At 41.1% G+C, this 72089-nt stretch overlaps 2 protein-coding genes across 3 annotated transcripts; one reads left to right on the top strand and one right to left on the bottom strand.

Annotated features, from left to right (window-relative positions):
* Positions 1-5469: 5469 nt before the first annotated feature.
* On the bottom strand, positions 5470-26658 carry SLC18A1 (solute carrier family 18 member A1). 2 transcript variants are annotated; one of them, XM_029203384.1, is made up of 15 exons: positions 26535-26658; positions 24818-25175; positions 24141-24199; positions 20656-20739; positions 19619-19711; positions 17958-18047; positions 17670-17713; positions 15462-15522; positions 15284-15379; positions 9807-9885; positions 8798-8849; positions 7181-7244; positions 6780-6899; positions 6436-6569; positions 5470-5583 (listed from the first exon to the last, which is right to left on the bottom strand). In XM_029203384.1, the coding sequence occupies exons 1-15, from the start codon at positions 26656-26658 to the stop codon at positions 5470-5472; spliced, it is 1572 nt and encodes a 523-aa protein (XP_029059217.1). The 2 variants fall into 2 exon arrangements, with proteins under 2 accessions (XP_029059217.1, XP_029059218.1); XM_029203385.1 differs by lacking the exon at positions 15284-15379.
* Positions 26659-45241: 18583 nt separating this feature from the next.
* Positions 45242-69363, top strand: ATP6V1B2 (ATPase H+ transporting V1 subunit B2). The gene is made up of 14 exons (XM_029203416.1): positions 45242-45404; positions 51641-51696; positions 56198-56296; positions 57392-57485; positions 57617-57694; positions 58165-58304; positions 58640-58741; positions 59121-59218; positions 59871-59994; positions 61597-61747; positions 63203-63285; positions 64876-64980; positions 65832-65961; positions 67903-69363. The coding sequence occupies exons 1-14, from the start codon at positions 45269-45271 to the stop codon at positions 68040-68042; spliced, it is 1536 nt and encodes a 511-aa protein (XP_029059249.1). The 5' UTR covers positions 45242-45268; the 3' UTR covers positions 68043-69363.
* Positions 69364-72089: the final 2726 nt, after the last annotated feature.

Here is a 72089-nt window from a genome sequence, read left to right as displayed (position 1 = left end):
GTGTCAGTGGCTGGAGGCCAAGATGGACCAAGGGGCAGCCCGAGTAGAGTTGGATGTGTAAGATGTGCTGCTACCATAATTTCTGGCAAGCGCTCTGGATGCAGGGGTCAACACGGAGCGGTGATACCCCCACGTCATTCACCCACAGCCTTGCATGCCAGGCATATTATGCATGCCAAAAACAAGTTCAGCCGTGGTTCTGCCTCAGCTAATTGCTAACAGGAAGAGTCAGGCCAAGAGTCAGAAATAAAGGACTTAATTTCAGACTACTCCAGCAAATATGAAAAATAAATGCAGGCACACAGACCAAACTCTGTTCCAAACCTGTCTCAACGCTGGCTCTTTTCAATGTCTTTTTACAAGCAAATTTAAACTATGAGTAATTTCCCCCCCCCATCTTTCTTTAAATAAGCTGGAAAGATTTTAACTCATATAAGCTCCTACAGCTACCCTATGAAAGGATTCAGAAGGAAAGATTTGGGAAAAGTAGTTGATACTACATGAGATAGCAAGAATTTTTTGGAAACTGCTAGGATAAAGGACTGGCAAATACATTAATGGAATAGAATTAGGAGCTCAGAAATAAATCCTTACATTTATAGTCAGCTGGCTTTCGAAAACAGTCCTGGGAAAATTCAATGGGAAAATGATAGTTTTTTCAATAAATTGTGCTCAGACAACTGAACATCCACACGTAAAACAATGAAGTGGGACCCCTACCTCACACCACATACAGAAGTTAACTCAAAATAGATCAAAGATCTAAATATAAGAGATAAACCTAAAAACTATTAGAAGAAAACATAGGTATAAATCTTCATGACCATGGCGTAGACAATGGTTTCTTAGCTATGATGACAAAGCACAAGTAACAAATTAAAAATAGGTACATGGATTTCAAAATTACAAGCATTTGTGCTCCAAAGGATACATCAAGAGAGTGAAAAGACAACCCACAGAATGGGAGAAAATATGTGCCAATCATATATCTGATAAGGAATTTGTATGTAGACTGTGCTTCATTCTAGTGTACGACCTTAGGAAGCTCACTTTCCTTTGTTGGACCTGTTTCCTCTTCTGTGAGATAAGAGAGTTGGACTAACTGATAACAGAAAGTAGCACTTGGATAGGACTTTATGATTTATAAAGCGTATTCTTAGTTCATTTATTATTATCTCATTTAATCTTCATCACAACCCTGTTACTAAAGTATTGCTATTTTTTCCACTTTACAAATAAGGACGTTTTCATTGCCACATAGCTTATATGTAGAGGAGTTCTGCCACCTGCTTTGCTCTGTAATACTGCTGCCCTGTCCCCAGATCCCTGATACCCCGTGATTCCATGGTAGAACTAGGGTGAGCACCAGGCCACCTGCACATTGTCACGGTACTATATTGCTCTACACCTGTACACACAGAGCTTTTTGCTTTCCTATGAAGATTTGCTCAGCAACCAGTTGTGGCATCCACCCTGTCTGGCTGCCCCTCAGCACACCCAGGACCCTGCAATTCTCCCTTTATGAATAGCTGTCAGTTACTGGCCTGGGCTAAGAGTCTGAGTAACCAAAAACAAGCAAGATTCGGCCAAACAACCTCAGTTTCCTCCCCTGTGACTTCAGGAGACTGTATGCTGACTTGGTTTGGAGGACAAATGCAAACAGACCTTGATCAGGCCTCCTGGCTCTGCTTACACTGTACACTTCACCTTCCAGAAGAAGAAGAACAAAGAGGAAAAAGGGGGTAGGGGAAGGGGAGGAGGAAAAGGAGAAGGAGGCAGAAGAAGGTGCGTATTTTATTTCCAATAACTTCCTGAATACAGGAAATCAAGCCTCAAGTCACATTTGTATTTCTGAGGTGCGCTGAAGCACTGGCTGGATGGCTCATCTTTGCCTTAGGCTCTTCACACAGGCCCTGCCCCTGGCACTCACTGAAGGTGGCCCCAAAACAAGCCAGCGGCAGGATGGATCCACAGAAAGCCAGATCTGATCTACAGGAGGTGACGCTAAAGCCCAGAGGTGTGAAATGACCTGCCTCAGGACACACAGCTGGTCAGTGGCAGAGCTAGACTAGGATTGGTTCTGTTTACTCTTGATTTGGTCCTCCTTCTATCACCTTATGACCTCAGCATTCCTCCCTCACAGCAAGGGGGGAGAGTGCTGTGTGCCAAAGCCACCTTGTTCCAATCCTCCCTTGCCCCAGAGAAAGTTTTTCTGCCTTAGACAGGATTGTAGGGTGACACAGCGACCTTGGTACATCACCCATGAAGCTCAGTCTACAGGTAGAGGACAAACAGGTGTTAGAGATGACAAAGATAGACTCAGCATCATCACATCCAGGGCCCCCCAGGCATGCTGTGCGGAAGAACTACATTGCCCTTTCTTCATGTCAACCTCAGAGGACAGACTTACACAAGCATTACAGAGCTGCCTCCAGGTATAGGGTCAAATATTCTTAGAAAACTTATTTTATTTCAGTTTGGGCTATATCTTGAAGTGATGATACTCCATAAGTAAAACAACACAGTGGGAGATAATATTCCCTAATACCGACTCTTGCCTTAGATCTGTAGTGCTTTTGGAGTAGCCCTTTGTGGAAGTGTTCTGAGATTCGGTGCTGACACCAAGACGGGGCCTTTCTTAAAGATTTTAGCTACTTTCTTCACATCCCCTTGGGTTTGGGTCCCTCCCTATAAGAATTGTGCTATCTCTCTCCACACCACTCTCCCTGCCAGCCATTTATCATCTCATGTGCTCCCTCTGCATTTTCTCGAACTCCACAGTTACTGCCTGTGGTAACTGCCTGTGCCTTGTTTCCACCCCAGGTTTTGTACTTTGGAAATAGAATGTCTTCTGGTTTGTTTCCAACACTCTGAGAATTCCCAGTATTTTTCTGGCCTATTGAGCACAATAGCTCATGAGTTCCACTGTCTCCTTTGTTGCATCTCATGGGTAGTTAGGGGCCTCACACCCTATAAATGTTTATAGTCTCTGCAGCTCCTCCCTTTCATAAGGGGAAAATACACATCTTCAGCCATTCCACATAGAGGTCATCTGATACTTTCTGCCACTTTTACAAAAAAAAAAGCCCAAACCAGTAAATAAAACCAAAAACAAAAATCCCAAAAAACAAACAAAAACAGAAACAAAAAAACACTCGTGGCTCATTTTTGCTGGGCTGGTATTTTCATTTTTAGAAGAGCTTAGGGTCACCTGTGAAGTTTACAATGAATTCTTTATCTTTTGTAAAACCATTGATAAAGACTAATTCATTTTCTAGTTTTATGATATTCTCTTTTTTAATAATCTTCTATATATAGGCTACGTTTATGACCTATTTATGACCTATCATAAAAAAATGGGTCCTGACTTACTTTGTAGGGTTTGGCGTTGACTCTTATCAACAGTATTTTGAAAGGCTGAATAAATTATATACATTGTTTCTCCTTAAACATATGTTTTAAACTGCTCAATGTTTACTAACAAGTTAAAGATGAATTACTCCTTTAAAAGTTCTTCCTACTTTTTTTTAGGGCTTCCCTGGTGGCGCAGTGGTTGAGAGTCCGCCTGCCGATGCAGGGGACATGGGTTCATGCCCCCGTCTGGGAAGATCCCACATGCCACGGAGTGGCTGGGCCCGCGAGCCACGGCCGCTGAGCCTGTGCGTCCGGAGCCTGTTCTCTGCAACGGGAGAGGCCACAACAGTGAGAGGCCCGCGTACCGCAAAAAAAAAAATTCTTCCTACTTTTTCTTAATGTGTGAACAATTTCTGTAACAAGCCCATCCTTTAATTAAATTGTCCTCCATGTGGATGTGAGAATCAAAAGAGCACTGTTGTTGGTGCCCCTGACACCTCCACACCCTACTGTATCCCACTCCCACCTTGTACAAGAGTCACAGTGGACATGCTTTCAATGTAAAATCTGTAGTCACAGCTTACATATTTTGACAAATTATTTCCCAATTTTATCTTTGAGCTCCTTCGAAATCTGAGACAATACCATCCTGACTAAATGATATAAATACATCGGGTTTTGCAAAGCAGGTAAGTCTAGTTAATGCCAACCCCCTAAAAACACACCCATAAATCAGATACCCATTGTCCAAGTGGTAAGAATTCATTGAGGCTAAGCTTGAATGTGTTGTGATGATACAGGGCTTGCACTGAACCCACCAACCTCTTGCAGAGGACAGTACTAATCAGACCCAGGCACCGTTCCAGAGTAAAGTCTGAACACCCCGATCTAATATCCAGGAACCCCAAGTCTGTGCCTGTGGGTCTTTCCATTCCTGCCTCTGCCTCCATCTCCACCATTATCCCCCACCCAGACCATGAGCAACCCTGCCTCTTTACACCTGAACACAAGTGTATATACAAACTTGCGGTATTGATCGTTTTTATTCAATGTATATCCAGTTTGCCCAGATAGATGGAAAACTACCTAAGGGTAGGTGCCGTGTCTCCCATATCTTGGAAACCCCATCTCTCAGTAATTATTTCAAAAAGGTAGAAAAATGTTAAAATATTTATAGTACCTACTGTCTGTGCCCACACACTCTCTTTTTCTGTAAAAGAGCATCTAGTTTGCCATGTCTGAATCAGCGAACAACTTATTCATTAGCAAATGTGGACAATGCCTCATTAGAATCTTTGTGTTAGGAAACCCGAGTTGGAAGGGATTCCAGGACAGTTGCTTTACCCTTGTTCCCATGAAATCTTAGAGCTCATAGACTGTGTTTTCTGTCCTCCTACATTTATTTCTAAGAATCTAAGAAATTTAAGGAAAGGTAGACAAAACCCACAGGGGAAATCATGAGAAAGTCAGTAACTCAAGCATAAGACAAGCAGGCTCTTTTTCCATTTAGTAATGAGGAAAATAGGAGACCTCCTTTCACCGAGGGCAGACTCACTTCAGCAGCTGTAGGTTTGGCCACAGAGAAAACACTCAGCTTATAAAAACCAGGCAAACATTTCCCAAACTGGCGATGTGGCAGCAATACAAGGTTGAGGACGCTTTCTCAGCCCATCTGGGAAAAGTCAGGGAGGGCCATGTCGAGCAACAGAGGACAAAACTCTTATAGTCTGTTGGGAAGGTGCCAAAGAACATCAGATAACAGATGAAATGAGTTTTGTCAGCCACCCCACTGGTTCCAGGGAACACCGCTCACTGCCGCCTCCGTGAAATGAGTCACCCCTCGCAGAACCCACACCGCTTACAGAAACCGAGGAGGAAGCATCACTCTGTCCTCCCACAAAACGTGGGCTAGCTGAGGCATCAAAGCTTAAAGGGAGAGCTAGAGGTGACACAGGTGAGGAGAGAACCAGGAAACAGCATGCATGGGAGGGGAGGAAAGGAGACACCCGGGGAGAGAGAAGTGAAGAACAGCCCGTGGAGATCCGCGTCCAGGGAACGAGTCAGTCACTGAAGTCTGAGCCTCACGTGACAAGGTCCAGGGACCCGTTTCTGCTGCTACTCCTCACAGCCAGGCTCCTCATTGCTGTCCTCCCCCAGAGGAAATTCCCTCATGTGCTTCTCGGCTGCGTGCATCCGGGTCTCCATGGGGCAGTCCTGGCTCAGAACTGCCTGCAGCAAGAGGCAGGAAGAGAAATCACTGCGCATCCTTCACCAGCTTCCCCATCCCCTTCCCCAACTAGCTCATCCAAGTCTAGTGCTGCACAGAAAAGACTCAAGAAACCAGCAAAGGACCCTTGCTCTGCTTCATGCATGTGCATAGGCCACCCAAGGGACCAAGGTGTAGTCACCCTAGTCAAGAGAATCATCTGATGTGCTTTTAATTGAATCCTTTCAGCAGTAGTACAGGCTATAGCAGGGAGCCAGCTGAAATGGGCACCACCTCCCATCAGACTTTCACGTCTTCTTTTGCTCCTTTAAGCATCCTCCACATCCATCCCTAACCCACCCAGACCCTCAGGGTGCTCATGCTGCAGTAAGAGGAAAGTATCTTATTAACTATAAAATCACATGCTGTGGTTCTCTCCCCTGGGGTGTTTGTACTTTAAGAAATGACCTGGTAAGGACAATGACAGATGTGAGTGAATGAAGAGTGAATGTGCCCAGTGGAATTCTGTCCATTTTGTGGGCATAATTTGGTAATTCACACTTTGCTGGTAACTACAGCAAATATAGGATGCCTTTGATGATCCCTGACCCCAACACTTTACAAGCATCCCATTTTCCTTCTGTACTTAGGACCCTTCCTAACTGACCAGTGTAAGAGAGAAAGTGGTTGTGTAGAGAAGGGAAAATAAGGAAGGGCACAAAGGAAAGAGGGAGACGAAAGGGGCATCAGAAAACATGGCAAAGCAGAGAGCCTATCAAAGAGGGAGGAAATAAGAGCACGGGATATAAAGGGATGAGAGACATGGAAAGAAACAGAAGATTATTATTTTTTCAGCAGTAGTCAGAGCCCCTTACAAGCTTCTCCTCCTTGGCTGGGGGGCTCCTCAGATAGTAGCAGAGAGGAGCGTAGATGATGTTGATGACCCCGATGATGACCATGAGCCAGGGGAAGCCAATGGCTTGCACAATGGCACCCCCAGTGGATGGGCCTGCGAGGAATAAAGCAAATCTACAAGTATTTATTGAGTCTTGGTCACAGGGAGGACACCATGCTAGGGGCAGCAGGTGACCCAGGGGATGTCTCAGGGTCAAATATCTCCAGAACCCTAGGAGAATCAGCCTCTTCTACCTGGTAACAGTAGATAAAGGGAGAGTGGGGTACCAGGTCCTGGTGCTCCCCTATCCCTCCACCAACATACCTATAGCAAAGCCCATGCAAAAAGCCACGTCAGCGATGGCATAGATACTCCCGTACACCGGGGCATGGCGCAGGTCCACCAGGTGTCCCATGATGGGCATCATAGAGGAATCCACCATGCCTGTGGTCAGAGCAAGCAGGACACCGCAGTCAGCTCTACCCACAGTCCCCCTCCCTGTTTGTGGCATCCCCCCTCCTCCTCCCCCCTTTAGTCCACTGCCTTTGCCTGCTGTCTGTCCTCTTCTCAGAACTGACACCCATTCCTACCAGGAGTTATGAGCCCATCTCTCCATAACCCTGCCAGCCGCTCTCCTGCTTCTTCTGCCTTTCCATATACCCCCTCTGATCTGACCCAAAGCCAACGTTCAGGAGCTTCTTGTTTCCTTTAAGGGCACTTCTTACCTATGGAAAAGCCAAGCCCTGCATTGGGGCCAATGAGACCAAAAATATTATGAGCCAGAGGAATCTGCAGCAGGAAAGGAAGAAGAGTCCATCAGGAGTCCAGCTGGGTCAGGTGGGAGCAGCACAAAAACAAAGAGTTTTCCTACAAAATGCGTCATCGACCAGGCGCTACGTGCCACAGACATTATCTCCGTGCATTCTTATACCTTCTGATGAAGAAGAATCTTTACTCCCGTTTAAAGATAGGAAAACTAGATTGGTGCCATTTGGGTTAAATGTCCTATCGAGAATTACAGAACGTAAGTGGTAAGATCAAGTGTGAACCTCAGATTTGACTCTATGAAACCATAACAATGGCCCTTTTCTGCTGCATGGACTCTTTCTTCCTCCCCTTCCTCTACCCCCTCCACCCAGACACATACTTCCACCCTCACTCTTCACTGAGTGGAGTTTCCTCTCTTTTCTATCTGCAACATCATCCAGAGGTTTTACTTAGACCCTAATTGGGAGCCAGTGGAGCAAGAAGACAAAAAAGAAATGCCAGCAACCAATTACCTATAAGCTAGCAGGGCAGGTGGCGTGCTTTGCATCGCCGCTTCAGCAAGCTTGTGAAACTCATTCTCTTGCCCTCCCCATCCATCCCCCACGGAAGCCTTCTTTTCCTCTTTTGCTGGTTCCTTACCTCCCTCCCTGGGCATCTGTCACCCAAACCTGCTATACCAGCACACTCACCCCTTAGAAGTTTCACATACCATTTAGATGTTAGTGGCTATAAACAATTTTAGGGGTGAATCCTCAAGGGCTATTTCTATTTTATCACTAGTACTGGATAAAATTCACTGTGGGCTCACTGCATACCAGACACGGCTGCAGTTGGTGTGGGTAACCCTGTGAGGTGCTCTCAGAATCCTCTTTACACAGGTGAAGGTACTGAGTAAAGGGAGGTGACGTAACAAGCTCAAAGTCACGCGAGGAGTAAGTGACAAAGTTGGAACTGAACACGGAGGTTGAGTTCCCAATGAGGACCTCCAGCCTCTCTTGAGCACTGTATTCACTGCTTTACAGCCATCTTATTCTCCTTCAAGCCTACGAGGCAAGTGTGCTTCTGATCCTTATGGTGGAGAGGAGAAAATGAAGGCTCAGAGAGCTTGAAGGGGACTCCTGGAAATGGAAGAGCCCTTCTTTCTTTCTTCCTCTACCAAACATTCTGGCGCTAGAGATGGAAGCACAGATAATGGTTCCCCTGGTGGCTTATGGGGTCCTGTCAGGGTGAGATGAGTAAATGAAGTCATAAAACGCACCAGTTTACAGACTCCAGAAATAGATACCACATGTATTCCTTCATGTGCCCATCCATAATGGCTCAGACCTCTGTCTCCAGCTGCCCCACTGCCCTCTCCTTCTCCTTCCCCACCTCCTTTCAATGGGATGACTGGTGGCATCTCCCCCAGTGCTAAATTCCTACCTACACAGAAACAGTCTTTCTGACAATCCTTGCCAAATCAACCCTCTGCTCATTTCAAAGGAAAGTGGTCCTTAAATGTCCGGGTTTCTCTCTCTCTCTCTCTCTCTCTCTCTCTCTCTCTCTCTCTCTCAACAAGCCCTTATTATACTTACACAAAGCAAGCTGGTACCTACTACCACCATCCCAATCAGGGAGCACAGCCACCTGGAAGAAAACAGCCATCATTAAACAGTGCAAAGGGGAGAGATCCCTTCCACCTGCCACCCCATCACCAACACACTGGCCAGTCCTACCACCCCTACTTCCAGGAACCCCTTAGGATATGAGAAGATAAGCGCATCTCTACAGGACCAGTTTATGCCCAGGTGAGCCCTTGCCCTGTCCCTTCCTGGCCCCTTACCTCTTCCCTGACTCCACATCTCTTTCCAGTAGAAGCAGATGAAGAGCAATGGGACATATTCTTCCTTCCCTTAGAAGAGGAAGCAGCTGACTCAGAAGGTACTTGCCCCGTGGGGATAATCCTCAAACTTAATTTCTGCTGTTTCCCGATTCAGCCTACCTCTCACCTATTCATATTTTATCTGGTCTTCAGGGTCCATCTCAAAAACCACAAAACATACCAAACTTCTTCCCTTCTCTGATTTCCTATGGCAATGGTTTTTACATTTATTTTTTAAATCTTTGTGCTGAACTCCAATGGTAAAATTAAAGGTGTTCGCACTGTAGTGGAGGGACAGAAACCAGACTCATACCTCTTAGCCCCCAACCCTTTCCACTTGGTGGCCTCCGGCGCACACCTGTAGAGCTCCCTGGGGGTCCATGGAATATAGTTTGACGACCACTGCCCCAAGGTACTGCTTTCTTCATACCTGTTCTCTGCGGAATTATTTTATCTCTTCAACTGGACAACAAACATCTGGATAGTAAAGGTTGTCTCTCATATATTCACTGCCTCTTCTATAGCAGCCAGCTCAGGACCATCCTTTCTCTATATTGCCCTTACCATCTACCCATCCCCATCCTCCCAGTGGGCAGTTTTCATCTGTGTGTACTTGTTCTAAAGTTTCAACCTCAGAGAAGCTATTATTCATCATCCCAGGTGCAGGGAACACGTCAGAAGACTCTCCCACCTGACTTTTCCCAGATCCCCAGGCTACATACCGACCCATCTTGTTGGCCAACACGCCAAAGAGGTTGGTGCCAATGAGGTAGGACACACTGGCAGGCAAGAAAGCTAGACCTGTGGAAAGACACAGGCCCTTACCTTAGAATGTACCCAGTTACTCTAAAACACCTTGTTTCTTACAGGACAGTGAAGTCCCCCTGTTACCTTCAAGGATCCCAAACCGCTTTGTTTTGTGGGTTGGAGATCCTTGTGCAAACCCAGAGCAGATGACATAGCGCTCCACACTCTGCTTTCCTCAGGAGCAGGGCTGTGTTTAGCTTCAACACATTCAACGTGTTTTTAGCTCCCCTATTGGATTTCCTGATGAATGGCTTTGATGAGCCATTCTCATGTATAAAATACCCGTGATTATCAGCATAAGAGCATGAGCTTTAGAGAAAGACTTACATACCTCCTAGGAAGTAAAATCCTGCCTTGCTATTTACCTGCCCTTCTATTGCTGAGACAGTGACTTTTTTTTTTTTGGCCACACCTCAAGGCTTGCGGGATCTTAGTTCCCTGACCAGGGATCGAACCCATGCCCCCTGCAGTGGAAGCACAGAGTCCTAAGAACAAAGCTGTGATTCTATCATACCAAATTACACTAAGGAGCAAATTAGATAAATGTATGTAAAAGGATTTTGTAAACTGAAGCCCTTATCACACTGTTTTTTTGTGACAGTAGAGTCAGGTACCCTGGAACATGGGCTTTGGTGCTGAGTTCAAACTGTGGCTTGACCACTTTTTAGCTCTGTGACCATGGGGAATTTACCCTCTCTGAGTATCATTGATTTGTTCTTTCATTTATTCATTCATGTAGCATTTTTAATGAGTTTTTACTATGTACCAGGTATTCTAGGGACCAGGATTAGAAGGGTGAATAAAATAGACAAAATCCTGGGTTCCTGGGAGCTTACATTCCAAGGGGGGGAGATAGACAATAAACAAGTAAACAAATAAATGAAAAAGATAATTTTGACAAGTGATAAGTTCTGTGAAGAAAGTTTAATGTGGCAGTATGGAAGAGTGACCAGGAATAAGGGCTAACTTAGATTTAGGGGATCAGGGAAGGCTTCTTTGAAGAGGTAACATTTAAGCTGAGAACTGAATAACCAAGACAGAAGGTTTGTAGCAAGAAAAACAAACAAACAAAAACACTTAATGCAAATAGGAAGGCCCATTGAGTGGACAAGTCTAGAGTTCCGAGGAGAAATCCTACCCACAGACATAAGCGTTCTACTAATTGGTTTACCAATTAGTTCTTAAAGCCATGGGAATGGCTGGGATCACCCATGAAAGATCAGAGATAGAAGAATAGATATCTATGGACTGAGCCTTCCGGGACTCCTACCTTTAAAAGTTAACAAACGAGGAGGAGATAGCAAAGGTGATAAGGAGTAGCCAATGAAGTAGGAGGAGACGGAATCCAGAAGGAAAAAGAAGAAGAAAAGAAAAGAAAAAAGAAGTTTGACCTCTGAAGGAGCTGGGATGTTCCAACCATAAAGAGAAGGCAGTGGATGTACGCACAGGTATGGGGAAGTAAGTATATGTAGTGATGAGAACATGCAAGGTCCCCTCTTGTTGCTTCTGTTTTCTCAATGACTGGGAGTTGAGCATGATGAAGGTGAAGGGATGAGGGTGTGTAGGAGGTTTGAATGGAGAAGTGTAAACCAGTCCTTTTGGAAAGTAGGAAGAACATAACTAGGGACTTAAAGAAAGATTGTTGGACAGTATGAAAACCCACTTTAGATTTGTGGCCATAAGTATAAGGTGAGACCAACAGCCTAGCTAGTGTGTGTTTTCCTACAGCCCCATGTCACTGCTCAGGTGCATGCAAGGAGTCGGCAACCAGATAGGCTTAACCAGAGTTAAGGCTTCCCATGTGACAACCCCAGAGGGAGCGGGTGGGGCAAAGAAATTAACGATGCTTTCAAAGGAGTGACATTAATGATGGACGTGGATTCATCACGATGGACTCCAAGCTGAGTAAAGAAAGAAGAGAGGACATGAGTAGTGAGGGAAACAGAGAAAGAATTGAATGGACTGGTGATCCCAGTGTAGCCAAAATGTGTTAATATAGGGGTATTAGAATACCTGAGCAGGGAATATGTAAGGTGATAACTGCACTGCTTGGAAGTGAAATTTCAGAGAAGCTACGATTAATGGTGAGGTCAAGGTCAATATTATATAAAGGTTTGATTGGTTAAGGTGGAGAGGAGAAGAAGATCATTGCAAAAGAGTAGATTAAGGAATAGGCCAAGATGTTGGTAAGGTTATCCACCTGGATATGGAAGTCACCAAAAGTGGTGACAGGAATAAAGGTGAAATGAATATAAGCCAGGTGTTGGTGGATTTAATGAATGAGAAGGGATAACTCAGGGGTCAGTAGATAACTGCAATAAAGAAGGGTGGGGTGGTATAATCTAACGACACGATTTTCATGGGAGTCAGGGCCTTTGAAGGGGAATGAAGAAGAAATGATTCAGAAGCAGCGAAAGAAAGCAAAGCCTAAAGGAACATGAACTTCCATCAAGAAGGCTGTGGGAAAATGGTGTTCTCAGAAAACATTCAGGTCTCAGGGCAAGAAGATGAAAGAAGTGTTCAGAGAAAAGAGGCTGAGGGCATAGGGACACTTGTTGATGGCAGGGACTTCCACAAGACCCAGGATTTGGGAAGGTAGTGGGAAATTGGGTCAGATTAAGAAATCTCTAAAATATGGGAATAATAATAATTGGTACCAGATAGGCTGGTTATAAGGCTTAATTGAGATAATGCAAAGCGACCATTTTGCAAGGCGCCTGGCACAGAATAAGTGCTCTCTGAGCATCGGCCTTAACTATTATCATCATAACCAGGGAGTAACAGGGTCAGGACTTGAACCCAGACCTTCTCCCTCCACCTCCAGGTGTTTCCACCACCCCACCAGCAGTGTGGCAGCACAGATGGCTCTGGCATAAAGAACTGCATGGAATGAGTGGTGTGAGTTTCCTTGGGTCTCAGCAGCTCTCTCTGCCTCTCTGTATGGAGAGGAAACAGTGCTGCCTAATAGAAACTGTCATGATGATTGCAATTAAACCCAAAGTCAACAATTCACCAGTTACTGGCTGAGGTCTTGTTTGCTTTTAATATTCTCTTCTGTGGGCTGGAGGTGAAACACACCTTAGTGTGTTTGTCTAGTCTATCTGTACAGGTGGCAATCTGTTTCAAACTGTAACCATGTGTTTCTGTTTAATTGCTTTTAAAAAATGTAATAGTATAGCTACTCAATTGCCTACCTGGTATCTGGAAATGGGCACCTGTACCAAGCCCACAGGCCTCCTAGATACATCTCCTTGACATCATTTTAAGTGATGTGGGATTTCCTGAATGAGATTTTCCTCAGTCAGTGTGGCTTGTTCTTTAGGATCTGAGTATAGCTTGCAATTCAGTAGCATTTTGTGCAAAAGAGGTGTTCCAGACTATATGTCTACAGACACATATATATTTCACAGCATATCTTCAAGGGGTGGGGAATTACACAGAGCTGTGACTGTCAAAGTGATTTCCTGACTATATCCTCTATTCCAGGCACTGTGCTAATGCCTTTAGAATACAAAGATCTATTTAACCCTGAAAACAACCAGAAAAGTGCCTCCATTTTTACAAATGAAAAAAAGTGGACTTTGAAGACGTTAAGTAACTTATCCAAGGACACAACCAGTAAGTGGCTGGGTCAGGATTTCAACCCAGGTGGGCTTGTTTCCAAAGCCTGAGCTCTTTCCTCCACTGGGTGAGAGTCGCGGGCACACAACGGGCCACTTGGAGAATGTTCAGTCACACACTACAAATTGTCCTCCCAACAACTTGGAGAGGGTTCTGCATTGAAAGCAATATTTTTCAGTGTGCTCGCTGATGCCATATCAGCCTCACCGGGAAACTCACCAGGAATGCAAACTTGTTTCTGCTGAATTGCTGGATGGGGCCTCGCAATCTGAATTTTAACACACTCTCCAGGTGAGAACATCTGAATTTAGACTTACAGATGCAGAGGGCACTGAGAAAAGTTGTAAGGGATGGAGGAGGACAAGGCCTTCTCAGTCTCACTTACTCTCCTGAGGGCTTTCTACCGCAGCCTCGCCTGCACAAGGCACTGGGTGGCATCAGGCCTGTGAGTTTCCTTGTGACGCACCAGCCTCTCTCTGCTTCTCTGTACCCTGACAGGAAACAGTGCTGCCTAACAGAAACTGTCAGGATGTTTACAATTAAACCCAAAGTCAGCAATTCACCAGTTACTGGCTGATGGCTGGTTTGCTTTTAATATTTCTGTGGGGTGAAGAAGGGCTGGAGAGAGGCCGTTCTGAGCCAAGGTTGGTTGCCCCTCTGCCCCAAGAGCCTGAGCGGCTACAGCCTTGAGGCAGGGGATGTTTATTTGCACCAAGCACCAACTAACTCAATTAACTGTCATGGTCAGAGGCAGCTACAGCCCAGAAAAATTCAATTTAGGGCTACGAGTGCAGCTGGGAGCCTTGCTTAGCCTGGTCCCCTAAAAAATTAGATTTAGTGCTCTTCATTGTATATTAAGCTGTATCAGGTTCTTGTCAGTTTCCCCTCTGGCCACTTAAGCCTCTCCTCCCTGCAGCGACTGAGACATTTGCACGTAACCTTCTCTGTCCCCTTTCCTCACGCTTCCTGGAAAGGTCCAGAGCCTGCTCTCTAAGCTCAGATGAGTCATGAGGACATCTCTCCATGGAGCAGAGGAGGCCAGAGGCCTCCCTCACAGAACAATATACTCCATTAGCACCTTTTTAGAGGTAAAAAGATAGCAAAAGGGTAATCTGGGGGACAGGGAGTGGGAAAGAAGAAAGTATCAGTGTTGGTAACGGTGGTGCCTTGTTAATCTTCTACGGATGCAAAGCTTTGCCACAGATTATGTCATTTGTTCCTCAGATTTACCCTCTGAACTAGATAGTATTCTGATGTCCATTTTAGAGATGAGAGAAGTGGTGCTCAGAAAGTTGTGATTTTCACAAGTGTGCACAGCAACTCAATGGAGCAGAAATAAAAACCCAAGGTCTTTTGACTAGAAGTTATTCATCCACCCAGCTAGGTATGTTGCCCCTCCATCACCCATCAACACCCCCCCAACCCTGCCCTTCTCAGCCTACTTCTCATTTTCTTCTTCTTCTCCGTTTTTTTTTTTTTTTAAGTTGAGAGTTATGTTTTATTGGAAAGACATTTTTAGGACTTCAAGCCCAGGAGGCAGCCTCTCAAGTAACCCTGAGAGAACTGGTCCTCGGCCTGCCTCTTGAAGGGACTGCCCACTAAATCAGGCTTGATTCACAGGTGTGGGCAGGGAAGGTAATTCTGTGAAGGAAGCACACTGTCCTTCTGTGACTCTGAAGACCTGGCCCTGATGATGCTTGCCGATTACCTGAGAAAGGGCCCATAGCACGCATCTCTGCCCAAGCCCGAGTTGGGGACCGAGGTCACTTACCTAGCTGCCACTCAGGGGCACACATGGTCTGCATCATCCAGATGGGCAGTGTGGGCTCGAGCATGGCCACCCCCATGTTGGCAAAGCAGAGGGAGCCTGGGGAGATGGTTCAGTGAGCCCCCAAGGCTGCCCTGAAGCTCAGACTCTCCCAGCCCAAAGGGAGGCAATGTCAGCTTACCTGCAGCCACCAGGATAAATGGGTCTCTGACAAGTGTGAGGAGAGGAGTCCCCTTGGCACTCTGAGAACATGGGCAACAAAAAACTTCCATTTGTACCGTGTATACATCTCTCCTGTTTTCACAGAATCTGAGAGCGTGCAGGAAGGACCTCAGAGACCGTCTACGTCAGCTCCCTTGCTGGAGAGACCAGACACCCACATCATAGAAGAGGAGGTGACTTGCCCAATGTCACAGAGTGAGCTGGTGGCCGCACAGCCCCCGTGTGCCAGGCAGTCACAAAGAGTAGGACAACATATTCCAGACATGATTCCTGCCTTTGAGTGACCATCAACCAGATCAGAGTGGATTGTCAGCAAGGCCAACGTTGGACAACAGGTGTCTGGACTCCTGGCCTCGGGCCTCTCCACTAGATCTTGCCAGCACCAATATTCATCCAGGAAGGGCCACAGGCAGAGTGCTGAACCCCAAAGGTGAGCCTAGAGGTAACAACTCAGAAAGCTGCTCAAGCTTCCTGAATGCTTTGTTTTGACCGTGTGGAGCCATACCGGACTGGTGTGGCCGAAGGAGCCTGAACATCTAGATTAAAATGCCAGCCTAAATGTCCAATTATAACATCCCGCACCCTTCAAAAAACTTCATTCCAGATAAACTTAGCATCTACCTTCCTTCCATGCATACAAGCAGGCCCTCAGTTGTCATGGTTATCTTTTCCTAAACTCCCTTCCTTCTCCTTTGCATAGATCCAAACCTCACCCATTCGTCAAGGTCAAGCTTAAATGGCTCCTTCTTATCCAGTGTTCCCTGACTCAGGAGCTGGAACTTCTCTCTCTTTCAAATTTCCTGAGTACTGTGTCCTAACCTCTGGTGTTTACCTCATTCTATCTTGTAATAGATTTAATAGTTTTGATATGATAACCCTCTCTGCATCCACACAGGGTGGACTGCAATATTCAGAGATACTAAAACTAAAAAGATCATGCCCTCTCCCATATATAATTCAAGTAAAGAGACAGATCTAAATCATAAAATGTACATAAAGAAGTCCAATAAACCCTTTGACCCAACAATTTCACTTTTATTTGTTTTTGTTTTTGGCTGCACCATGTGGCTTGTGGGATCTTAGTTCTCTGACCAGGGATTGAACCAGGGCCCCCGGCAGTGAAAGTGTGGAGTCTTAACCACTGGACTGCCAGGGAGTTCCTGACAATTTCACTTTTAGAAATCTACTCTAAAGATTACCGCCAACTCTATAACAATGCCTATCTATACACAAGGTTATTCATTGCAGCACTCTTTGTAGCTGCAAAATACTGGAAACTACCTAAATGCCCAAATATAGAAGAATGAATAAAATATAGAACTGGTATGCCAGCCAGAAAAAAAAATACTTTTTTGAATACATAGACCATTACCATCTAAAAATCAAAATTATTCAAAAAGGTACTAAAGGAAAATCACTCCTCTACTTACAACACTTCTGATACCAAATGGGTGTGCTTTTTTCACACCAAGCAATTCTCCAATTCTCTGTGAACCAACTGGGTGTCCCTAAAGTTTAATTCAATTCTGGCACTAATTACTTGGAGCTAGCACAGACCCCACAAGATTGCCCCCCACTTCAGACACCAATCACAAGTAGTGCGCCCCTACGATACCAACACTACCATCTGACTTGGCTACAAAATCAAGGTCCTTAGATCAAACATTCCCATATTGTCTGTATTCTCTTATCTTTCTTCATGACTTGGTATAGATTTCCCAGAGCCATCTCTGTCTTAGAGTCAGACAGATACCAACTCTGATATTTAACTGCTACAGAATGACAGTCTGTAAGTATGCTTTGGGGGTAGAGATTGTTTGGATGGCCTCCAAGGTCTTCTTTAGCTCTGAGATATTATAACTATAAATACTCAGGTCCCAATGTCATTGCCATCCTGGTTCTGAGTTATTATACATAACTCAGTAAGGTTTCTTTGATTCTTTATAAGGCCCTTCCTCCATCTTGGTCCAACATCAAGCCAGACTCCTTCCCCATCCCTCATGCTATCCTAAACGTGACCCTATTGGGAATCCAGTACAGTTCTTGCTTTCTCCAACTCCACTCCCCTTTCTTCTTATGGTTTGACACGGATGGTCTAGGCAGGCCTGGGTCACTGCACCTATCCATTCTATCACTCTCTTGGCAATGGAACTTGGTATCCACTTACCTCAGGAGAGACCTTGGAAGGCTGTAGGATGCAAAGCTGGAGTGCTAAGAAAGGAAGAGGGAGTGAGAAATAGTTCAGTGTGTCCACTTATTAGATGGAGGATCCAATAACAGCCACATTGTTAGCACCCTACCTCTTGCAGATCTAATTCCCTGAGCTTCCTCCCTCTCTCTTACGATGGGGCAGTCCTTGACCCACCCAAATATGTCAACACGGACACCATAGCATAATGCATTCCCAACCTGACCTGGGCTCTCGCCTGCCTGGTGGCCTCTTATGGTGACTCACCTCCATCCAGTAGTGCCAGGGAGGCCAAGATGAGGAAGGGTACAATCTTACCCCAAAATACATATGTCACACTTCCAAATGGAGCTCCCACTAGAAAAGCAAAACAGGCATGGATTCCAGAGATGGGGGGCTGATTCCCAGCCAGCATGACTTGTCCTCCTATACCCAGTGAGCATTTCTTGATGGCCTGCTAGGGGCTGAGCTCCACATGAGGACACGAGGTTTTGAGGATTCAGAGATGAAGAAGACCTACTTCTAAGGGGCTCACTTTCTAGTGGAAGAAATGTGTGTGTGGGCGTGGGGGGACCCAAATAATTATAACATGGTGAAAAGTAAATGTTCCATCCACAAAATGTTATGTAATCACAGTAGAGTGAGTTCAGGTGGCCACAGGGGCTTTGTCAACTGGGTAATACTTGTGGGGAAGAAGCATGTGTGAAGAACACAGAGGTGTCAGAAAAGAGAGTGTGGATAGAGCAGAAATAGAAGAAAGTTCCTGTTACTAGAATAGGAGTATTTGGGAGATGAGAAGAGGTGGGGAAGGTTGAGACCAAATAGCCAAGGGCCCTGTATATCCAGATAAAGCATGTACTTGGCCTTGTGGGCTAGGGAGAAAGACCAGTGCTTTTTGGCAGGGAAGAAACACCAGCTCTGGTCATAGGAAGCTTCTTCGGGCAGAACCTTGGAGGAAGGAGACAACGTGCAGATCAGGCAGGAGGCTGGTGCCTTGTTCCAACTGAGACGTGATGAGGTGCTGGCTTTGAGCAAGTGGCTGAGGAGGGTTTAATAGGCTTATTCATTTGGGAGTGAGAGGTGATAAAGGAGACAAGGATGCACCAAAGTGTTAGCTTGGGTGTTTGCGGAGGTGGATACTAACAAAGAGCAGGGCTTTGCTTCCCTCTCCTCACTGTGGTGGTAGAGAGCAGGGTATAGGCCAGGGAAGAGATTTTTGGTGTTTTCTTCTCAATTAGCTAGAAAATTCCTAGAGGGCAGGAAGCATGTCTGAGGCGTCTGACCTATATCCCCTCTGTGCCAGCATTGTGCTTGGCACACAATACGTACTCAGTAAAAGTTTGTGGCTTGTTGGACTAGTCAGTTAAACCAGACTTTGTATGAACCTCAAAGAAAGCATAAGCTTATGGTTTGGAGCTTGGGATTCGATCCCAGAAAATCTGAGTCTGTATCCTTGCTCTGGCATTTCCCGGCCATGTGACCTTGGATGGCTATGAACGTTTCTTATCCTCATCTGTGTAATGGGGATGATCATTCCTCTTTTACAGTGTGGTAGTGAGGAATAAAAGAGATTATGTATATATTTAGCACAGAACCTGACAAAGAGCATGTTCTCATGTTGAAAGCACTGGCCACGTATGGAAGCAGAGGTAAGGCGGTGGCTACTAACATGCAGAGATTCACTCCCTGGAATAGAGTAGGTTTCTGGACCATTCCCAGGCCCTTATGGGCTGTTCAGCTCCCCAAGGGGAAAGAGATTCTGCTTTTCCTGGGCAGAATTTCAGAAGGACTCAAAACATGGTGGGACGGAGAAGGAAGAAAAATGCTGTCTTCCATGACCTTAGAAACACCTGCCTCCTGGGGCTGTCTCCGGAGAGTCTGCTGTAGCTCTTCCTCCTGAACCCAGACCTGGGGCCAGTGCCACTTACCTAGCACTCCCAAGGCCAGGCCCCCCAAGGCAATTCCCATGGCCTGCCCTCTCTCACAGTCATCAGTGTAGACACTTGCCAGCATCCCAAGACCTGAAAGGAGAGAGGCAGGTAGAATTAGCCTAGTCTCTGCCTCTCTCACTGAGTCCTTGGTCTTGCCCCTATTATATCTTCAGGGGTCGTCTTAGCTAGAGTTTCAGTTTTGGGGGTTTTATAGAACCTAACCCATAGTATTTTGCAAATACTGCCTCCCACAGGTCCCCCAAATGCCCACCTTGCTCACTCCTTCTGTTCAGAATATCATTAGAAGTGCAAAAGTCTCTGGGAAGGGTAATGCAGAATACCATTGTCCAGTGATCCTGCATTTCATATTATTTTATCATTTCCTAGAACATTTCCCTGAATCCATGGATATGGAGCAGGTCAAGGAAGGGAAAAACCTATGGACACAGAGCACTGCTCTATTCAATGGGGATGCCCAAGGAAGAGTATGAAAGCACTTGGGAGAGAGTGTGGGCTGGGCTCTTATGCCCATTTACTCATGTGTAAAATGTCATAAAATCTCTGCTTCATAGGGTTACATTAAATATTGTATTTGATAGTACTTTGCAAACTGGGATGGTATTACCAATAGTATTAACTTTACTACTTCTATAAAATGGTAAGAGGGGGATAGAGAAAAGACCATAGAGTGGCATTAAATCAAAACCTGGCATACTTCACAGTTTTACCTTGGGCTTGGTCTGACCTGAGCTAGCAGCATCTAAATATCAAAGAAAATTATGTCACGCTTAGAGATTTATAGGCACTACCAGCAACTCTACAATTATCTTGTTTTTAATAAATCACAATTTCCGCAACTATGCAGAGATACATATCACAATTTATGCAACAATCACAACTATGATGATATTTTCCTTAATTTCTTCATATAAATCTTATAGGGTCTGATGGTAGTAAGAGATGGTGAGAGATGTGTGTGTATGTGTGTGTGTGTGTGTGTGTGCGTGTGTGTGTGTGTAAGATGTCGGCGTTACCTGCAACAGATGAAAATGAAGATCCAATGCCTTGAAGAGTTCGGGCCACAAAGAGCAGGGTATAGGTACCAGAAAAAGCAAACACTGGGCAAAGAGAATAGCAAGAATGCTCCAGTTAGCAAAAATGCCTTTGATTCCCTGGCCACCAGAAAATGGACTCATGATACTATAGACATGAGCCATTATGCGTATATTTTAATAAAGCATGATCACTGCTCCCTGTTTTCGGAGTTGTCTTTCTAATCCTTCCCCCTTAATTAGGATTGCATTTTAATTGGCATGAAGACAGAGAAACCAAAGCATAAACTGATTCACCACACAGTGGATGGAAGGCTGAGTGTCCACATTTCCTGCTTAAAACCCAACATCCTGTCCACTGGAGTCAGGGCTGTGCATGAAACCCAATGCCCTGGGCTGAGAACTGGTCCCTGGACCCTACTTCTGGATCCTCTATATGCAATACCCAGATTTGATCTTTGCCACTGTTGGGTCCCATTGGGTCATCTGGAGTGTGGGACAAAAGCTATGTGTACTTGAAGGACCATTGGTACTGTGTAGAAAATAATATCTTGTAATCCAATCAGATCCTTCCCCTTATATTGGAGGATCTTTTAGCCAAATCAGATCAGTGAGTATTTATTAAGTAATACTGACCATGCAGCTGTGCTGTACTCTGTAGCAGATGTGAGATAAAGAGAATATCCAGTTCATGCCCTTGAAGAGATTCAGTCTACTAGAGACTAACATACACGAAACTGAGAACCAAACAGGAATATGTTATCAACAACTAAATTATAGGGCAGTGGTAGTAAGGTTGGTGGGTCCAGACATGTCTCATCTCCAATTCCAGGACAACACCACAGAAAGAGAGAAGACTCCCTCCCAAAGTGTCTGAATCAGCATAATATGAATCCCTTTGCCCATTCATTAGATGTCTTTGGTTGTGTTTATAATCTTCTCCCATCACTTCCCGACATGAGCACACCGTCTCCCAAACATGCAAATGATTGGTCTCTCCTGGGCCAGGCCTCCAATGCTTTCTCCCAGGCTTTCTGATTTCCACTCTGTTCAAGGTCTGCTACCCCTATGTCCTTTGAGAATGGTGTGACCAACTCATCTCTGTTGGACCAGGACCTTTGCGGTTTTAAAATCAAAAGTCTCGCATCCCAGGAAGCCCCTCAATCCCAGGCAAACTAGGATGGTTGATCTCCCTATTTAGGAAGACCAAAGTAATTTTTCACTTTGTGCCCCAACATGGGCCACCATTTAGCTCCTAATTACATTAAGCATGTTTCCCAGCTGGGGGTCCTTCTGGGGAGTGATGGGCATTAGCAACCTCATTTTAGTATTTAAAAACCCTGAAGGAATGCTACATAGGATCCCCTAAACATCAAACGTTTGCTAGAGTTAGGCTAACTCAGTATAGCAACACTAGTTATGGCATGGAAACGATAATCATTATTTAATATATACAGTTCAGTAGTTAAGAAAAGCTTTCAAAACATGAGTTCTTGGACTTCCCTGGTGGCACAGTGGTTAAGAATCTGCCTGCTAATGCAAGGGACACGGGTTCGAGCCCTTGTCCGGGTAGATCCTACATGCCACGGAGAACTAAGCCCGTGTGCCACAACTAATGAGCCTGTGCTCTAGAGCCCACGAGCCACACTACTGAGCCCACGTGCCACAACTACTGAAGCCCGCATACCTAGAGCCCATGCTCCACAAGAGAAGCCACCACAATGAGAAGCCTGTGCACCGTAAGGAAGAGTAGCCCCCCTCACCACAACTAGAGAAAGCCTGTGCGCAACAACGAAGACCCAACGCAGCCGAAAATAAATTAATTAATTAAAAAATATAATGTTAAAAAAAAATCAGTTCTTGACAGAGAATCAGGAAAGGACCTTATGCTAAAAAGTTTGGGATCCACTAGGACACTGCATTATCTTATTTTGCAGGGTGTTTGTCATGGCTCCCAGGCAAGCATTGAGAACCCCTGGGTAGACAGAGCCATGTCTTTTCATTCTTTATGTTCCCTCAGTGACTTTTCACCTCAGTGACTTTTCACCATCGCCATCAAGGCATCATGTGTGTGTACCATAAAATTTTGTGACATGAACTATGCCTCATGTGATGAAATAGAGCGTCTTATTAGTTTTTAATTTACTGTTTGGCATAGGCTGAGCTCCTAGAAGTTCAATAAAGATTTCTAACTTTAATTTCTTCATTTTCTTTGATTCAACTAGAATGTCGCAAGTAAGCTGAAGTTCTCAGACAGAACTTCACACATTGAGCTCCTGCACTTTGCACCTTCCAGCCCTGAATGCAACAAATTCCTGTTCAGTATTGGTTGACAGGAGTCAAGTCCTATGCTGGAAGGGAAGAAAATTTGAGAAAGAGCAATAGAAAAAGTAGAAAAGTAACAGAAAGGTATTAAGAAAAACAAGAGGGAGCAGGTATGTTATTCGGAGCAGAGAGGCAGCAGAGGCAGCAGGATGCCTTCCCCTTTATTAAACTCTCCCCCACCACTCCACATTCATTTTTTTCTTATTTTCTCAGGGTCAATTTCCAGATGTATTTTATTTCACTTACTGTTCTTATTCCATCTTTAGGGAACAGTTATCTGATACTGGGTAGACTATTTGTCTTTCTCTTTCTTGTTTCCTTAGCACATTTATTTCCCAAAGCTATAATCTTTAATGGCCTTCCTTGAAGGGAGTGAACTTTTATGGAATTTTCCAGTTGCTACTGCCCAATTTAGATTCTTTGTTAGTTGCCCTTTACCTTTACATATCAAAATACGATGACCTCTTCTCAAAGATGGGAGGTTTGGGGCTTCCCTGGTGGCGCAGTGTTTAAGAATCTGCCTGCCAAGGCAGGAGACACGGGTTCCAGCCCTGGTCCAGGAAGATCCCACATGCCACAGAGCAACAAAGCCCACGAGCCACAACTACTGAGCCCGTGTGCCGCAACTACTGAAGCCCCCGTGCCTAGAGACCATGCTCCACAACAAGAGAAGACACCGCAGTGAGAAACCCGCACACCGCAACAAGGAGTAGCCCCAGCCCTCCGCAACTAGAGAAAGCCTGCGCGCAGCAACAAAGACCTGACGCAGCCAAAAATAGATAAATAAATTTATTTAAAAAAAAAAAGATGGGAGGTTTGTACTAAACTCATTCAAGGGATTACTGATAGATACACACACACATACACATTATTGCATACAAATTAAAACGGCCTTCACAACTTTTCCAAGCTGAAGGAAGTGAAGTATCTGTTCTTTTATAGCATGATATACAAATGCCAACTGAGTTGCCCCTACTGCTCTAGTCCCCATAACGAAAACTGTAAAGCATTTAAATCAGTGTCATAGGTCACTTAGTCAGATGACTAATTAGCTCACTTGACCCTGCTCTCTTCCTGGTAATGCATGTGATAAAATCAAAGTTAATCAATGAAGTGAAGAAAAGAGGTAGCAAATTACTTACTAACTGTGGAGGTAAACATGATAACAAAGCCAGCAAACATGGGAATGTGATATCCAATCCTAAAAGGGAATTAAAAAAAGATACGATTCCAATAGGCATCTGTATACTTGCACTATATTTTTTCATGTAATTGGGAACAAAAATGCAGTTATTTGAGTGCATGGCAAAACATGTCTCCGAATGCAGGTACAGAGACGGAATATGACATGTGAATGCATATAAACAAACATGCAAATTTACCTGTTGGCCAGGGCCCAAATCCTCTTTTCCAGAAAAGATAAATAACCTAGTCAGAAGGCATATCTTTCTGAAACATGAGGATAATCCCAAACACAAGCACTAAGAAGCCAGTGCTCTATCCTGCAAGAGGCCTGTCCTATTTCTACCCTTACCCCATTCAAGCCATGTTCCAGGGCACTGAAATAATACCAGTAGTATACTTCTCTTCCCTGGTTCTCTTCTTGGTACTCAATAGTCATTACATCACTAAGAAAATCTGAAGCCCAAGTCATTTTATCAATATCATGCTATCTTTCCCAAACAGCTGACCACCCTGGGGTGCAGACAAGTGAGTTTTCCCTTCTTTATCCCTTCTAACCACCTTTATGATACCTCAGCCCATTCTCTTATTTCTGAGCCCCTGAGTACCCTGTGGGGCACTGTACCCATTGAGATACCTGTTGGTGAGAGGCCCCACGAATGGGTTGACCAGAAGTTGCATCAGAGCCTTGGAAGCAAACAGAAGCCCAACCCATAGGTTCTCTTCCTTCAAGAACTCTGTGCCTTGAAAGCAGTTGTTTTCATGGGCTGGGATGGCTTCGGTGACCAGAGGGGGGACGGTGCCGGGAGTGTCAATTGTCCATGCTATGCCACTGCGCACACTTTCTTCGATAGCCAAGGTGTTGTTTTCAAAGAAGGAGAAGATGGTGGAAAAGGCAGAAGTGAGGGCAGGCTGGGAAGCCGTGGTGGGCCCAGGGTACACAGAAGTGTTGACTTTGAACTCTGTGGCATATAGGTAGGTGGGCACAATGGGCACTGAAAGTTAAGAAGAACAAGTAATGAGGGCTAAGGACAGACTGTCTTCTGACTGCTAGTCAGTTCAGGGACATTACCATGAGGTCCAGACTCATGCTCAGGAAGGCGTCCAAGTGACATGATCTGAAGCCTACTAAAAGACTGCACCTGCCCGAGTTATCCTGTTAGCTCAAGTACCTGAATTCCAACCATCATACAACTGGTCCTCATTTATCATGGATTCCATATTGGCTAATTCGTCTACTGGCCAATGTTTGTAATCACAAAAGTCAATGCTCACAAAGCCATCGCAGGTTTTCTCAGACATACATGCAGAGAGTGTGGAAAACAGAGTCACCAGATGCTCACTTTTGCAGCTGAGGTTGAACAAGGTGGGCTCTGCCTTCTTCTTTCACTCTCACACAGAGATGCAGAGCATCGGGCGGGGAAGGGCAGCAAGGTGCAAGAAACTCCAGCTCTGGGGCCAGTTGGGCACAGCCTGAATCCCAGCTCAGCACCTGTTAGTGGGGTCGCCTCAGGCAAGTCACTTAACACCTCTGAAGTTCGTTTTCTCTTTTGTAAAGAAAATACAATCTACCAGGATGTGTCGTTTTTAAGATTTAAGATTATAATCTATATGGTGTACACACACACACATATGTATGGGGGGGGGCGGGAGGGGCATGTGTGTGTGTGTGTATTTCCCCGAGGAGAAATAATTTAGTATAGACTAAATCCAGTGTTCACAGAAAATTTATAGAGCATAACACCATGAATAATAAGAACTGACTATATTGGATTTATCATTTGTTTCAGGAAGATTCTTGTTTAAAAGCATATATTTTACCCAGAAGGGGAAACATGCTGGTTCCCATTTATATACCAGCACAACTGAATGTAAAAATGAATAGACTACCAACTAAAAAAGAAGGACTGGGAGGGAATGAACCACAGGAAAGGTAGGTTTTGATAAGAAGTTGGATATCCATATAAAGTGTGTTATTTTGACAGAGCAGACAAAGGCAACATGGTGAGAAGGTGCTCACAATCCCAGAGGGCATTTGGAGTCATTAGCACCTTAGGAAGAGAGTATGGGGAGGAAGAAAAGTATTGCCAGTTCTGGCTCCGGGTCAGTCCCTTTGATTCGGTCAGATGTTCTCTGAACCTCCTTCTCTTTGAACCTCTGGGGTCTTTCAGCAAAGGTTGGCAAGCTTCAGACTCCATTTCCTGCCATTTCTTCTAATCCCCAGCAATCTTTGTGTTTTCAAGCACAAAAAGAAAAATTCTCCAGTCCATTCACTGCTGAATTCTAACAGGGTATGTGCTGTCCTCTGGGAACCACAGCAAATTAACCCCCAGCGCCAAGCCCCCCAAACGTACCCACCACAGTGAGCAGCATGTTGTCCAGGAGTAGAGCGACAAACACCACCAGCAGCACCAGCTTCCGGGACTCTCTCCCCTTCTTTAGCAACCACTGAGGAGCGTCCAAAGCTGCCCTGAGCATGGTGAGGGTGCCAGGGGTGGCTCCTCTGCCAGGTTTTTAGGGAGGATCTGGGAGAAATTCTGCCCAGGCAAGTGAAACTCACTATTAAAATGAGAAGTACAAAGAGTTGCAAGTGATAGGATGGTCTTTTTGTTTGTTTGTTTATATTTTATTGAAGTACAGTTAATTTACAATGTTCTGTTGATTTCTGCTGTACAGCTCAGTGATTCAGGTACACACATATATATATTCCTTTTCATACTCTTTTCCATTATGGTTCATCACAGGATATTGCATATAGTTCCCTGTGCTATACAGTAGGACCTTGTTGTTTATCCATCCTATATATACTAGTTTGCATCTGCTAACCCCAGACTCCCAGTGATAGGATGGTATCTGAACCTTTTCCATGCCTGTGTCTCTGTTACTTCTTATACATCTGAATAACTCTACCTCGTTCACAGAATGCCTTCCAAGGAAGCATTGCTGACCGGCTTTTTATATCTGAAATTCTACCTCACACATTAAGCAAGTTCTACGGAGATCACCTAGCTCTATATTTCTCAAACATCAGACATTTGCCCATCACCTCAGTAGTTTATGTCATATCTGAGGACTACCTGTATTGTTATTTACTTAATCTTTTCCTCTAAATCCACTCTTTTTAAAAACTGAAATACTATCATTTAAAAAGATAACTTTATGTGCCATGCCAAAAAAATAACTGTCTATGTCTATGTACCACCCCAAAATAGCCCGTGTGCCACAAGTGTTACCTGTGCTGCCCACTGAGAAACATTGACCTAGACCAAGCCTTTCATCTCACAGATGAGAAATCTGAGATTCAAGAAGCTAGGAGATGTGTCTCAGGTCCCACAATCAGTGTCAAACTAGAACAAAATCCCAGTTTTTTTTTTTAACTTGCAGGAATGTTCCCCACCATCTTCCCTTGCTCTATGGTACTAGAAACACACCTATTCTTTTGTTTAAGCTATAAACCCCTGCTCAGAAAGGTGTGCTACTCTGTGTAAGTAAAATACTAACTTTGATGGTTCGTTTTCTACTTAGGATTTCATGTCATTAGTCAGCATTAAGTCAGAGTACTTTGTTAAACTTCAGGTAATAACAGTTGCTGGGAAGAATTTCATTTTCTTTTATGTTGTTTCTGTTGTAGTATCAACAATTCCAATCTTATAAAGTTTAAAATAGATTACTGTCATGAAACATATCAGGCTCTAAAAAAATGTATACCCTTTGATTTGGAACCTATCGTAAGGAAATAATCAGAAATGCAGCCAAAGATTTATGTGTAAAATTAATAACTGTTGAATTATTTATGTTAGTGATACATTTTAAATGTATCATAAAAATGATACATTTTAATAGTGGAATATAAGTAGCTCTTAAAAACAATGTTTTCAAATAATTTTGATGACTTAGAAAATATTCAATATGTTAAGAAAAAAATGATATTAGATTGTATCTACAGCTTGACCTCAATTATATAAAAAATAAATATATGTGCACCACTTTAAAAGACTAGACTAGAAAGGTACACCCACAAGTGTCAGCTATTATCATCAATGACAAATTATCTTCTTTTTCCTTTTCTGTAATTTTGAGTTATTGTATAATTATTCTATAATTAACTACTTTCATAATACAGAAACTAAATAATCTTAAATGATTATCATTGGGGTTCAACATCAGCCTCAAATGTTGGAAGTATCCTAGCACTGAGCTACTCTGTTGTAAGGCAAGGGCTGGAAGAAGGACACCATCCACACTACAGTTGCAAGTGACCAAGGGGTGCCCATGGAACCAAACTTCCAGATCAGTTTTAACCAGAAAATGCATGAAAATCATTTAAGGCCCTTCATTTCTCTGTATATAAGGAAAAGCTATATCTAAATACAAACTCAGTTAGGATATATAAGAAATGCACACATAAGAATATAAGAAGAGATTAAAAGAAGAGCAATGGAAAACTAAAAGATGTAAAATGGAATAAAATAAGTTCTCTGAGGACAGACTAAAAATATTCAAGCAAATAAAACCAAACCAAAACAACAAACCAAACAAAACCAGGAATCTGTCAACATATCAGTAGTAAACTTTAAAGGCATAATTCTCTTTTGAGAGACACAAATTACAAGGAAGGATTAAATGTGTCCAGAGAGAAAAACATCTTACCTTAGAGCTCACCTTGTACAAGGTACTCAGTGAGGTATTGGCAGCTGTTAGCAGTTCAGCCGGGACTCTTCTCTGAAAGTGGATGTGCTGATGGATTTATTGCCACCTGTTATCTGGGGATGTCATGTGTACCTTTTGTCCACAAAGATTTAATTGGAACCTTAGCTCCCTGCATCACAGGCAGGAAAGCAGCACTGAAGAGGATAAAGAGAGGGGAGAAATTATCCTAAATAAAGATGAACTGGGCTACACCGTTTTTCATTCATGTTTATCTATCATCAAACACATTAACTTTTGTCTGGGTCTGAATACAAACTGGAAGACACAGTGGAACAAGGGTACGGTTCCTCTCGCTTGTTACTTAGTCAAAGAGGCTCCACATACCCAACTGCTTTCGAGAAAGAAACAAATCTTACAACACCCGCAGGACCAAAAACAAAAGAAAAACAAAAAACAAACAAACAAAAAAAACTATGCATATTGTTCTCAAGTATAAAAACCCAACACCTATGGTCTCCGTGGAAGCACAGATTGCTCACTTCCATCTTTATATCCCAATACTAGCTCAAAGCCTGGCACGTGGAAGTCTCCAGTAAATATTTCTTGTATGAATGACTGGATGGATGGTTACATGCGAGAGTATGGCTCATTGTGGAATCTTCGAGGGGCCCTATAGATCTATACTCTTATGACATTAAGAGTCATCAGTCGGGCAAAGAACATAAATAATTTACAAAAGAGCAAATGGAACTGTTGAGCAGAGTAGCAGCGGAGACTTCCTAACTGTGGAATTTGTAGCCCCTCTAATTGTCTTAATTAACTTGGGAACTTTCAAGTTCAGGCTTAAAAAAAAAAAAAAGAAAGAGATTTAAAGGAACCCTGGAAAGAGAAATAGGAAGGAAGCAATAGAAATAGGAGGAGGGGAGCATATGGGTTTGCTATTGCTGACATAACAAATTACCACAAACTTAATGGCTTATAACAACACAAATGTATTATCTTAGAGTTCTGGAGGTCAGAATTCCAAAATAGGTCTTATTGGGCTAAAACTCAAGGAGTTGGCAGAGATGTAATTCTTCTGGAGACTCTAGGAGAGAATCTGTTACCTTGCCTTTTCCAGCCTCTAGAGGCCACCTTCATTTCTTGGCTCAGGGTTCCCTTCCACCTTCAAAGTCAGCAACACAGCATTAATTGTCTCTCTCTCTCTCTCTCTCTTCCATTTAACTCTCTATCACTCTCTCTCTTAGCCTCTTGTCTCCCTCCTTCACTTAAAAGAACTCATGTGATGACATTGGCTCATTCAGATAATCCAAGATAATCTCCCCATCTCAAGATCCTGAACTCAATCACATCTGCAAAGGCCCTTTACCATGTAAGGTAACATAGTCACAGGTTCCAAGAATATGGTGTGGACATCTTGGAAGGGAGGAAGGGTCATTATTCTGCCTACTGAAGGGAGCATGGCATACGGGCTCCCTTACATTCCTGTTGCCTTGAGCCTCTCTGAAAAGAGGGCATTAGGGCCAAAAGATAGAGGAGCGTATTAATAATAAAGACATTTACAAGATTCTGGGCATAAGGCAGTGTCATGCTGGAGCCCAGATGACACTTCTACCATGATGCCCTCCAGCCTAAGTACAGCTTTGGTACTCTGAGGTCTCAGGGCAGCCACCAGCAAAGCAAAGCTGTGTATAGAGAGCATTAGCTGCAAAGAGCTTGTGTAGAGCACCTCCACAGGGAAGAACAAACTGTTTTGAGAGACCACCAAACTGCAAATGACCCATATAGTTGGAAAACCATGGTTTAGAGCAGCGGCCCCCAACTTTTTTGGCACCAGGGACCGGTTTCATGGAAGACAATTTTTCTACTGACAGGGCCGGGTGGGGGAGGGGAGATGGTGCTGGGACGATTCAAGCACATTACATTTATTGTACACTTTATTTCTATTATTATTCCATTGTAATATACAATGAAATAATTATACAACTCACCATAATGCTGACAGAAGGCAGAGTTCAGGTGATAATGCGAACAATGGGGAGCGGCTGTAAATACAGATGAAGCTTCACTCACTTGCCTGCTGCTCACCTCCTGCTGTGCAGCCCGGTTCCTAACAGGCCACAGACCGGTACCGGTCCGTGGCCCAGGGGTTGGGGATCCCTGGTTTAGAGGAGCTGAGGGCCTGAGAGACCATGTACTGGCTAAGAGTCATCATACTTTGGGCATTAATAGAAATCATAGCACCAATAATAATAGCTATCATTTACTGAGCCCCCCACTACATAGCAGACATGTTTCTACTATATGCATATATTATACATTATATATATCTCAGTTAACTGTAACCATGCTAGTATTCACAGGCTGGCCAAGTTTGGAGTGTTCTCATAAATGCCCATCACTGTTAATAATCACAGTGTTGTCTATCAAACGGAACTGAGGTCTTGGGACTTCCCTGGTGGTCCAGTGGCTGAGACTCTGCGCTCTCAATGCAGGGGGCCCAGGTTTGATCCCTGGTCAGGGAACTAGATCCCGCGTGCCTCAACTAAGAGTTCGCATGCTGCAAATAAAGATCCCGCATGCCACCATGAAGATCCTGTGTGCCACAACTAAGACCCAGTGCAGCCAAATAAATAAATAAATATTTAAAAAAAACAAATGAGCCCTCATCTTCCTCCTGTTTAATTTTCTAATGTAAAAAATAAATAAATAAATAAGGACTTCCCTGGCGGTCCAATGGTTAAGACTGCATGCTTCCACTTAGGTGGGGGCGGGGGTTCGATCCCTGGTTGGGGAACTAAGATCTTACATGCTGTGCGGCGCAGCCAGAAAAATAAAAAAAAAAGGCTGGTGTGAATATGGGGAAATGTAAATTCATATACATTATTAGTGTGCAAATGGATACAATTCTTTTAGAAAGCAATTTGGCTTTCTATCTCTTGTCTTTCTTTTTTTCTTCCCTTTGGAAGAAGTTCTTTTTTTTTTAATTAACATATAGTTAATTTACAATGTTGTGTTAGTTTCAAGAGCAAAGTGATTCAGCTATATATATATGTACTTATATATATATATAATTTTTCGGATTCTTTTTCATTATAGGTTATTACAAAACATTGTGCTATATAGTAGGTCCCTGTTGTTTACCTGTTTTATATATAGTAGTGCGTATATGTTAATCCCAAACTCCTTATTTATCTCCCCCCAAATCTCCTGTCTTTCAAGTTATAAAATGCCCATATCTTTTAAACCTAGTAATTTCACTTTGTAGGAATCTAAGAATATAAAGTAAAATATGGGGGGAATATCACAGGTACAAAATTTTTATCAGCAGTGAGGGAAAAACTGGAAACATTTCTAATGTCCAACTGTAGAAAAGATTTAAGAATATGGGTTTGAAGGACTACCATGTTGCTGTTAAAACAGAGAAAGAAAGATTATTATGGAGGCTATATATCAACCTGGAAAAAATTATATATGTTTATACCTAGATATTACAATGGAAAGTAAAAAGTAGGGTATAAAACTTCATGTAAATTCACAGCGGCATTGTGCACAATTGCCAAAAGGAGGAAGCAACCCAAATGTTCATTGGTGGATGAATAAACAAAATGTGATATTTGCATACAGTAGAATATTATTCAGCCTTAAAAAGGAAGGAAGTTCTGACACATGCTACATGGATAAACCCTGAGGACATTATGCTAAGTTTAATAAGCCAGTCACGAGAAGACAAATATTGACTTCACTTATTTGAGCTAACTAGAGTAGTCAAATTCATAGAATCCGAAAGTAGAAAGGTGGTTTCCAGGGTCTGGAGGGAGGAGGAAGTGAGTTTTTGTTTTGCAAGCTGAAAAACGTCCAGAGATTGGTTGGTTGCTCAACAACGTGTATATTCTTTTTTTTTTTGTTTTGTTGTTTTTTTGTTTTGCGGTACACGGACCTCTCACTGCTGTGGCCTCTCCCGTTGCGGAGCACAGGCTCCGGACGCGCAGGCTCAGCGGCCATGGCTCACGGACCCAGCCGCTCCGCGGCATGTGGGATCTTCCTGGACCGGGGCACGAACCCGTGTCCCCTGCATCGGCAGCGGACTCTCAACCACTGCGCCACCAGGGAAGCCCCCAACGTGTATATTCTTAATGCTACTGAACCGTCACTTAAAATTGGCTAGGGTAATAAATTTTATGCTATGTATATTTTACTACAGTTAATGTTTTAAACTTTATGTGCATTGTCATTATATATCTCTAAAGATTCCATATACATAAGACAAATGCACCTAAGTTATATTAGTGGTTATGCTAAATGGCAAAAATTAGAAGAGATTTTTAATTTATTATCCAAATTATAGTGGAAAAATTTTGAAATAAAAAGTCACCAGTAAAAGTAAGAGCTTAGTCTGTGTGTAATTAGACTGGTAGACTCTGAGCCCCCAGGAATGATTTCTAGCCAGAGCAGCCTGTTGAGAACAGTCTAGAACTGAAATGGAACTTAGAGGCTCTTTGACAGTGGTTCTGTTATCACTCCAATTAAAGTGGCTGGAACACAGCATCCTCAGACAGATAGCTTTTTTCTGAAGACCAAATAACACGTGTAACCTAACTATACTTACATTTGGCTGCGGCTGGTGTGGCCTGCCAGAGTAGATGGTCCTGTGACTCTGACATGGAGGGTGCTTTTGTTTCTCCTTGTTTCCTCTTTCTCTTGCTGTACAAATATTTAACAATCAGTTCAGACTTCCTCTTATATCAAGAATATGTCAGCATTCCAGCCTCAGGCTGGAGAGGTTTGGCTCCTGTCACAGGCTTCTGAAAAGAAGGCCAGGGGATTTCTACTTTATGGCTATCATCTACATGGCACTGTGGGCCCTGTAAGAGGGATCTGTGTCTAAAAACCTGGGAATTGCTGTGTCTCGTAAACTGAGGAAAGAGCTTGTTTCAGATAAAGGGAAACAAGGTGCTTTAAAAAACAAACTCAAAATGAGCTGGAACTTCATTGAATGTATTGTATAGCAGCGGTCCCCAACCTTTTTGGCACCAGGGACTGGTTTCATGGAAGACAATTTTTCCATGGACCAGGGGTGGGGTGGGAGGGGATGGTTCAGGCCGTAATGCCAGTGATGGGGAGCGATGGGGAGCCGCAGATGAAGCTTCGCTCGCTTGCCCGCCGCTCCTGCTTTGTGGCCCGGTTCCTAACAGGCCGCAGACCGGTACCGGTCCACAGCCCAGCGGTTGGGGACCCCTGTTGTAGAGAACTGGTGGCAAACTCAGCAATAAGTAAGTAGACTGGAGATGGGGTACCAGCATCCTTTTACCTCCCCACCGGCAAACCAGCATCTTTTTACCCTCAGGGATCTTGAGGAAATATAGACTTGCTTATGGAGGCAGCAGACTCAGAAACATTTAAAGCCAAAGAAGATACAGAATCTGCCCCGAGAAGCCAGCTTCCTTATCCCTAGAGCCAGGTCCCTTCAAACTCAGTCTGGATTTCCTTTGGCTAGGGCCACCAAGGGGAGCCTGCAGCTGTCCCATTACAATGTAGAACTTGGTAGAAGGATGCCCATGGCGGGTAGGACTTGCCCATGGGGGACTCTTCTGGCGTGGTTTCTCACCTGCTACCTCAGTCTTTTTCTTTGATTCTTCAGTACGGACCTAAGCCTCATGTCCACATGCCTGGCTATCTGGAATTCTCTACCTACTATCAACACTCCTTCATCTTTTCTTCCCTTGTGAGGACTCTCCTTTCTAATTCTTTACTGCCTCTCATTATGTCATTTCAAAATCCTCCCTTAACTATCAAGTTTCAGCCTGGCCATCTTCCCCTGATCATCAGAGGGTACCATCTCTGCCTAGTTTGACTCAAGTCTGCTCCGCTCAGGACACACAGCCTCAGCTACATTTACCAGTCAGCATCCCCACCTCCTTTCCTTTAGTGCCAATTGCAACTATGCAGGGGGGACAAACGGATTATTATGGGATCATAATCATCTATGTGCAATTGTTGAAACTTGTAAAGGACTATAGAATTTAAAGAATCTTTCATTCGATAAATAAAAATAGGGACTTCCCTGGTGGTCTAGTGGTTAAGACTCCAGGCTTCCAGTGCAGGGGGCCCAGGTTTGATCCCTGGTCAGGGAGCTAGATCCCAGTTGCCACAACGAAAAGCTCCCATGCCGGAACTAAAGATCCCACATGCCGCGATGAAGATCCCACCTGCTGCAACTAAGACCCCACGCAGCCAAATAAAGAAATAAATATTTTTTAAAAAGAAAGAAGGAAGGAAGGGAGGGAGGGAGGGAGGGAGGGAGAGAAAAGAAAGAAAAGAAAATGTTAAAAAAAAAAAAGAAGAACTCCAAACAAAACAAACAAAAAGAACAAGACTGGCCAAGAGCCAGATGCAGAGATATAATATTTTATGACACTTGTGACATTTTTCCTTGAATTAGAGTTATCTGCTTCTAGACTGTAAGCTACTCAAGAACAGGTTTTTATCTTAGTCATCTTTGTATTCCACACAGCACCTGGCATCTTGCCCAGCAGAGATGCTCTGTAACTATTTGTCATTGTTATTGATGATGATAATGAACATTCTTGCCTCTCTAAGCATTAAGACTGGCTGTGGTATTGGAAGCCCCCCGGAAGGAGACTTGTACTTTCCCAGAGCCTCAGTGCTTAAGAATGGGAATAAAGAAATTCAAACTTCCATTAGAAATTCAGCTCCCAAACCTACCCATCCCTGACTGTGTGAGCAGAATTCCACAGGCAGGACTGAGAGTTTTAAAATCTACCACTAACCCTTAGAATCTTAGCCTCAGTCATGGCTTCTTATTAACTTTAATTAATAGACTAGAATTGGAAAATCTACCATCCCACAAACCATTGATCAGACAGCCTGTGGAAATGTCCATGAGTTTAGTGGGATATGAAAGGCCAATGGTAAATTCTCATAGGAACAAAGGCCATGTTTTCTATAAATATCTTTCTATAAATACCAGGAAGCAGAGAAGAAGCACCTGAATTAGCAGGGTTTGGGTCCTGGTTCTGCCATTTACTAGTTGTGAGACTTTGGAGAAACCACCTAATTTTTCTGTGCCTCAACTTATAGAGTTTTAGTTAACTTTGCTAATTTATAGAGTTCCTGTGAGGATTTAGTGAGAAAATTAACGACAAGCACTTAGAAGAACGCCTGTAACATCATAGCGCATAATATTAGATCCTACGCACTTATCAGAAAAACAGTAACACACTGACTCTGCTCTGACTGAATTCCTCTAATTGTTGGGGAAGTATCCAAACACTAAGTTCCCTAAAATAAATTCTTCTTCAAAATGTACTATCCGCCATGAACTGCTTCAGAGCTGTTACGTCTCGCTAACCATGAGAATTTACGCGTCTTGCTTAAGAAACACATAGGACATGCGATATTGCTCCTCTAATCCAAATTGGCCCCCAATTCTGTCTAACCAAAAAGATCTGCCTTCCTGTGGAGACTAATCTGACCTCGGTAAATCCTAGCTGACCTTTCTGTTACCAGTTAGACAATGTAGCATGTCATCCATGCTGTTTTACATATTCTCTCTGTCAAATCATATGTGTTAATCTTGTCTCTACAATTTAGCCTTTAGCTCCTTAGCAACATACTTTACAGTAATGTCACCTTTGCTTTAAAGATGTGACACAGGCCCAGAGACACTGTCTGCCTGAAGACACAGAGCTCAGCCCAATGTACTTACTACTTGAGAGCAAGAACATGCCCTCTAGTTCTTCTGAGGTTTTCCAGTGCCTAGCACGATGCTGAGTGCATTATCAGTGCTCATTCAATATGCATTTCTTTTTTTTTTTTTTAATTTATTTTCGGCTGTGTTGGGTCTTCATTGCTGTTCACAGGCTTTCTCTAGTTGTGGCGAGCGGGGGCTACTCTTTGTTGCAGTGCGCGGGCTTCTCACTGAGGTGGCTTCTCTTGTGGAGCATGGGCGCTAGGCCTGTGGACTTCAGTAGTTGCAGCACGCGGGCTCAGGAGTTGCAGCACGCAGGCTCTAGGGCACCAGGGCTTCAGTAGTTGTGGTGCGCGGGCTCAGTAGTTGTGGCTCGTGGGCTCTAGAGCACAGGCTTAGTAGTTGTGGTGCACAGGCTAAGTTGCTCTGTGGCATGTGGAATCTTCCCGGACCAGGGCTTGAACCCATGTCCCCTGAGTTGGCAGGCGGATTCTTAACCACCGCGCCACCAGGGAAGTCCCAATATGTATTTCTTGATAAAAAATGTCATTCAAGCTTTCACTGCATCTTCCCAATGAGTACATCCTAAGTAAGCAAGGAAATAAGGCCCTTTTCTGGCAATGGTCTGACTGATGTTGAGACAGTACAGGCACATTGCCATGACACGTTAAGGAAAAGTGGAAATGATCCAAATTAGAATAAATCCTTAGAACTTTTCCTGAGAATCCCAGATGTTCCAAGTCCAGCTTGTCCCCAGGTCATCTTTGCAACTAAAGAGGGGCCTTCAGACACCAGGTCAGAGCTCAGGTCTTGGATTCTCATTTCAGATCATCAGAAGCCCCCACCTGTCTTGAAAATAATTTGGTCTTCTAAAGTTCCCCTACATGGGGATAGAACAGCCCATCTGTAAGTAGCCTGCGTCAGGGAGAATCTTCCAGACTTATCCTAATGTGTACACAGGTGACAGAACCAGAACTGGGCAGCTAAGGAGGCTATGGAGCAAAAAAAAGCATGGTCTCGGGCTTCCCTGGTGGCTCAGTGCTTGAGAGTCCGCCTGCCGATGCAGGGGACATGGGTTCGTGCCCCGGTCCGGGAAGATCCCACATGCCGCGGAGCGGCTGGGTCCATGAGCCATGGCCGCTGAGCCTGCGCGTCCGGAGCCTGTGCTCCACAACGGGAGAGGCCACAACAGTGAGAGGCCCGTGTACTGCAAAAAAAAAAAAAAAAAAAAGCATGGTCTAAAGTCTAGGTAGGTTCGATTGTCTTCCTAGTCCTGCTACTGCCTTGCTTCTGGAACTTGGGAAATCACTTTATTTCCCAGAGCTTCGGTTCCCTCATTTGTAAATTGGAGAGTTAGGTCTAGTTGATTCCCAAGGTCTATTCCAAGTCTAACAATCATAAACTAGTCTTAGAGGTAAAACAAAGAGTTCTCATCGAATGTTGACTCTGTGTCATCCTTCACTACTTTCTTTGCCGCAAATCCTTCCAGGTCTCTGCAATACAGAACTTTTCATTTGCCTGACCACATGCTTACTTTACCACTAGTTGAAACTGCTGTCTGTTAAAAAGAAAGCTGTAACATTTTAAACAGAAGTACCTTAATATTCCTAATTTTATTTCTGACTAAAAAGTGTAATGTAGGATCATACCAATAAAATGACAAATATAAAGAATGCAAAACATCCCATAACTCAGAGGTAGATACTGGTAACATCTATATATGTTTCTGTCCAATAATTTCTCTAAGGGTATATGTATACCGATAGATAATAGAGATTATACTGCGTATGACATTTCCTATAGAATTTCTACTCAATACTGTATTGTGAAAATTTTTTCCATGTTTGAGATATTTTTCTGTCTGTCCTAAAGTCTGAGTAATATTTCAACAAATAAATGCATCAGCATTTATCCAACTGATTCATTTTGTCTGGAACATTTGGGATGAGAAAGGGCTATCTTGATCTGGCAACAAAAGAAAGTCTTTGACAAAGGGCACCCGGAGCTTCAAGACACTTTTTCCCACTACCAGAGAATGATACAGCCAGCACCTGGTAAGGGAACTTCCAGCCACTGGCCTCTTCTTGGGTTTATATGCTTAAACATTGCACTGTTCACACTTAAGCAGTCTTGTTCTGATCATAGGGGGCCCTCTGCTGTCCCCTTTCTTTCCACAACACATTAGTGACCCTAGTGACAATGAAAGTAACATGAAATAGAACAAGAGATCTCAGTTTTCAGGAGGTCAAAGTATAGTTTCCAGCCTATAAAGCTCACTCTGCATCTGATGGTCAGAATTAGAAAATACCCAACACAGAAAGAGAAATATATATATATATATATATATATATATATGAATTAATTAGCTCGCTCTCCCATCTCATGCTGAAATTTTTATGTTGATTATCTTACACTGGTTTATGCCTTGTTACATGGAAATGTACAGACCTAGTGATTTGATTTGCTGTGGTTTGTCTTCATAATGTTTTCCTTGATGAGGATTTTCCAGCAAATGAAGAAAGACACACGTTATATGGGAAAAATTAGGTCACTGGCATGAGCTTTTCTTCCCCTGCCCTTCTATAATTTTCTTCCTCTTAATCGTTTGTGAAAAAGAGTAAGTGTTTGCATTTCTGTTTGCACTGTTGATTTCTGGAAGCCTTCTTTTAAATTCTTGAGAACTATGGCAAGAAATCTTCCCAAATGACATATGGAGGCTCAGAGACAAAAGGAATTGGGGATTGGCTCCGGGTCACACTGTGCTTATGTGGACAGTCAACACCGAGACTGGGGCTGGTGACTCTGAGTCTCATGTTCCAACCACATTCCCTGCTGCTGAGGCCGGCTGGTCTTGCATTCTTTGGGATAAAATAAGGATAGGATTTCAACAAATAATAAGAGGACAGTAACCAGTACACAAACTGATAGGGTGAGTGTTCCTTAGGAAAAACCCTCCATAGAGAAGTATAAAATTAGTGGAGAACTGTTCATCCTTAGGAAAGGAGAACCCCATTTGCATTCATCTACTAGATATTCATTATGTATTATGTGCAAGTTACCTTGCTAAGTACTACAGAGAGAAGACACAAGATAATTATAAGATATAGTCCCTGTTACTTCCCTGTTAGAGTAGTGGTTAGGAATCTGCCTGCCAATGCAGGGCACACAGGTTCGAGCCCTGGTCCAAGAAGATCCCACATGCCACAGAGCAACTAAGCCCATGTGCCACAACTTCTGAGCCTGCGTTCTAGAGCCCGCACGCCGCAACCACTGAGCCCACGCACCGCAACTACTGAAGCCCACGCACCTAGAGCCCGTGCTCCACAGCCAAAGAAGCCACTGCAATGAGAAGCCCGTGCACCACAATGAGGAGTAGCCCCCGCTCGCCGCAACTATAGAAAGCCCATGCACAGCAACAAAGACGCAACACAGCCAAAAAAAAAAAAAAAAAGATATAGTCCCTGCTTAATACAATCTAGTCAGGTAGCTATGCCGTTTATAAAGCTCTTAGAAAAGAGCCTGACACATAGTAATTAATATGTACATGATTGATCAAAGTATACAATAACAATGCTAGTTAAAACATATTTAGCCCTTGCTATTTGCCAAACACTTTGCAGTAATCTCTTTTAATGCTTAGAACAAGCTTATAAAGAAGGTAGTATTATGATCCTCAGTTTGCAAATGTGACCTAGAGACAACAAACAAATAAATTTTTGTTCCAGATCATAGAACTAAGAAAACCAGAACTTCAACTAAGTTGTCTGGCTCCAGAGCCTCTTAAACATAATACTGTATTCTACCCCCTCCCCCAGGTGATGCTCTCTGTGTGAGCGTATGAGACTGGACATTTAACATTCTAGAACGAAAAATTAGGGGGCACCCCCCCACCACAAAGCCCTGCAATATCAATTACTTATATCACTGCACTGTCTTCTGATTATTAGCAGTGTACAAAAGTGTTGCAATTGGTCTATATCTGTTTTAGCTCTTTTCACTCTCTATTATTTTATATAAATAGTTCCATACACTTAAATTCCGCTAGCTTACACATATATGCATGCCAGTAGCCATTAAATACAGAATCCTTGTCTAGTTCATTATTGCTAGATATTTAGGTTGCTACTTCATTTTCACTATGATGAATAACCATATTGCCATAACAAGCTATAAACATATTCCTTTGGTTAATAAGCCCATTATTGAGATTGCTCAAACAAATTATTGGATCAAACACTATGAACAGTGTTGTGATCCCCGACCCACAGCAGGTTGCTCTGCAGAAAGACTGGCCAGTTTACAAAGCCAGAAGAAACGTGTTGGTGCATCCCTTAGTCCCTAATCCTCCCAGTGCTTAAAAAAAGAATCACTGGGTTAGTTTTGCTAATTTAACAAATACAGTAGAACCTCACGCTGTTCCAGTTTGAATTTCTTCATTATTAGGGAAACTGTTCCATAATTTCCTACCTATATTTTTCTATGTGTAGAATATTTGTTTTACCCTTTGTCTTTCTTATAAATTAAGGAAATACTTTTTTTAAAACCATGAGGAACAGTGTATAAATATTAATCCTCTAAATAACTGAGAAATTCTCATATTCAGTTTCACTTGATTAATAGCTTTGAATTACCTCAACTGTATACAGATACCATCATAGGACCCTAAGACACTATAAAATAAAAATAACAGTAATTGTCTAAAAAGTTGGAGATGGTGGCAAGTAATAGTAGATATCTGACGGTACCATATAGAAATATGATTCTATAAATGGAAATACCACTTTTCCAATTACTCAATGATGCTCAGCTATTTTGTTTTCTTTAAGTTTCAGGCTCCTGTGAGAATCTGACAAAAACCTACGGGTCATCTCCATAAAAGATACCCATATGCATACATTTTGCACAAGGTCTCATAGATTTCCATGGGTCCCCAGTTAATGATTCCCGTTACAGCAGTGTTATCTCTATCATTTTTTTCTTCAAAATATTTCTCCTAACTACCCTCTTCTCTACATCCCATTGCTGAGCCCGTTGGTCTGTATCTGGTTTACAGAGACGAACGGCACGAGAAAAAAATATAAATGGACACTTACCGTTGCTCTCATTACAGTGATGAGATCCGTGATGGAGTTAAGGCCAGCGTGCTGTGGAGGTGTGCTGGAGGAGAGCCATCACACTACTTCGAGTCATCACTGCTTACCCCAGACAATTACAACGCTTCCTAATTGGTTGCAATCTCTCCTTTGCCTTCTGCCCCAATTCAATTTTTTTTTTTTTTTTTTTTTTTGCGGTACGCGGGCCTCTCACTGCTGTGGCCTCTCCCGTTGCGGAGCACAGGCTCCGGACGCGCAGGCTCGGCGGCCATGGCTCACGGGCCCAGCCGCTCGGCGGCACGTGGGATCTTCCCAGACCAGGGCACGAACCCGTGTCCCCTGCGTCGGCAGGCTGACCCTCAACCTCTGCGCCACCAGGGAAGCCCCCCAATTCACTTTTTGCTTAGCAGAACAAGATGTCTTTTTAAAGCCTAACCAGATCACATTATCCCTTCGTAAAATTCTCTAATCACACTAAGAATAAAATTCAAACGCCTAGCCACAGCTTCCAAGGCTCTATCTGACCTGGCCCAGTCCTTCTCCTATTGTCCTCTGCTAAGCTGAATCCATCCTAGTCCCGCTTTCCTTTCGCCTCAGGACTTTTCCACTTTTCTCTCTACCTGAATCACATGTCTCCTGGAGCTTCCATGACTTTCTTTCTCTCTTCATTTAGATCTCAGATGGCTGAGAGGTGCATTCCCTGGCCACACTATCTAAAATCTTCTCTCCACCCTGATCATTCTTTTACCGTTCACTCTGTTTTATAATTTTTCATCCAATTTGTCACTACCAGGCACTTTATTAATAAACCATTTGTTTTCTGACTTTTCCACTCTTATAAGTGCCATGAGGACAAGGACTTTGTTTAGGTATTGGTGTATATCTAGGACTCACAACAGTACCCAGTGCACACAATAAGTTGCTCCAATATTTATTAAATAAATGTTGGGACTAATACTTTGTTTATGCACTACAGACCATAACTGATTCCTGCTCACAGAGTAAAAAGTTAAAGAAAACTTTTTTTTGCGGTACACGGGCCTCTCACTGTTGTGGCCTCTCCCGTTGCGGAGCACAGGCTCCGGACACGCAGGCTCGGCGGCCATGGCTCACGGGCCCAGCCGCTCCGTGGCATGTGGGATCGTCCTGGACCGGGGCACGAACCCTCATCCCCTGCATCGGCAGGCGGACCCCCAACCACTGCGCCACCAGGGAAGCCCCAAAGAAAACTTTTTAAAAAGTAAAAATCTTGAACTACTCCTAAAATAAAAGGATAAAAGGTGTAGTGATAGCTAACAGTCTGGTATTCATATCTGAAACTTACCTACTAGTGGAAAAATTAGCATGAGAAGGCCAGATCTGAAATTTTTATAAAAAAGAAATCTATCATACATTGTATTTGAAAAAAAAAATCAGTGCAAACACATATTAAAGGATTAAAACTACATAGAAAGGTTATTAGGTTAAAAGTAGAATTCACTCTCATATTCATATTCATACATATATATACTTAAAATGTATACAAATTAATCTATTCTACATACTATTTTGTAATTGCTTTTAAATTGCTTTTTTTTTAAATTGCAATTCCTTTAGAAAACTTATCTTGGAGAATTTTTAAAATTACATCACTTAAGGCTAAACTAATTCTTCAAAGGTTGAGGAATACATTTGACTAGATAGGCCATAACTTATGAATAGGCATTTAATTTAGATTATTTCTACAGTTTTTCTATTTCAAAAATGTTTCAATAAATATCTCTGTATGTATACATGTATAAATACAGATTAATATAGATCATATATATTATATATAATAATATATAATGTGATATCTAATGTATCATACATAATTGAACATATTTGTCAGATATACACATATATGTATATATGTAATTTTCCTGAGGATAAAGCAAGTTCCTAGGAATAAAATATTTGAATCTGATACCATCAAATTGCTCTTCTAGACACCAATTATGCTTTTAGCAATAAAATTTGAAAATTCTTGTTTTCTTATACTCTTGACAACTTCTTTTTGGGGGTGGTGAAGTAGAAAAGGATAGCTTTATTGCTTTACCAGGCAAAGGAGGACACAGCAGGCTCCTGCCTCGAAAAACTACGTGTCCCTACTCTTGACAACTTTGGACATTAGTTAGAAATTATAGCCAATCCCATGAATTAAAACAAAATGGCACCTCATATTATTTTGCCTTTTTTTTTAAATTATAAGACATACTAAATGATGCTAAATCTCACTCAAAATTAAGGAGTACTTGCTTCAGTGGTTTGGTTCAAAAGGGCTATGGGTATATATAACAAAGGGCATGGAGATGAGATGCCCCTAAAGTAGAGTTTAAATAACTAAGTAATGATCACTTCATTTGTAATATGACACCATCATATACAGTTCAACCCCTACAAATTTCACCTATGTAAGAAAGCTTATTGTTTTCCATTAAGCATATATCTTCCCATTATATCACAATGGTCTTCTAATGGCCAAATAAAATGGATACGTGTAGTACTCCCATTACTTCCCTTCTCGTCAGTTTTTGGCATTAACAGTACAGTAATCCCTCTTTAAGATTTTCTCTTCTTTTTGCTTCTAGAACATGTGCTCTGCGTTCTCTCCAACTCTAGTATCACTCCAAGTTTGATTTGATTACAAGATACTCTTCCTTGGTACAACCCCTCACCTTAGTGATCTCTTAAAAGTTGGCCTTTAGTATCTTCCACAATACATCACACACTCTCTGGCTTATCTCTTCTATTTTCATATTACCAACATGGTGATAAGTTATAAATTTTGATCTTGATTTGGCCCAGATAGCTTCTCCTGGGATAGTTACCTATTTAGTTGAATAGAAATCTCATTCTGAATATTCCACAGGAAACTTAACACATCCCCAGACAATTAGCTTTTCTCTTTTCCTCCTCTACCACCAGCAAAATTCCTCACTTCCTTCTCTGTGTTCTACCCGGTAAACAACAACCCAATCAACCAATCACTCAGGACCCAAGCCTGGATTGACACCTTCCACAGCCAGCTAATCATTTTTGCATCGGTTCTATCCCTCAAATAGTTTTCAAACACATCCCACTTTGTCTTTCACACTACTACCACCACCCTAAAACAGTCCAATATATGTTTTTTGAATGGACACATGAGTGAATGTGTTGGAAAGGAAGATGATAAAGTGAGAGAAATGATGGCACACGGTTCCCCATGTTAATATCCACTAGAAGAGGTTTTAGATTCTGTCTTTCAAAGTGTTTTTTTAGAACTTGAGTTCTCTTCATTCAATGTCATGAAATGCCGTTGAAGTTTTCATGCACGAAGTTGCTTTCCTTCCCTCTCCCTCCTTTCTTCTCCTTCTCCCTTAACTCTTGCCTTTCTCTGGATCCCTCTCCCTGGCCCGGCGTCCTCCTCCCAGCACGCTGGTCAGCTCCTCTCGCGGAGGGCTCGGGTTTAGCCCCGCCTACCCGGAGCCCAAGTCACGAGGCCGCGGGTCGGGTGCAGCTCAGTGGGCGGGGACTCCTCAGCGCGCATGGGCGGAGCGGGGCGCGGGCTGCACCAGCTATATCTGCGCCTGCGCGGCGCCGCTGCTGGGCCAGTCGGGACAGAGGAGACAAGATGGCGCTGCGAGCGATGCGGGGCATCGTGAACGGGGCCGCGCCTGAGCTTCCCGTATCCACCAGTGGGCCGGTGGTGGGGTCTCGAGAACAGGTGCTGGCAATTAGCCGGAACTACCTCTCCCAGCCTCGTCTCAGTGAGTATCAGAGAGCAAGACGAATCCTGTCTTTGCTCTTAGCCCAGCTCCTTGCTCCCACTCACCTGCTTAGCCAGAGGGGTGGGATGGGGCGATTGTTTTTCCCTCTCGCGTTCCCCTACTCCGACGTCTCTCTCTAGTAGGCGATTTGAGTGTACCTTAATTTCCGTGCCAGGGGTGGGCCAAGGGGAAGAGCAGCAACGGGAACTTTTTCCTGGGTTGGTGGTCTCCTGGCTATTGCCCCACCGGTGCTCTCCAGTTTCCCGAGGCTGGAACGTGCTCAGGCGCTTGCTTCCTGTCTCTGAGCGAAGGCCACTTCTTGCCACTCTTATCCTAATCTTCTGCTGACCTCATTTGGACCTGCAGGGGTCGAGGGAACCGCCCCTCCCCTTCCCCCTGCCTCGGGTGTGGACCTCAGGGCAGGTCCTGAGATCCTGCCGAGGGGGACGGTATAGTGTCATCGCTGACGTGCTCAGGCCTTTCGTGGATGGAGGTCAGGCCCACAGCCAGAGGGAAATGTTGTTCAGTGGAGAAGCTGCTCCGCAGGAGGACACCTAGATATCAGAGAAAGCTAGAGCTGAAAAGTACCCTGCGGGTCATCTAGTCTAACCCTCTCATTTTACAGTGAGAAGCCTAAGGTTCTGAAAGGAACAGGGCTCGCCAGGCTTTAGACCCCTAATTACTGGCAGAGCAGGAAAATTCCAGGTTTCTTAATTCTTGCTGGACCTTTTCCTGCCATTAACTTGATTGCAAGGCTGTCTTGGAGAAGACAAGAAGCTTTGCCCATATTATTTAGCAAGTATGCAAAGCATATGCATAAGCATGTCTAAGTGTTGTGATTGTAAAAAGACCTTAATAAACCAGGCTTAAGTGGACTGTTCAGCAGTTTCGAAAGAAATGGTTCTTGATGACTAAACAATAAAATTGTGTAGCATCAGACCTCCTCACAGTTTCCTTAGGAACCGGGGATGAGCACTGGAAGTAGACTCTTTAAAACTTAGGAAAGTACCTGATGTTTTCCAACGTGGTGAGACTGTATTTGCACCGGTTAATTGCCACAGTACCTCTTTGTGGGTGGCTCATTGGTTAACAAGAATTTCAGATGAAGGGTTTCAGTCTGAGCGCTCTCCTGCCTGACTAATCCCATCCTCATCAGTCAGTGGGTCAGCTCATGTGGTGGCACTGCAGTGTAAGGAAGAAAGAAAAGACTTGATTCTATGGTTTGCAGAGATGTGTGTTTTTTTTTTTAATTGAAATATAGTTGATTTATAACGTTGTGTTAGTTTCAGGTGTACCGCAAAGTGATTCAGTTATATATATTATATATGTATATATATTCTTTTTTAGATTCTTACCCATTAGAGCTTATTACAAGGTATTGAGTATAGTTCCCTGTGCTATACAGTAGTTCCCTGTTGGTTGTCTGTTTTATGTATAGTAGTGTATATATTTTAATCCCAAACTCCTAAGTTATTCCCCCATGTGCTTTCTATAATGGGAATTATTTGCGTTAGAGAGTGCTTGTTGAGAGTTTACATGCTGAATGTTTCAAGAAATTGACAGATGTTGCATTCTTATGACAATAAATTTGTGCCTAACAGTTACAAATACTCTTTTATGAATTGCATTTGTATGCTTTGCTGTTCTTTGGGTAGAACAGATAGACATTAGTGGTGCTTCTAGGAAAAGATTATAAGGGGCAGTAGTCATTTTTCCATATAATTATTCACTCAATCTCAACTCAGAGTATCACTTGAAATAATAATATAGTTTAAAGAGTACTCCATGACTGAGGTTGTAAACCCTTAAGGGAGATGAGTATGATTTCTCAACATTCTGTGTGTGCTTAGCCAGTGACTGAAGAACTTCTCCGGATGAGATTCCTCCTGACAACATTGTTGCGACATAATGCTTAAAACTGAAACTTTAGGGTTCAGGAATCCTTTTTGTATCCACAGTGCCTAGCGCAGTGTTGGCACATAGAAACATTGTGTTTTGTAATTGTATAACTTGCATTTAAACCCCTTCTTCTAATAGTTTAGTATATGGATCTTTAATGTGGATGGAACCAGAGTAGGGAGTTGGGATACTTAGTTTGAGTTTCACTTCTGTGTCTGGGTTATTCTAAAAAGCACAAATGATATCATACTTAGGCTAACAGCTAACTGCATTTGAATGTCATCTTTTTCCTATATTGCCACATTCTTGATTGTAGTTAACACTTTTAATTGCTTCTGAATAAATATTAACTTATTAATTTTTCTGATTAAAGATCGATGTTACCATCCTAGGTAAAAAGTTATAGTTATTTAATGTGTGCTTTTTGAACAAAGGAATGGAATATTGGCAGTTCCACTGTACAAATTGGATCCTGGTTTTAAAAAATTTCAGGATTCTGGGGCCGTTAACAAGAGATGGAAAATGAGATATGCAGGCTTGAAATAATCTTGAGCACATTAGTTGAATTTCTAAAGTCACAAGGAAAGAAAACTTGATTTCCTTTTAAACTTTGAGCAAGGTTCAATAATATATGAAGAGCCTTTGGATGTTTAACGTTTTGGATTAGATAATCTCCTTTGTTCTTGAGATCCTAGATCAACTAATCTTAGTTTCTTATGTCATAAAGCAGAGTTAGCGTCAGTGAAAAGTCCAGTAAAGGAATGGTCGGCCTCCCTCCTTGCCCACTACAAAGTGTGGGTCTTTACTTTTCTTGCACAATAGAAGATGATTGTTCCGGTTTTGTTCTGCTAATAAGGTGGAGGCTGAAGGACTAGATCTCTTATTGTGCAATGACTGTCGAATTTTCTCTTTGAAAGTTTCACAATCATTAAGTAGTGTTAGTTCTGTTGAACAATCTCATATCCTATAGGAGGAAGAGGATGTCATCTAACAAAATATGTGCTTCTTAAAAATCTTTGTAGATTTTGGGTTTTAAATGTTACTCCATAAATATTTATTGTCTTCATAAATATTCAGGATCAAAGATGTAAACTTGTGTCTGCTGTGTTTTCAGAAGTTCTGATCATCCCCTGCAGACCCAAGTTCTTCTTCATTTGAAATTTTCAAGAGAAGAGTGGTCATTATTGTTTCGAAACAGAAATATTTATGTAATTTGTGAATGGGTATTGACTTTTTGAAGAGCAGCTTTATGTCTTTGGCAGCTTTAATCTAAATGGTTGTCTCTGCTTTGGACTGTTAATACTAATGGTGAGAAAAGCTGGGTAAATATTGTTGAGAGATAAAAGGTGGTATTTGATATTATTTTCTCTTCTTGTTCCCCCCCAGTAGTTTTACTATTGTGGAAAGGAGCTATAGTTTGTATATAAACTGTTTTCTACTCCCTATTTGTAGTCCAGGTGCTAGGAACTGTGTTATCTCCATGTTTTTAAGTTATACTGGAGACTAAGGGTCATAGAGTATAAACTTAGAATTGGTGGTGGTGGGGGCCACAAACAAACAAAAATAATTTTAATCCTGGCTCTTCCATTTAGTAGCAGATTTCTCATAGATGTAGTTTAAGTGTGGAGTAGGTCTATCAGCCTTGCCTACCTCCCAGTGTTTTGTGAAACTGGAATGGTAACCTATCTGAAGATGCTCTGTAAAGTGTGAAGCAGTTTCGTTTGGTAATATTTTTTATTTAGTTTGGATTATAACATTTATGAGTTTAGTTTGCATCCCATTTTAATGTAAACCAAGCATGTTGCTTAACCTCTGGTTTGTATCTGAAGTGGTCTCCTCATGCTTTCCAGTGACAGAAAACTGCTGAAGCATCTCCATTAGTTTCTTCCTTTCCTGCTTTAACTTTTCTAATGGCTACACTCCACTGGAGAAAGGTTGTTTTTCAGTAATGATACAAGAGTGCCTCAGACCACAAAAAAATGCCCAGTTCAGTTTTAGAATTTGAGCTGTAGCACAGAGTCAAAGAAAAAATGACTGGAGGCAGACTGTGTAAGTTCAGATCCTTAGGCAAGTTACTTAATTTCTGAGAATCATTTTTCTCTTGTAAAACTTGGAATAATATTTGTTAGCTTATAGACCTGTTATGGAGTTTAAAAAAGAATTCCTGACAAGTACTTTTTAAATGTGTATTGGTAGTTTTGTTATTAATTAATTCCAGTGGTTACTAGCTTTTTTAAAGGCTACATACATTGTTGCAAATTTAGAGACTGCTTTTGATGAAGTAGAATCTTGCCTTCTATAGTTGAAATCAACTTGATTCACTGTTTCCAGGAAAAGCAATGACTCGCATTTCTTTTTTCTTGGTCATGCTTTTTGCCTTGTGACTGGCAAAACTTCATAATTTGAATGAGCTTGAATTTAAACATGAGATTCTTAAGGATCATTGTTGTAGAGGTTAAAAGTTCAAAGGAGATGCAAATCTTGTCCTGAAAGTAAAGAAGAATTTCAGAACCTGAAGCATTTTACTGATGTTACATTTTATTCAAAACAGTTGCCTGTAAATCTCAAAACTGAATTCCCACACCTCCACTGGCCCACTCCCTACTCCCATTCCCAGCTGTTTAGGTTTTGAAAAGGTCTTTGTTTCTATAGTTTTAAAACCTGAGTGCCAAGAAAATATGTTTCTAATGTAGTTCACTTTGCATATCCACATAGCAATTTTAGAAAGTAATTGAAAAACGGTATGTGGATTCTTTTAAAATGAGAACAGTGAGGGACTTCCCTGGCAGTCCAGTGGTTAGGACTCGGCACTTTCACTGCCATAGCATGGGTTTAATCCCCAGTTGGGGAGCTAAGATCTTGCAAACCGTGTGGCGAGGCCAAAAATAAAAATCAAATGAGAACAAGGAAGAAATTGTTTTAGGGGTAGGACTTATTTTTAAGAGTATTAGATTATTTTAAAACAATGGAGAGGATTAACATAAAAGTAGCAGAATATATGACAACTGGGATATTTCTAATAATCTTGGAGGCATGATTAATTTGTTTACATTGCCATCCATTCAAGTAGCTTAACATTTAAAATTTGTGACTTGCTTTTTATCTAAGGTTGGAAAAAAAAAGTAATTAGGGGCCTCTGTTGATCATTACAATTACAAATGTATTCAAGCAAATATTTGGTGTGAGGATTTAAAGGTCCTCAGTATGAAAGACTAGGGTTCCTGACAGTGCTTGCCTGCCCTGTCTCAGTGTTTCTACCAGGGCACTTGCTTCCTGGCTAAAGAAATTATGTTTTTAAATCCTGAAGCCCCTTGAATGGACAGACTGGTTATTAAATGGTTTCCTCATTCTTGGGAGTCTACATTCATTTCAGAAATTTCTGTCTAAGACATCATAAGAAATCAAGCAAGTGAAAAATTCCCAGTTGGTTGACAGCTTCTTACACATTATTTTAGGTCTTATAAACACTTATTTCATTTGTGTTTTCAGCTTTTCTGATTATGAAATTTAGTTAATTCTGACACTGTTAGAATTGCTTTCCTGAGTGTTCTGATTTATACTTGATTACCATTCATTATACTCGGCATGTATGTAGGTGTGATACAATTCAATGATAGCTACCTCCTTTCTAAAATGAGAGATTTGGGTAGTTTGTTGCTAGGGCATAATTTGCAGTAGAAAATATAAGCTTCTACAATGACAGTAACGTTTGACTTTTTTTTTTTCTTTAAAGGATGCTTATGTGATCTCTGGCCTTTAATTCCATCCGCCTTCATAAACTCTTTTTTTTCGTAGTTTTTATGATACTATTTAATCATGGCATTTTATCTTAACAGGCTACATTTTGTCAGATTTCTTTTGTGAGTTTTGTCACTTCTGCTTAAAGTTACGGATTCCCTTCTTCTTCTCTATCTACTTTGCTAAGTGCTACCTTTTCTGTAAAGCTTTTTCTTTTCTAAGTAAGGACCATTGCAGGGTCTTTCCTGTGCTCCCACACACCCTCAGCACACCTCTGGTAGAGCCCTTACCTCCCCCTTCTCCATATAAAATTGTGAACTCCTGTGGGAACTCTCCCTCTTTACCTTTGTTTTTGTATCCTGGGTCCTTGAAACAAATGTGACTTATAGTAAGAATTAAAAATGTTTTTGGTTTGATGAAGGGGATTATGAGAAGTTGTACAGATGCGGGCATATTTTATAAATTCGGTGAAAATTTTCATACTTTCTGAGTGCTCCATATAATAGATATGATAGAGAGAGGGTTTTTTTGGTAATACCAGAGAGATCATTTAGACTGTTCTGTTTGACAAGAACTGACTCTTTTGTGTTTCTTTCCAGCATACAAGACAGTATCAGGAGTTAATGGTCCACTAGTGATCTTAGATCATGTTAAGGTAATACCACTATCATTATCGTCTAACCATTTATGAGTTAAAAGCATAGTATTAAGTACTGTTTAGTACACTTTAAGTCTTTTGTTATGATTTTTTTAAGCCATTCCTTGGTCGGAATGTCAGTGCTATATGGAGACAAGAATTTTAGGTCAGAAGTCAGAAGATGGGATTCTAGTACTGGATCTGTTGTGGATTCTGTTTGTGGCTTTGAGTCCCTTGTCTGTAAAATTTAAAATTTTATTTGTTTGTTAATCATACCTCACAGGTTTATTAGGAAAACAACAGTAATATTTGTGTGTTTTATGACTTGTAGGATACTTAGATATACAGTATCTTGTGGCTCTTGTCGTAGACTAGTGTGTTATAACTACTTGTTACATTTTTGTCTTCTCTACTAAATTTTAAGGTCTCTGAGTGAGTAAACAATGTTACTTTTGTCTTTGAGGGCCTGATACTGGTATTCAAGTAATGAATAAACAACAGATTATCTCAACAGTGACTAAAACCATAATCAGAGAATAGTTTTTACTTATTCAGTTTGTTGAAAGATGCTTTAGTTACATGGGTTTTTTTTTTTAGCCACACCTATACATAAGAATTATCTTAGAAAAAGAGGCATAGAATATAGTCTGTAATTGAATAGACCTCAGCCTAGGTGAAGCCTCCTGCCTGAGTTCAGTGATTAAAATATCTTCAGAGATAATTTGTGTAATATGCTCTGTAGAACAGTAATTCTGCATTGGTTGTTGTTGGGAGTGGATCAGGGGGAAAGGTACACAGTTATTAGTTTGTTGAGAGAAGTAATGACAGAAGTGTGTTTGGCATGTGGCCCCTCTGGAAGCAGAAAATAAATTGAAAAACATTTCTTAAAAGAAAGGGCAAAGTGAACTGTCTCTTCAGCTTTATCACTAAGATATTTTTGTGCATGACAAGGTACCTATACAAATTAATTGCAAGATTAAGCATATAGCTTCCTCCTGGCCACAGTTTCATACTAGTCTGCAGTTTGATTCAAAGCCTCAGTATACAAATTGTACAAGGTTTAGGCAGCTGCCCGTTAATATTTTGTGAAAGGATGAAGCATACACTTTTATTTTTTGAGGAAGTATTGAATGCATTATTTGCTTCTTTGTCCTTTACTTCTTCTTTTTTATATACTTTCTATTGGATAAAATTTTTGACTCATATTTTAAAAATATGAAGCTTTTATATTAGTAAATATATTTTCAAAAACAGTTAAAAATATTCATGCTTCAACTATGTTAAGTGCTGAACTCAGCACCAAAAATACACAATACAAATACATAAATGTCTAACTGTTAAGTGCTATGAAGGGTGAGTGCAGGATGCTATGAGAGTCAATAATGGGAAGGACTTAGAAAACATCTTGGAGGAAGTAATTTTAAGAAAGCTGTAAAAGTTTTATTGAATGTTTGTTTGGGGTATAACTCCAGCTGAGGAAAAAAGTTTATGTAGTTGTAAGAATGGCTTTATACCACCAGATTTAGAGTGTTTTTTGTTTGTTTTTAGTTTTTGGCTCCTGTTTTTAACTTAAGGCATACAGATAGTATCAAGGAATGGATAATTTTATACAAATTGTATCAGAATAGATGATGATGGAGACTGCTGTCCAACTCATTTTCTGAAGGTAGTGCATCTTTGATTTCCAAACCTGACAAAGGATAGTATCAGAAAAGAAACAGTGTAGCTAATCTCATTCACAAGCACAGATTCTAAAATTCTAAATAAAAATGTTCTCATGTATTGGATATTAGCAAAAATATACTTTAAAAAATCAACAGGGCTTCCCTGGTGGCACAGTGGTTGAGAGTCCGACTGCCGGTGCAGGGGACGCAGGTTCCTGCCCCGGTTCGGGAAGATCCCACATGCCGCGGAGTGGCTGGGCCCGTGAGCCATGGCCGCTGAGCCTGTGCGTCCCGAGCCTGTGCTCCGCGACGGGAGAGGCCACAACAGTGAGAGGCCCGCATACCACAAAAAAAAAAAAAAAAAAAAAATCAACAGAATTATGACAAAGTAGAGTTTATCCCAGTAATACAAAGATGATTTGATATTAACAAATGTCAGTATAATTCAGGTCATTCATAGATTAAGCTAGAAAAAGCTTACGCTCTTCTCAGTAAATACAGAAAATGTATCTGATAAAATTACTTGTTTCTAAAAAAAAACAAAACAGAAGAAGGAGGTCTTAGAAATAAGGGATAGAACAAACTTTTAAAACCTCTTAAAGGATATCCACCATAACTTACAGCAAACAGCGTATTTAAGGAGAGACTCTAGAAACATTCCCATTTAAATCAGGAACAAGATGAAGACACCTGTTGTCACCACCGCTATCCATCTTTGTTCTGTCTTTGTGCTTGGACCCTAGCCAATGCTGTGGGAAAAAGAAATTAGGGGATAAAGGGATTAAAAAGGAAAAGGCACAGCTGTCATCATTTCTTGGTAGTATGATTAATTAAACAGAAAACACAAGTCATTCAGTGGACAAACTATTAGAAACAATGGTGTAAAACAGTGTTGCTGGATGTGGATGATGTCTATAGAAATCAGTAGTGTTTTGTATGCCAGAAGTAACTACTAGAATAATTAGGAACTTTTTACAAAAAACTGTGAAACTTTGTTGAAAGACATAAAAGAAGACTTCAAATAAGTGGAGATTCCACGTTCATGAATGAAAAGGCTCAGAATAGAAAATACGTTGATTCTCTCCAGGTAACAAAATCAGTTAGAAATAGAGTAAGAATAAAGATTTGGTGAGGGAGTAAGCAGATATTTCAGTGGAGCAAAGTTAAGATTCTTAAAACCAACTCTTCTCACACCTGAGAATTTGACTTGGTAAATGATAAAGGCTACATTACAAGTCGTGCTACTTGTAGCACAAATTAATTTGTGCTACTCAGTAAATATTGTTGGGGTATTTGGCTTCCTGTATGAAAAAATAAAAGTGAGAAAAATAAAATTACATACCAAAAATAAATCCAGATGGATTAAAGACCAAAACATGAGAAACCTATCGGAAGACAATATAGAAAACCATTTTTATGACTTCAGATTGGAAGGTTTTCCTACACAAAAGACACAAACCATAAAGGAAAACAAGTCATTTTATTGCAAAACCTTCTGTATGATAGGATATCATAAACAAAATTAAAAGACAAGAAAGACTGGGAGCAGATATTCGCAAAAGGATTAGTACCCAGAATCTATGAAACTTATCTAAAAGTAAATAAGAAAAACAGATGTAGTTGAAAAGCGAGGAAAAGATATTAATAAGGCTGTTATAGGAAATGAAGTCTGAATTGTCAGTAAACATGAGAAGATGCTCAATATTAGTAGAATCAGGAAAATGCAAATTGAAAGATACTATTTTTTATTTTATCAAAATGGTAAAAATTAAAGTTTAATAATATAAGATTGGCAAAGATGTAGGGAAAAGATACTTATCTATACTACTAGGGAGTTTGTAAAGTAAAAGGTTCCTTTGCAGAGTAATTTCACATAAAAATGGACACAGCCTATAGCCCACCACTAGGTAACCAGATACCTTAGGGAAACTTGGGCCCACATGTGAGAATGTTCATTGCAGCATGTTTGTAGTAGTATAAATTTGGAACAGCCTTGAACACCAGTGGTAGAAGAACAGCTGAATAAAATGTAGTGTCACTTGATTTTAACTATACCTGTTCTAACATTGATTCTACATGCCCGTTTATTCATATTAGCATCTCCAGAATCAAGTGTCCTACAGTCAGTGTTGATTCACGGATGCATTGGCAGATGTTTTCCTTCACATCACACAAAGTAGTGATGCATTTTTCAAAAGATTATGTTAATAAAATAAGGTAAATACTACTATGACAGATCCAAAACATACGGTCAAGTGGAAAAAAAAACGAGTTGCAGGATGATATATTTAGTATGTTACCATTTAGGTAAGTGAAACACTACAGTATATTTTTGGAAACATGCAATTTAAAATATTAAAAATGGATTAGAGGAATACATTTCTGGTTAGGAGAATTAGATTGAGGAGGGAATATTAGCATTATTTATTATAATAGTAATTATTTTATTGTTTAGTTGCATTTTATTCCTGTCCTCCCAAAGCACAAGGTGATTACACAGCCCAGAAGCAAACATCATTTCTGAGTAGTGGGAACATAGTTTTTTAACTTTCTGTAGTCTCAAAGCTTAAAAACATATACACAGAAGGAAAGAATTTAATTGCTGTGGTTTCATAGATTTAAGATCCTTCCCTCTGTACCTTATGTTGTGTTTGCCAGTATATGTGCCAGTGATAAGTGTTTTAAGGACTTAAACTACCTGAGGATATTCTAAACTCTGGATGTATACCTGTGTGCTTTGGGGAGGTATGGGGTCTGCATGTGCATACATGCTGTGAAAGACATAGAAGCATATAGAGTATTTTGAGGAGCTTTTAAAATGTTGGTTATTGAGCCTTTATTTTTTTCCTATTTAGTTTCCCAGATATGCTGAGATTGTGCACTTAACACTACCTGATGGCACAAAGAGGAGTGGGCAAGTTTTAGAAGTTAGTGGTTCTAAAGCAGTGGTTCAGGTAAGCATCACTTTCAAAACCTGGCCAGTTGAACGTTTTTCTGATCACAACAAACATAAGAAACACCAGTAGTTCTTTCTAGTAATTATCACATAAGTATACAGATCTTCATCAACTTATAGGTGGGGTGATATCTTGATAAACCCATCATAAGCTGAAAATATTGTAAGTTGAAAATGCATTTAGTACACAGAACCTACCGAACATCATAGCTTAGCTTAGCTTACATTAAAGGTGCTCCGAACACTTATATTAGCATACAATTGCACAAAACCATATAACACAAAGCCTATTTTATAATAAAATGTTAAACATCTCATGTGATTGTTTTGAAGTACTGTTTCTACCGAATGTGTATTGCTTTTGCACCACCACGACCATGAAAAATCTTAAGCCAGGGACCCGACTCTTTACTGGCTATGAGGGAAGAAAAGTATTTTTTCATGTTTTGTTGCTAAATGCCAGCCACCAATATCCATTCTAGCCCAATAGCTCCACTGGTAAAATGGCTTTTTTAAAAAAAAATTTTAATGGATAAAATGAAACGGACAGTCACATAGAAGGAGAGAGATGAAAAGTAGAATTCAGAGCTTATGGGCTGAAACCAAAACAAGATCTGAGTCTACTTCTTTAAATTGTCTCTGATAATGCCTAGTTTTTAATGTTACTGATTATAGGAAGTGCCGGTTTTCTCAAATAACATATTGCCCTAAAAAGTAGATCTGGAGCAGAGGTCGGCAGAATTTCTGTAAGGGGCCAGATAGTAAATTTTTTAGGCTTTGTGAGGGTTTTGCCTAAGGTCTCTGATGCATGTTCTTACGCTTTTTTTTTCCTTTTTTTTTTTTTTAAAAGGACAATCCTTTAAAAATGTAAAAACCATTCTTAGCTTGCTTGATGGATTTGGCCTGCAGGCACGACCCTGGTTAAGAGGTTGGCAATTTGGTTCATCGTCCACCATGAACACTTCTTTATTCATTAATACTAAAAGTAGTATGTACATTGATGTATTTTACTTTATAAGGGCTGACAAATAAATCTTAAGCGCTTATGATCTAAATTTCTTATGCCCTTCTGTTTACTTTTCTTTCTTGATAGGTGTTTGAAGGGACTTCAGGTATAGATGCCAAGAAGACATCCTGTGAGTTTACTGGGGATATTCTCCGAACGCCGGTGTCTGAGGATATGCTTGGTAAATGGATATTATTATTCATTCTGAGCAGAGATCTGTTTCCTTTTTAACGTATTTCCATGAAGTCTTTGTAAAGATTATGAATATTTGAGTCATTGTCCACTCTGTACTGTCTTGTTACTGTTTAACAGGTCGGGTGTTCAATGGATCAGGAAAACCCATCGACAGAGGTCCTGTTGTACTGGCTGAAGACTTCCTTGATATCATGGGTAGGGACAGAAAATGGATTTCTGTGTTTTGGGGAAAATAGCATCTATCTATCTTATACCTTTGTCAGATAAAGGGTGATTTTTATGATACTTTAAGTAGATAACCAACATATTCCATGTTTGATTAATTATTTTTTGTTTACTATTTAATAAATTTATTTTTCCTAGAGGTTATCTTAAAATTTTATATTTTATTTATTGTAAAATATCACCAGGATATATCTGAAATGTAAAAGCCATAATGGCTTTGAAATTAGGATTTCTCTCTTATTTGCTATACCTTACATTTCACTTTACTACCATATAACTTGTGAATCTACAAAAGATTAATGGAAAAAAATATTTAAACAGTTTCAGATTTCAAAAATAACTGATTTTTTAAGAGTAGAAAGAAATGCTTTATATGCTTTGTATGGTTGTAGTCTTAATGTAGAGACATATTAAAATTTTCCCTTTTGGAAATGCATTAGGCCAGCCAATCAATCCTCAGTGTCGGATCTATCCAGAGGAGATGATTCAGACCGGCATTTCGGCCATAGATGGCATGAACAGTATTGCTAGGGGGCAGAAAATTCCTATCTTCTCTGCTGCTGGCTTACCGCACAATGAGGTGAGAACTAGAATCTGTTTGGTATGAAATTCAAGAAGAAAGAATTTCTGAGTGCTTTACTCTTAGTGAGAAACCAAATATAGGATTTTCAAGGTAAATACCCAATGTTACTGTTTATATAATCCAATTACATTGACTCTTTATCCACACATATCCGACTTCTTGCTTACTCTTAGGAATCTGCAAAAATTACAGAATAGTTTTATTGAGTAAAGCCCTTTAAGACAACCCAGTTTCATTTATGATTACAGTTCCCCAAAGTTTAGGGTAAAAGTTATTTTGTTGTAGAAGTATTATTTTAGATTTTAACTTAGTTCTTTTGTACTCCTCATCAGATTGCAGCTCAAATCTGTCGCCAGGCTGGTTTGGTAAAAAAATCCAAAGATGTAGTGGACTACAGTGAGGAAAATTTTGCGATTGTATTTGCTGCTATGGGTGTAAGTATTATCTTTTTCTGTTTTAGTGTGAAATGTAAAATTGCTTGTGTTATTAGAACAATGTAGAAAACTGCACAGATACTATTCAGTTTATCTCTAGGCGGAGAAGTTGCAGCTTGGCATTTTGGGCAAACCATGGATTAGTATTTAGCATTTGACTGTGGAATGTAAGAATAATTCCCTTTGTGGCCAAAGCAAGCTGTTTACTCTGTTGGCTTTTGTAAACGTTTTGGGGGTACTTGAACCTTTAAAAGAAGGAGCAGTACAGATCTGTAGCTTGGCCTTCATCAGAAATAAATATTGGGGGGAAAAAAAAAAGAAAGAAAGAAATATTGAGCATTTTTCTTCTCCCAGCACTGATGAAGTCATTGCCATTTAGGTAAACATGGAAACTGCCCGGTTCTTCAAATCTGACTTTGAAGAAAATGGCTCAATGGACAACGTCTGCCTCTTTTTGAACTTGGCTAACGACCCAACGTAAGTAAACAAAAAATAGAGCTATTTTCCCCCTGTTCATGCAGGCTTCTGGTCAAAAATGTCACCTTACACTAAGGAGGTAGAACATTACAGTGAAAGCTACACAGGCCTAGGTATGAGATAACCGTATTTAAATTCCAGCTCTGCTTCTTGCAAGTTACTTGGTTTTGGGTGAGTCACTTAGGCTCTGAAGCTCAGTGTCTTCTTTCATAAAATGTGATAAATAATACTTGTCTCACGGGGTTGTTATACATATTAAATGAGATAATATTATAAGTTACCTAGCACACCGTCCATACTCAATAAATTACCTTTTCCTCTTACCTGCAAAATCTGGCCCCTACTTCTTTCCTCCCTTTCTCCTTCTCTCTCTCTTCCTTTCTTGCTCAGTTTTGAGAACTATATAGTTCTGACAAATTATGGGGCATTTATAAAATAAATCAATTTAGCTGTGTAGCACTAAGTAATTCTTATTATGTAAATACATAAAAGAACTCTGCCTTACTTAAGAACTTTTAAAGTAACAATTGCTTAACCTTCCTCAATTTATGTGAAACTTTAAAAGGGAGACTGTACTATTATTTCTGGAATCATTTTGTTTTGTTTTTGGCCTTTTTGTTTGAGTGACTTAGGACTTAATGTTTCATTTCAGTATTGAGCGAATTATCACTCCTCGCTTGGCTCTAACCACGGCTGAGTTCCTGGCCTATCAGTGTGAGAAACATGTATTGGTTATCCTAACAGACATGAGTTCTTATGCTGAAGCACTTCGAGAGGTAATTTTTTTCTTAATTAAAATGGATTATCTTGTCAGGGTTATCTTGTCCCTCTGCAAGTTTTCTTTTTTTTTTTAAATCATGTTTTTTAAAATGCATTGCTCATATATTAGTAGAATACCTTAATTAATCAGAAAAGAAAATACTACTTTTGTCAACCTAATTGAAATGATTAGAGGATGAGATTTAAATTTTTAGCCTATTTATCATACTCTCACTGTCTCCCTTGATTAAGACTGGATTCTTAGAGTAAATGATGCAAGCTATTTAATCAGTTACTCTCCAAGGTAGTTCTGTCTCTGTCCAGACTGTCAGCTTTCAGCCCTTTTCAAGAATTTCATTTTTAATGATGTAAATTTTTATTTATTTACATAAGTGAAGACTACACTCTGGCAGAACCCTCTTCAGAACTTTTTTTTCCTTCAGAAAGCTCAGTGATTATTTAGAAACAATGTAAGATTCTAGCACTTACCATCCAGAAGTGTGGGGTGTTTGTTCTAATGCAAGTTACTGAAATTTTGAGTTACTTGCTCTTTTAAGTGTGCAAAAAAAGGGAAGAAGACTTCTGAAGAGACAGCCTATATAAATATCTAGCCTAAGATTCCCTAAGATCCATCATCATATCTCACTCGGCTACGGTGCTTTTTCATTGAAGGACTTCTTTTCTCCCATCCATCACAAATACTTTTCTAAAAGGCAGTAAAAATAAGTATTAGAAAAGTGAAAATTAAAAAAAAAAACAATTTACAAACCCTTTTATTAGTAGTATTAGATTCGACAGACAATTATTCTATCAAATTGCCACTAAGGTTTTCTATATGTTTATGTTGCATTTCTATATGTTTATGTTGCATTCTACATTATCTACATTGATAAAAGCTGGTCTGCAGGCCACACTTTGAGTAGCACTGCTGGAGCATACTCTTGGAGGAACCGAAGTAGCAGTTAGAAGTTGGGCTTAATGATTTACAGTTCTTGTTGGCTGTAGATTAAAATGTATGCATATATTCTAGTGTGCCTGTCTCTTAAGAGACCATTTATTACTATTCTTACCTTGTGCGGTGATCCAGGGAAATTATCTGGCCCTTGATTCCGGTTGTAAGTTGGGCTTAATAACATTAACTTCCTCATAGGGTTGTTGTGAGGATTAAATTAAATAATGTATGTAAAATGCATCAGATGATTTCTGATATATGTATTTCCTTCCCTTTTGATCTTTTCAGGATTAGCTTATGTAAATCTGGCAAGATCCATAACATGAAGTAAATCTTGTGAACTGAGAATGTTCTCTTAGTTTTAAAATGTACTACCTTTGATTTATAAAATTGCAAGCAGATTTTCTTCTAGCAAGCTATTTGAAGATTTGTGTTATGGCAGTATGATTTTAGCAGAAAACTTGTGGTCCCCAATTGTCAACATTTTTGTTGCAGAATAATCTGAATTTATGTTGCTAGATTTTTCTTAATCATTTCTAGAGGTGATATTTAAAAGAACAAGATATTTCCAACTTTGTAATTTGGCCTGTTCAAACAAATGTGTTCTAACCAAGCTTTAATTTTCATTTTCTGGTATGTGATACTGTTCTCCTTGACTCACTGTCAGGTTTCAGCAGCCAGGGAAGAGGTTCCTGGTCGACGAGGTTTCCCAGGTTACATGTATACAGATTTAGCCACAATATATGAACGTGCTGGTAGAGTGGAAGGTAGAAGTGGCTCTATTACTCAAATTCCTATTCTCACCATGCCTAATGATGGTAAGTTTAGGGTCTTTGGATTATAGCATCCCTAATCGTTGTAAGGACTTTGATTTTAAGAGAGAAGACCATCTATCTTTTTGAGTTGAAATTCTTTTGAGAGTTTATCCTCCAGAAGTTTACCTTACCTAGTGATTTGTTTCTAATAAAATTTTTCATTTCAAAACTACCCATAATAATTATTCTTTTGCAGAAAAATTTTCTTGTAACTTTTATTTATTAGCTAGTATTTAGTGTCTACTGTTTGCAGGACGCTGGTCTAGATGAAATGAATTTTTAAAAGATTTATGGGCTCTACTTAATGTAAGCTACTCATTCTAGGTGGATATTTTGTAAATGTATGTGCATCAGTAATTTAAGGTAGCTTAAGTGCCAGATATAGAGCACAGATAGTAAGTGCCACGAGACTCTAGAGATAGAACGATCATCAAAGACTTGCTAAAAATTACTTGGTTTTATCATGTGTGTCTAAGTGCACAGTGCAGTGCCTGCCTGGATGTATGCCCAGCAGCCCCCGGGTGAGACTTTCAGCATTCCCCTTATGTTAGTGTCTTTTTATCTTTATCTCAGTCTTTTAAAAACACTTTTTCAAAATATTTTCAGAAACAGTAATAACTCATTATAACTGAGCACTGTTCTAAGTGTTTTGTAAGTTTTGACTCATTTGGTCTTCATAGCGACTTTTTAGATGCTCTCGTGTGAGGCACAGAGAGGTAAAGTGTCACAGTTAGGAAGTGGCGGCTTTAGAACCCAGGCAGTCTGAATACTACCTCTGATGTGAAAATGATTTGTTCCAAGGAAGCAGCTACAAAATTACTCTCTGTAATTTAACAGACTTAGAGGTGTCTTGCTCTGTGGGACCTGCTTGGTGCTGCCTGTGTAGTGGTGCTGCCTGTGTAGTGTTGCTTAACTTGTTTAGCCTCTCTGTATTTTCCATGTTGAAATGTTGTGTATCCCTCTGGGATAGCTTATGGACGAAGAATGTTCTCTCAGTATACATCAAATTGGCAACTCTCTGCAAATGAGCTTTGTGTTTAAAATGGAACTTTATTTATATTTGGGGGAGAGAGAGCATAACTAGGAGAAATAGTACTTTTTATGAATATAGCTAATTTAACTTGTGTCGACACATGTCTAACTGTGCGGCAGCCAGATAAGTTAGACTGGCCAATACGGTAACCTCTAGCCACATTTGGCTGTTTAAATTCTAAAGTTTATTAAAATCAGATAAAGTTTGAAATAAAGTTTTTCAGTCGCATTTAGCCGCATTTCACATGTTCAGTAGCCACATTTGACCAGTGGCTGCCATATTGGACAGCACAGATAAAGAACTTTTCCATCATCACAGCAAACTATTTTATATAGCACTGTTTTAAGTAGTGCAGATTGACTTCCTGTGGTTTTGTTTATATGAGATGGACACTTTAACTAACATCAGGTGTCTTTCTCTGGTAGATATCACTCACCCCATCCCTGACTTGACTGGATATATTACAGAGGGGCAGATCTATGTGGACAGACAGCTACACAACAGACAGGTATTTGACAGTTGAACGATGCTATAAGCCTACAGATCTATTCTTCAGTTATTCTTTAGTGACTCTAACTTTGCTCTTAGGAATTATTTATTTAGAAAATATAAGCAAGAGGGAAGAGATATGGGAACATATGTATATGTATAGCTGATTCACTTTGTTATAAAGCAGAAACTAACACACCATTGTAAAGCAATTATACCCCAATAAAGATGTTAAAAAAAAAAAGAAAATATCAAATTGCATTGTTTTTAATATGGCTATAAAATTGTCATTTCTGTAATACTAAAATCCTGGTGTGGAAAAAAGTGCCAGAATTAAGAATTAAATTTCCACTTTCTTTATTGTGACTTAAAATGGAGTGGGTTGTTCAAAGGACGTTTTTGGGTCTTCTGTTCCATAATGGTATAATCTACTTTTGTTATTAATACAAGAACAGATTTTTCAGAGTTTTTTCTTTGTCTTTTATTGTTAAAATTTTTAAAAATTGAGGTATAATTGACGTCACATTACATTAGTTGCAGGTGTACAATGTCATGATTTGATGTTTGTATATGTTGCAGAATGATCACCCCAATAAGTCCACTTAACATCCACCACCTCACATAGTTACAAAATTTTTTTTCTTGTGATGAGAATTTTGAAGAGCCACTCTTCTAGCTACCTTTAAATATGTGATACAGTATTATTAACTTACATAGTCACCATGCTGAAAGTTCCATCCCCATGACTTAACTCATTTTATAAGTGAAAGTTCGTACCTTTTAACCTCCCTCACCCGTTTTGCTCACTCCTCATCCCCTGCCTCGGGTAGCCACCAGTCTGTTCTCTGTCTGTGAGCTTGACATTTTGTGAGATTATATGGTATTTATCTTTTTCTGTCTGACTTATTTCACTTAGCATAGTGCCCTAAAGGTCCATCCATGATGCTGCAAACAGCAAGATTTCATTCTTTTTTATGACTGAATAATCAAAAACAGATTTTTTATTGGTTCTTTAATAGATGCCAGCTTCTGATATCAGCTTTTAGGTGAAATTATTGTTATTTTTTTTTTTTTTTGCGGTACGTGGGCCTCTCAGAGCCGTGGCCTCTCCTGCCGCGGAGCACAGGCTCCAGACGCGCAGGCCCAGCGGCCATGGCTCACGGGCCCAGCTGCTCTGCGGCATGCGGGATCCTCCCGGACCGGGGCACGAACCCACGTCCCCTGCATCGGCAGGCGGACTCTCAACCACTGTGCCACCAGGGAAGCCCTATTGTTAATCTTTTTATGTGTCATTTTATGAGTCAGAGTTCAGAAGACCATTTGGATTTGATATTATAGGCAGATGTTGAAAATTCAGTTTTTTAATATAGTCTTGTACTATTTTGTAGATTTTACTTTTTGGATTTGATTCTCAAAAGAAATCTTAACCTGTAAAATGTTTCTTCCTTTTCTTATCAGGAAAAGATATTAGGAATCATCTAGGAAACAAATGTAGCAGTGTTATGCAATTTAAGCAATAAAAATGAGTTTCAAAGTCCTCCTTTACTACCAGTAAAGCTTGAATTTTGTACTTAAATATAATATTTTCCCCCTTCCCCTTTTACCCAAGATTTACCCACCTATTAATGTGCTGCCCTCGTTGTCGCGGTTAATGAAGTCTGCTATTGGAGAAGGTATGACCAGAAAGGATCATGCCGATGTATCTAACCAGCTGGTACGTATGTTTTCTCCAGGATGGTGTTTAAAGAAATGAATACTTTCTCAGTTCATTCTGCTGTCTTATACCTCTTGTCTTTCTTCCATATCACTTTTCTTCTCCCCCCATCAAAGTAGAATTTTAATGAATATAGAATATAGAATAGTGGAATACAGAAACATTCATTAGAGCCTTTTTCATAAGGATAACTGCTCATGACAAAGATTAAAAATCACATGCTTGAAACCCACCTCTAATGCTGTATGAGGTAGTTTTTAAATAAAAAAGGCATAAGACAATTAAGTTTTTATTAGTAACCTTAATTATAGAGTATTTCTGAAAGACTATTCTAACTAATTTTTTGTTTAACATATTAGGCAATCACCAGAACGCTAAGGGATACAGCTGTATATATTCTATGAAATCCTTGGTTGCTATAGTCCTGAGATTGTATACCAAGCATAATTAAAGAAAAACACATTTGACCTTAAAGTAGAAATGATAAATAAACCTAGTGATAACACAGATATTTTTTTTTGAATAGAATTTAGAGATGGATTTCTCCTATTGTGTAAGTTGTGATTTTTAAATGCTCTACAAAATGTAACCTCATTGGTATATTGAGGGAGTGTATTTTTTGTAGAGTGTTAGTAATGTCTATGTATTGCACGCTTGAAGACTCCTTTCTTAGTGAGACTACGTATAATAAAGTCTTTCCAGTACTTGCATATGCACTTTATGTGAATTATGTTTGGAAATCATGTGAAATACTGTGAAGATAACTACAGCAATACACTTACATAGCCCAGAGTACCGTTACCATTTATAAAACCTTATCTCTGTTCACGTAAACCTTTTTTTCTCTTTAGTATGCGTGCTATGCTATTGGTAAGGATGTGCAGGCCATGAAAGCCGTAGTTGGAGAAGAAGCCCTTACGTCAGATGATCTGCTTTACTTGGAATTTCTGCAGAAGTTTGAGAGGAACTTCATTGCTCAGGGTAAGATTACTGTTTTCCTATGAATAGAAACAGCATCATATGTAGTTTTGAGGAGGACTTCTTTCCTAGTCTGAGAGAATTTACATTGGTCTCCATACAATTTTCCTTCTGATTAGAGAAGAGGTTCTTCCAGCCGCCTGCCATGTCTTTGTTCTTAGCCCTCTGGTTCCTTCCCCTGTACCTTCAATTTCTTTATCCATTTATTTAGCTCCTGTCTTGTGTTTTCTCTTCCTTAGAACCGGCCTTCTGCTCTCCTGCCTCCATTGCCACTTCTCCTCCCTCTTACCCTCTCTGCAATGCTCTCCTCTGGCTTTGGGGGCTTTGGACTTTTCCTGTCCATCTATTTTCATCCTCCTGATTTCTCATCTTCCTGCTTCTTAATTGTTAGTGTTCCCAAAGGCTTAATTACCTGTTCTTTCTGTGCTTTTTTTCCCCTGTGCTGATGACTAACTTCCTATGTATGAGCCTTTCCCCTCTTTCTGAAGCTCTAGTCCCGCATCTTGAGCTAGGAAGCCTTTGTTTATGCCACCATCCTCTCTGGCTCAGCGTGGTGAGAACCAAAGTATTTTCCCAACTGACCACCTGCCTAGCAATTCCCTTTTCAATTTCTGTCTACCTCTGGCATGACCATTACCCTAGTTAGCCCAAGCTCAGGCATTGGGCATTCTTAACCCTCTTCATTTATTCTCCAGTCATCAAATATTTGCTAATTTGCATTGTTCTTCTTTAAAACATCTTATCCTGTTCTCTTTTCATTCCTATTAAAAAAACTTAGGCCGGTGTTTCTCAAAATTGAATATGCTTTTGAATCTACCAGGGATCTTGTTGAAATGCAGATTCTGATTCGGTAGATCTGGGTGGGGCCAGAGAGCCTGTATTTTGACAAGTTCTGGGTGATCTTGAAGCTGCTGATCGCTGACCACTCTGTGTGTCCCAAGACCTAGTCCAGACCTTTGTCCCATCATCCTTGGCCGTTAGTGCCAGCATCTTCACCAGTCTCCCTGACTCTCTCTATGCCATTGCCAGGGTAAATTTAGTATTAATTTTATTGATTGTCCTTCTGTTAAAAAGTCTATAATGGTTTTTATTACATAGCATGTGTAGGGCTTTCAAGCTGTTTTGCTTGTTCTCTTCCCTGCCACCCCTGCTAATGCTGGTAAACTCTATTTTTGACCTCAGTGATACTTACAAACGATGTGTTTATTTTGGAATAATGCATCAGCTACACACTTAAGATTTGTGCGCTTTTCTATTTATGTGATACATTTTTTAAGTAACATTAAAATCCCCAGAACGTATGATAGTTGGGTTTTCTAAAAAAATAAAAAATTACACAGAACCTTAATATCTTAAAAAGATAAAAGTTGTTCTGGTAGACAAGAGATGCAGAACTCTAGCCACTCTAACTCCTTAGTTAAAAAATGAGATTTATTTGCAGGATAAGAATGATTCTGCTATTAAGAATAATAATAGCAATAGCAAGTTTGAAAACTTTCACACGGACCTATTCAGGTGATTAATTGGCATTTAAGGCCTTCTAAGTATCTGTACTAGCCTCCTTCAGGTCAGCCTGTGTTCCTGGGAAACTGCTTTTCTCACTACTCTCTGGACAAAACTCTGGGTCTAGTTTCCATTATTCAGTGGAGTGTGTTTAGATCCCACCCGTTGTTAAACACACACGCACGCACACACACACACACACACAGCCGCCGAACGTCTCGCCTGTGGGCTTTCTCCCTTTTCTCTGGTTCCCAGGGGTACCTATTGTCTAGACCCTCATTTCCACGTTAAGTCACACCCAGTCCTGGAGGCCTAACTGCTGTGTGTCTCTTTTTATACTTCATGCTTACAGTGCTAGTTCCATAGCAGAATAAATTTTGAATAACGCTGAGAAGTTGGAAGTACTTGGCCTTTATTCATCTAATCTCAATTTTTTGTAAGGTCCATACGAAAACCGCACTGTCTATGAGACTTTGGACATTGGCTGGCAACTGCTCCGAATCTTCCCCAAAGAAATGCTGAAGAGAATCCCTCAGAGCACTTTGAGCGAATTCTACCCTCGAGACTCTGCAAAGCATTAGCTGCTACTTCATCGCTGGCTCGATGCTCTTGTGAAATACTGGTCCTGTTTTCTTTATTGCTTTTGCACTCCCCCATCCCCACCTTTGTGTTGGAGTTTACTGTGTTACCCTGTAATTAAAAACAAGGAATAGGTAACATATTGTGCCAGTGTTGCAATGTTTTAAACTGCTAACAGCCTTTAAAATACCCCCTGTTCAGAAAACCTGGAACTTCAATGCTTTGTTTAAAGTAGCTGAGGGTTGGAGGTGAAGTTTTCCTACTGACGTGTGTATTTGTACATAGTGGTGTAGTTAGCTGCCTAGTGTCCTCATTATTTGGGTCTCTCAGACCTTCCTTGTCCACCCCCTCAAGAGTATCACTATCTGAAGTTATAATGCTTTGATCTCCAAACTAGAGACAAGATAGGGCCTGAAAGACGCTTCCGCTCAGAGCCAAGACGCTTTCCTGAGCACTTGTTCTTAGATTTTGGTGTGCCTCTGGGTCTGTGCTGCTGCTCTAAGCAGATGGTTTTTACTGTCCACCTGCTGTTTCCTGTTTAATGAATAGATTAGAAAAGGAGTTTCCTTTTCCTCTTTGGTACGGATAAGTTTCAACTCCTGTTTCTTAACTGTTCTCCCTCCCTCTGAGTAGCACAGAATCATGCAGGTTTTGCCCGACTGGCCTTGATCTGTTAGTAGTGAGATGCCCTGTCTTGATGATCCTTACTGGGTTTCCATGCAGAGGAATCATAATTAAAATAATTAATAGAATTGTTGGTTGGAAAGAGTTGGGATGCAATTTTTTAAGAAAGAAAAACCTATATCGGTTCTACATTTGGACATGCTAACAGTGGTTTTAAGTTTCTAAAGTGTTTACCAGATGCTAAAGGCAAGGTGGGGGAGAGAAAGCTCTTCTGTGTATGGAATTTTTTTATATATATAACCTATGGATATTTTAAACTCTGTTAGATAGCAGCCTTTGGAAAATCCCCTATTTGGTCCTGCTTTCTGACCTATCTGCCTTTTCAGGGTAATCTTGTGGCACAAGTGATAGCATTTAAAAGCTTTAGTCTTTTAATTCCTCCTCCTTCCTGCTGCGAGCCCTGAGCTGTCTTCTATGCACTTCTGACATGTCTACTGTTTGGTCTCTCTGTGTTCTTTGTTACTTGGGTGCAATAGCAACTTCTCTGTGCATTCCATCTTTCTTTCAAGTTGTGTAAAGTTCTTCACTTTTTTTCTCTGAGGGTGTAGGGGGTGGGGGGAGTCAGCATGATTATATTTTAATGTAGAAAATGTGACCTGGATATAAAATGAAAATAAATATTAAGTTAAATGGAAGTTACCTAAAGTGACTCTGTATCTTCTAATCAGAAAAGCAATAGCAACAAGCAAATATATAATAATGCATCTCTCTTTGATTCACAGTTTTGAACATCATAACCAGTATTGTGAACCAGCCCCTTGATTCACAGCATTATGAATCATGTCCCCTTTACAGGGACATGGCCCATGTTTTGTACCCTCTGCCTTTTAGGCTGCCCTTTCAAGCTCTTTTCAGTAATACCTTTTCCAACGTATTGTAGTTTGATCCAAGGTTGAGAGTTACTAAGGTGTGGGGTTTGTTTGTTTGTTTGTTTGTTTTGTAGATCATTAGTGGCTATAAGTTCTCTGAAACTTGAAGTTTTCATTCAGGGTCCACTTAGCATTTTCGAGAGTTACTAAGGTGTTTTATAGCCTTCTTTGTTTCAGACATTCTCAGGACCTCTAGAGCCTGTCTGCCATGAATGAAAGAGGGTAATAAATAGAAAATGAAATACATACTGAAGCAAGCCAAAACTTGCTTCAAATAAAATCTGAAATAGATGGTCCAGTATATAAAGGAAACATACTGGTTAAAGCACAGGGATGTGGCATCATGGTGGCCTCCCGTTTCTTTCCCCTCTTCAACTCAGGGTGACATTTAGGACATGTAGAGGAAGAGGCTCAGTCATAGCAAGAGTAGGTAGACCTGTGTTCTGATTCTGGCCATACACTAACTGTATGGCCTTGCTTAGTCATTTAACAGATTTGTGTTCCTTTTAGGGTTAGTATAAGGACTAGAGATTTTGTATGCAAAGCATTAGAACAGTGCCTGGTCCATGGTGTAGGCACTCATATAGTAGGCTACTTTTAATGCCAAAGCTTTATTAAGGGAGATTTGACTTATTACTCTTAAACAATACTTAAGATTAGTTAGTTAAGTAGCATTCTTGTTAGTTTGTTATTTTTTAGGGAAAACATTTTCTTAGTGTACCTTTTTGTGCCAGTGATAAAACTTAATTGAAAGACTAAAGTTATGCTTTAACATGGACTCTCACTATGATTAAATGTTTTAAAAAGAAGTTTTCATTTCAGTTGGCTTAAAGTATTTGGGAGGAGAAAAGTCACTTCAGAGTTCAGGCTATCTAAATAAGTCATTAAGCATTTATTGCTTGCAGTTGCCTGTCACTTCGGTCCATAAGATTTCATGTAAGTGAAAAAATGTTTTCAGACTAATGTAATAAATGCCTCACTAAGATGCTTTATTCTCAGCAAGTGTGGATGGTGCACAATGTCTGGGGTCAATAAAAGCATTGTCTGCTTTTGAAATTTTCTGTTATACTGGTAATGGAAAGTTAGCTTAGTCCAGTATTAGGGAACAACAGAAAATAGTTCCCCGGACAGAACTGAAAATACCATTTAGAGACAAGAAAAACTTAGCGAGGCAGTTCTTGAAGGACAGTTATCTTTTATGGAAAACTTAAGTACAAAGAAATGGGGTTTTTTGTTTGTTTTAATGAAAATCATGTTCCTTACTCAGCTACCAACTGTGGTTTTATTCCAAACTTTTTCCAGTCTGGAGTTGAATACCTGCCTAGTACTCAAGGAAACTATGCAGTGTCCTCAGTTGCCCCTGCCTCCGTATGAAGCCCTGCACTGGCAACAGTGAGCAGGTGACTGGTGTTTAGAAACAATGAGACTAACCAGTCAAGGAGCTTTGTATCCTCAGCGAGAATAGCAAAACCTGCCCAGAAAACTTGCTAAGTGTTTTCAGGCAGCTGGGCAACCTGGGAATTGTTGATCCCCGCCCCCCCCCCCCCCTCCATGATCAGTCCGCTGCAGTTCTTTGTAGAGGAAAGAACAGCCTCCACCTGTGATGAACGAGGCCTGGGCTTGGCCAGTCCCCCTGGTGGAGCTAAGGGTACCCAGCCTTGAGTAGAACACAAGGCCATTTGCTGTGATTAGCAGCAGTAAGTAGTACACATATAACAGACCACTTTTCTCCAAAGGATTTCATCTCCAAACTCCAGAGTATTTTACACATTTAATAAATTTGTGACTTGCTCAGGGTCATGTAAGCTCACATGAGCTAGAACCTGGGTCTTTAAACCTAGTTTAGAGATCTTTCCAGAGCACTCTGGTAACAGCCAAAGGTCACTCCATAACTGAAACAGGCATCCACAAATTCTGGCCACTGTCTGGAAACCAGGACTTCGTGTTGTGGCGAAAGTTCTGGTATTTTATGGGACGTAATGGTACTGTGAATGTAAACAAAAGGCCTTGATGGGCTAGGATCAGGAACTTCGGGGCTCACACCCAAAAGCTAAGCTCTTCTGGGGAAGCAAGATGAGACAGTAGCCTCAAAAAGCTACTAGATTACTTGCCAGGCGGTTGTATTCTTCATTTCCACAAGAGGGCAGCAGCTCCTGAACAGCCAGGCACTGGCTGAACATTGAGCTCCGGAAATGGAGACACTTTTTAGCTGCAGCAGCAGGGCAGTCAGGGTTCACTGAATCAAATGATGTCTTTTTGGAGCTACACATTAGCCTGGGGGCTATAAGGGAACATGATCTGATAATAAACCAAAACAAACCAAAATTGGTACAAAGAGGCCTGGATGTAGAATCAGGAGATCTGAGTTAGAAGGATCATAGAGATTATCTGGTCCAACTCTCCTGATAACTAAAGGCCCTTTTAAGCCTCTGAAATGGTGAGGTCCAGCCTCTGGTGAATCTGGAACTGTCTCAGGAGGGAGTCCACTCCAGGGAT

The sequence above is a fragment of the Monodon monoceros genome, unplaced genomic scaffold (assembly GCF_005190385.1).
Source record: "Monodon monoceros isolate NGI ecotype Baffin Bay Population unplaced genomic scaffold, NGI_Narwhal_1 Super_Scaffold_5, whole genome shotgun sequence".
NCBI lineage: Eukaryota > Metazoa > Chordata > Mammalia > Artiodactyla > Monodontidae > Monodon > Monodon monoceros.
Note: the sequence above shows the minus strand (reverse complement) of the source record. Positions and strands in the feature narration are given on the sequence as shown.

What these genes read in the sequence shown, in the direction of transcription:
- SLC18A1 (XM_029203384.1), bottom strand. Translation starts at nt 26,658, where the DNA reads ATGCTCAGGGCAGCTTTGGACGCTCCTCAGTGGTTGCTAAAGAAGGGG. An exon ending in CCTGGCACTACTGGATGGAG is followed by an intron (nt 17,714 to 17,957) that starts GTGAGTCACCAT and finishes TTCCTTTCTTAG; the next exon opens with CACTCCAGCTTTGCATCCTA. An exon ending in CAGCCAAGGAGGAGAAGCTT is followed by an intron (nt 5,584 to 6,435) that starts GTAAGGGGCTCT and finishes CTCTTGCTGCAG; the next exon opens with GCAGTTCTGAGCCAGGACTG.
- ATP6V1B2 (XM_029203416.1), top strand. Translation starts at nt 45,269, where the DNA reads ATGGCGCTGCGAGCGATGCGGGGCATCGTGAACGGGGCCGCGCCTGAG. An exon ending in ATGCTGAAGCACTTCGAGAG is followed by an intron (nt 59,995 to 61,596) that starts GTAATTTTTTTC and finishes ACTCACTGTCAG; the next exon opens with GTTTCAGCAGCCAGGGAAGA. An exon ending in GACAGCTACACAACAGACAG is followed by an intron (nt 63,286 to 64,875) that starts GTATTTGACAGT and finishes CTTTTACCCAAG; the next exon opens with ATTTACCCACCTATTAATGT.